This window comes from Schistocerca serialis, chromosome 4 (assembly GCF_023864345.2).
Source record: "Schistocerca serialis cubense isolate TAMUIC-IGC-003099 chromosome 4, iqSchSeri2.2, whole genome shotgun sequence".
In the NCBI taxonomy this organism is placed as follows: domain Eukaryota; kingdom Metazoa; phylum Arthropoda; class Insecta; order Orthoptera; family Acrididae; genus Schistocerca; species Schistocerca serialis.
This window is the reverse complement of record NC_064641.1, coordinates 159,337,264-159,409,352: the sequence shown is the minus strand read 5'-3', so window position 1 is coordinate 159,409,352 and position 72,089 is coordinate 159,337,264.

Below are 72,089 nucleotides of genomic sequence, written 5' to 3'. Positions count from 1 at the left end.
CAGATGTTAAGGCCCATAGTGCTCAGACCCATTTGAACTATTGGAGCCACCCTAAATAACTGTTTGTTCTGATGCAAATTACAAAATGTTTCAAGCAAATGTTCTTTAGCTGTCACGGGGACATCAATCAGCATGATTGCCGTCGTTGTAGCTTTGTTTTTAAAAAGATATGAACAGCGGTATGACTTTTTTAAATGGCACCGTGTATTTTTATTCAGTAGCTCATTTCCCTTCCTCAATCAATCAATGTCGTATGACTAGGGCCTCCCGTCGGGTAGACCGTTCGCCTGGTGCAAGTTCGATTTGACGCCACTTCGGCGACTTGCGCGTCGATGGGGATGAAATGATGATGATTAGGACAACACAACATCCAGTCCCTGAGCGGAGAAAATCTCCGACCCAGCCGGGAATCGAACCCGGGCCCTTCAGATTGACATTCTTTCACGCTGACCACTCAGCCACCGGGGGCCTCATAAAACACAACGTTATTAATTACATAACACAAAATTGACTTTGAACCCGGGGTCACAAATTCGTCGACTTGCTGGAGTTGTCAGAAAACAAATGAAAACCAAGCAAAAAGAAGACACAAACTTGATTTTGACTCTCCTGTACCATTGCCCAGGAGTAGAACATTCAAAGGTGCTCAAAGTGGTGACCCTGGACACTGATACACTGGTGCATTCGGTGAATGAAATAATTATTTATTACTTTCAGTGTTGCCTGCTAAAGAGAATTACAAGCAAGCACGATACATTCCTGCATGTCCTCTGGAGTTGTTGGAATATCGCGATAGACAACGTCTTTAATGCATCCCCAAAGAAGAAAGTTCAGAGGATTTAAATCAGGAGACCTAGCAGGCCAAGTAACTGTTCCTCCTCGACCAATCCATCTGGCAGGATACCTTCGGTTCAGAACACGACGTGCATGCGAGGCATTATGTGCTCGACATCCGTGGTGTTGAGACCACATAAACATTCTGGCTCTTAGCGGTACTTCATCCAGAAGAGGAGGAAGAATTCACCTGAGGAAGTTGGCATACGCTGCGCCATTTAGACTCCCATTGTTGAAATAAGGGCCAATAATTGTAGTACCAAGCATCCCACACCAGACGTTAACTCTCCATTGGCGCTGATGTTTCACCTGTCTAAGCCATCGTGGGTTGTCGCTGGACCAATAATGCATGTTCCTTGTATTTACCTGTCCTTTGTTTGAGAAGGAACATTCATCAGTAAATAGAACATTAGAGAAGAAGTTCGGATTGGCGAGGATTTGCTGCTGTGCCCACTGACAGAACTGTACACGATTCTGGAAATCATTCCCATGCAATTCTTGATGTAGGTGTACATGGTAAGGATGGAAACGGTGACGTTTAAGAATAGGATGTACACTGGTTTTAGGAATGCCAATCTCATGTTCAAGCTGTGTGTGCTCACATGTGAATTCATAGCAAGGGAAGCGAGAACAGTAACTTCGGCAGCTTCATCTGCGCGAGTGCTACGACTATTGCGTGGGTTGAAACCTCCCGTTTCCTGAAGCGTCGCAACAAGACGAGAAAACATCCGTCGCGGAAGTGGGTTCTTGCTATGCTATCGCTCTCTGTACAGTTCCGCTGCCTGCGTGGCATTTCGCCTACCTTCAACAACAACAATAAAAGAAACGTTATGTCGATGCAGTTTTTAGGGAGGACAGCCTTTACTGTAAGCCTGCTCTACACAACAGTATTTAAAAGGACTAAACTACTGTACTAAATGTACCCGTAAATAAGACATTATTGCAATTACTGTTCTGCTAACTTACATTCCCCATAGATGAGTAGCATTTCTACCTTCTCTTCGTTGGTGAACATTTTACTCACACAATTCTTCACCTGACAATGGCTGACGGAATGACGGGTGGGCATTCTACTTATGTTTACATTTGTCCTCTGTCAACGTCAGCACGTGGTTGTGTTCCATTATCCCCAGTACCAGCACTAAGAGCTGGGAGCGTGAATGTCAATGTTGTATTATGCAATTAATAACGTTTTGTTTCAGTGAATGGTACACTGTGATACATTTTTGAATAGGTCTTTAGGAGAGGAAACGAATTACCGAATAAAAAATACAGGGTGCCATTTAAAAAAGTCATACTGCTGTTCATATATTTGTAAAAAACAAAGCTACAACGAAGGCAATCAAGCTGATTGATGTCCCACTGACGGCTAAAGGACATTTGCTTGATACATTTTATAATTTGCATCTGGACAAACAGTTATTTAGGGTGGTCAAGATAAATGGGACACCCTGCATACAGAGTGGTCCATTGATCATGACCGGGCGAAATATTTCACGAAATAAGCGTCAAACGAAAAAACTACAAAGAACGAAACTTGTCTAGCTTGAAGCGAGAATCAGATGGCGCTATGGTTGGCCCGCTAGATGGCGCTGCCATAGATCAAACGGATATCAGCTGCGTTTTTTAAAATAGGAACCCTGATTTTTTATTACATATTCGTGTAGTTCGTAAAGAAATATGAATGTTTTACTTGGACCACTTTTTTCGCATTGTGATAGATGGCGCTGAAATAGTCACAAACGTATAAGTACGTGGTATCACGTAACATTCTGTCAGTGCGGACGGTATTTGCTTCGTGATACATTACCCGGATTACAATGGACCATTTACCAATTGCGGAAAAGGTAGATATCGTGCTGATGTATGGCTATTGTGAAGTGGGGTTCGAGCTGTACTTGGAGTTTAAACTGAGCATTGACATGAAAGTGTTATGCTTGCTGGCTCCGCTATTTCTCCGTCGAGATCACGAATTGTATATGCGATACTGAATGTGCTGTCTGTTTTATCTAATGGTCATCGGGCGCAACAAGTACGGAGCGTGTCATTTGGTAATTTGGCTGGATTTCGCCGTACTGCTTGCGGATTTTTAGCGTAGCCATAGGAGGGGTCAGATCCCTTAATCGGGCAGGTAGGTTAGAAAATTTAAAAAGGGAAATGGATAGGTTGAAGTTAGATATAGTGGGAATTAGTGAAGTTCGGTGGCAGGAGGAACAAGACTTCTGGTCAGGTGACTACAGGGTTATAAACACAAAATCAAATAGGGGGAATGCAGGAGTAGGTTTAATAATGAATAGGAAAATAGGAATGCGGGTAAGCTACTACAAACAGCATAGTGAACGCATTATTGTGGCCAAGATAGATACGAAGCCCACACCTACTACAGTAGTACAAGTTTATATGCCAACTAGCTCTGCAGATGACGAAGAAATTGAAGAAATGTATGATGAAATAAAAGAAATTATTCAGATTGTGAAGGGAGACGAAAATTTAATAGTCATGGGTGACTGGAATTCGAGTGTAGGAAAAGGGAGAGAAGGAAACATAGTAGGTGAATATGGATTGGGGGACAGAAATGAAAGAGGAAGCCGCCTGGTAGAATTTTGCACAGAGCACAACATAATCATAACTAACACTTGGTTTAAGAATCATGAAAGAAGGTTGTATACATGGAAGAACCCTGGAGATACTAAAAGGTATCAGATAGATTATATAATGGTAAGACAGAGATTTAGGAACCAGGTTTTAAATTGTAAGACATTTCCAGGGGCAGATGTGGACTCTGACCACAATCTATTGGTTATGACCTGTAGATTAAAACTGAAGAAACTGCAAAAAGGTGGGAATTTTAGGAGATGGGACCTGGATAAACTGAAAGAACCAGAGGTTGTACAGAGATTCAGGGAGAGCATAAGGGAGCAATTGACAGGAATGGGGGAAATAAATACAGTAGAAGAAGAATGGGTAGCTTTGAGGGATGAAGTAGTGAAGGCAGCAGAGGATCAAGTAGGTAAAAAGACGAGGGCTAATAGAAATCCTTGGGTAACAGAAGAAATATTGAATTTAATTGATGAAAGGAGAAAATATAAAAATGCAGTAAGTGAAACAGGCAAAAAGGAATACAAACGTCTCAAAAATGAGATCGACAGGAAGTGCAAAATGGCTAAGCAGGGATGGCTAGAGGACAAATGTAAGGATGTAGAGGCCTATCTCACTAGGGGTAAGATAGATACCGCCTACAGGAAAATTAAAGAGACCTTTGGAGATAAGAGAACGACTGGTATGAATATCAAGAGCTCAGATGGAAACCCAGTTCTAAGCAAAGAAGGGAAAGCAGAAAGGTGGAAGGAGTATATAGAGGGTCTATACAAGGGCGATGTACTTGAGGACAATATTATGGAAATGGAAGAGGATGTAGATGAAGATGAAATGGGAGATACGATACTGCGTGAAGAGTTTGACAGAGCACTGAAAGACCTGAGTCGAAACAAGGCCCCCGGAGTAGACAATATTCCATTGGAACTACTGACGGCTTTGGGAGAGCCAGTCCTGACAAAACTCTACCATCTGGTGAGCAAGATGTATGAAACAGGCGAAATACCTTCAGACTTCAAGAAGAATATAATAATTCGAATCCCAAAGAAAGCAGGTGTTGACAGATGTGAAAATTACCGAACTATCAGCTTAATAAGTCACAGCTGCAAAATACTGACACGAATTCTTTACAGACGAATGGAAAAACTAGTAGAAGCCAACCTCGGCGAAGATCAGTTTGGATTCCGTAGAAACACTGGAACACGTGAGGCAATACTGACCTTACGACTTATCTTAGAAGAAAGATTAAGGAAAGGCAAACCTACGTTTCTAGCATTTGTAGACTTAGAGAAAGCTTTTGACAATGTTGACTGGAATACTCTCTTTCAAATTCTGAAGGTGGCAGGGGTAAAATACAGGGAGCGAAAGGCTATTTACAATTTGTACAGAAACCAGATGGCAGTTATAAGAGTCGAGGGACATGAAAGGGAAGCAGTGGTTGGGAAGGGAGTAAGACAGGGTTGTAGCCTCTCCCCGATGTTGTTCAATCTGTATACTGAGCAAGCAGTAAAGGAAACAAAAGAAAAATTCGGAGTAGGTGTTAAAATTCATGGAGAAGAAATAAAAACTTTGAGGTTCGCCGATGACATTGTAATTTTGTCAGAGACAGCAAAGGACTTGGAAGAGCAGTTGAATGGAATGGACAGTGTCTTGAAAGGAGGATATAAGATGAACATCAACAAAAGTAAAACAAGGATAATGGAATGTAGTCTAATTAAGTCGGGTGATGCTGAGGGAATTAGATTAGGAAATGAGGCACTTAAAGTAGTAAAGGAGTTTTGCTATTTGGGGAGCAAAATAACTGATGATGGTCGAAGTAGAGAGGATATAAAATGTAGACTGGCAATGGCAAGGAAAGCGTTTCTGAAGAAGAGAAATTTGTTAACATCGAGTATTGATTTAAGTGTCAGGAAGTCATTTCTGAAAGTATTCGTATGGAGTGTAGCCATGTATGGAAGTGAAACATGGACGATAAATAGTTTGGACAAGAAGAGAATAGAAGCTTTCGAAATGTGGTGCTACAGAAGAATGCTGAAGATTAGATGGGTAGATCACATAACTAATGAGGAAGTATTGAATAGGATTGGGGAGAAGAGAAGTTTGTGGCACAACTTGACCAGAAGAAGGGATCGGTTGGTAGGACATGTTCTGAGGCATCAAGGGATCACCAATTTAGTATTGGAGGGCAGCGTGGAGGGTAAAAATCGTAGAGGGAGACCAAGAGATGAATACACTAAGCAGATTCAGAAGGATGTAGGTTGCAGTAGGTACTGGGAGATGAAGAAGCTTGCACAGGATAGAGTAGCATGGAGAGCTGCATCAAACCAGTCTCAGGACTGAAGACCACAACAACAACAGGAGGGGTCGCGCGGACGAATAACCGGTGAGCTTCAGTTTGATGCACAAGCATTTGTCAGGCTTGTATTAACACACGCCACCGATTAATCTTGTTTAATAATCACATGATGTCTGGGAGATTTGCGTTCTAGTCTACATTGTGAGTGGTACATTATGTTTTGTTTTGAGTGAGTTCCGTTATGTTTTGTGTGTTCACATCGATGGCTTTTGCAGCTGTGTTTTTTAAAAATTATTAATGAGCAGGCACCCTTACCCTTCATAAAGTTTTTTTAATTTTTTTATAAGTAAATATATTTTCTAGCTTTGTTCTTGGTTAAGATTAGTGAGTTGTTTTCCTTAGAGAGGTATTGGCTAATCTTTGACTCATGCCATGCAAGATGTTTTTGAAGTCATGTTGTGGGAGAGTCGTTTCAATCTTTTAGTACCTGATACGTATTTTGTCTTAAGTATTGATAAAACGTTATTATTTAAGTCATAATTAATAGTAGAAATTTATTCAGTGGAGCTCCTGATTTAAGATCTGTTTCAGATCACATTGCCCAAGAAAGTGTTCCGGCTTCTTTTAGAGCGTCAAGGATAAAATATCTTATTTAATTTTGAGACGTGTTATAACAGCTTCTTTTGTCAGTTGTAGATCACTGAAGAGTGTGATCCCCTCCTTATCATAATTAATCTATTTGAGACAGTTCACTGCATTTTGGGAGACCGGATCAGACGGTTATGTTGGAAGCTGTTGTGTGATGTTGTATGACACAAAGGTTTTGTATGTAATTTAATGTTAAAACTGCACATGTCTTAAAGAAAAATAGTTGTTTCCGTTGGCGGCCCGTATTGTGGTTTTCAGTTTTTTAAGATGGCCGCTTTTATTGTATTTATTTGATAACATAAAATTATGTAAAAAATTATAGGTCTTCATTTATCGATACCTTACACTACTGAATGTGTATACAACCTCACGGTGATTTTGAGGTAGCTGTATAACATCTAAATCTGCATGGATACTCTGCAAATCACACTTAAGTGGCTGGCAGAGGCTTCATCGAACCACCCTCACAATAATTCCCTATTATTCCAATCTCGAACAACACGCAGAAAAAACGAACACACATTTTTCTGTGAGAGCTCTGATTTCCCTTATTGTATTATGACGATCGTTTCTCCCTTCGCATTCGGAGGAGAAAGTTGGTGACTGAAATTTCGTGAGAAGATTCCGCTGCAACGAAAAACGCCTTTCTTTTAATAATACCAACCGCAAATGCTGTATCATGTTAGTGACACTCTCTCCCCTATTTCGCGGTAATACAAAACGTACTACTCTTCCTTGAACTTTCTACATGTACTCCGTTAATCCTTACTGTAAAGATTCCAGACGGCGCAGCAGTACTCCAAAAGTGGATAGACATGCGTAGTGTAGACAGCATCTTTAACAGATCTGTTACATTTTGCAAGAGTTCTGCCAATGAAACACAGTCTTTGGTTTCCCTTCCTCACAACATTTTCTGAGTGCCCTTAATTGTGACTCCTAAGTATGTAGTTGAATTAACGAGCTTCAGATTTGACCGACTTATCGTGTAACCGAAGTTTAACGGTTTCCTTTTAGCACTCATATGGATGACCTCACAATTTTAATTATTTATGCTCAATTCCCAATTTTCACCCCATACATATATCTTTTCTAAACCGTTTTGTAGTTTGTTTTGACCTCCTGATGACTTTATTCGACGATAAACTATAGCATCATCTGCAAACAACATAAGACGGTTGCTCAGATTGTCTCCAAAATCGTTCGTATAGATAAGGAACAGCAGAGAGCTTATAACACTATCTTAGGGAACGCCAGAAATCACTTTTGTTTTACTCCATGACTTTCCGTCAATTACTACGAACTGTCACCTCTCTGACAGGAAACCACGAATCCAGTCACGTAACACAGACGATAATTCATAAGCATACAATTTGACTACAAGCCGCTTGTGGGGTACAATATCAAAAGCCTTCTGGAAATCTAGAAATACGAAATCAATTTAAAATCCCTTGTCAATAGCACTCAACACTTCGTATGAGTAAAGAACTAGTTGTGTTTCACAAGAACGATATTTTCTAAATCCTTGTTGACTATGAGTCAATAGACCGTTCTCTTCGAAGCAATTCATAATGTTCGAAGACAATATATGCTCCAAAATCCTGCTGCTCGTAGACGTTAACGATGTGGGCTTGTAACGTAGAGGATTACTCCTACTACCTTTCTTGAATATTGGTGTGACCTGTGCAACTTTCCAGTGTTTAGGTACGGATCTTTCGTCGAGCGAGCGGCTTTATATGATTGTTAAATATGGAGCTGTTGCATCAGCATACTCTGAAAGGAACCTAACTGGTATACAGTGTGGACCAGAAGACTTGCTTTTATTGTATTGAGCTGCTTCATTACTCCGAGGATATCTACTTGTAAGTTAGTCATGTTGGGATATTTGTGTATAGGGTGAATCACCTAAAACTTGCTCCGCAGATATTGCGGGAATGGTAAGTGCTATTGATGTGCGGTATTCACATAATGGATTGGTAGTAAGGGGTCGTATTGTTAACCAATAAACAAGCTGCAATAATACTTAGAAAGTTTTTTATGTGCAAATATGCACTTTTCTAAATGGAACAATGCCTGTCGACATTAACAGACTAAACGTAGGGTAAATTAGAATGACATTGGTCTTTGCTGCATGATTCTAGTGCGTCTCGGTTACAAGATATCATATTTTGAAACTTTTCCACTCTGACATTTGTACAATACCTGTGGTAACACACACTAAAGAACAACACAAGTGGATACGCTAGTTATGTGGATTCAGACCAGTAACGAGACAATTGACTATCACAGGTTATGTTCAAAATGACCGCCGGCAGCGGCAGCACACGTTTCCAGTCTGGTATGGAACGACTGCTGTGAACGTGCTAAAATTTCAGTGGAGGTGTCCAAGCACGCTGCAGTAATACGTCGTTGCATATCATCGGGTGTAGTTGGCATGTCCTTGTAGATAGCACCTTTCACCTTTCCCCTCAGAAAAAAGTCTACAGGCGTAAAATCGGGTACAGGTCCTGTGCGTCCAGTCCAACGATTTGTAAACAGTCCGTGAAGACGTTCTGTAGTACTTCGTGCTATGGGCTGGACAGCCATCACGCTGGAACCAAACGTTTCTCTTAATTTGCTGAGAATTCGGTTACGATTGTGGACGTGGCCGTAATCAATTACTATTGGTTGCCTCTTACAGTTACACACAATTTATTTTAAACCAGTAATTCCATACTCAACAATAAATTAAAATACCACACGTTATTAATGAAGGAATAAACAACTGTGTAAATAATAGTGCTTTCAGTGAGTTACGATTTAGCAAATCATCATTAAATGCAGATACAGCAGATAATGTTTTTAAAAGCAAGCCACTGTGATCTGGGCAGTTTGCCTTACACGCCAGGAACGGCAATAATATAAAAAATTTAGAAAGCTGCTGTGAAAGAGCAAATACAATAGCAAATGTTAATTTAAAAAAAAAAGCAACTGATCACCAAACGGGTGACATAAGATGATGGTAAACTTTGTAACAAAACCCTTAACACCCACTGAACACCACACTGCTAGATTTATTCCAGAAGGCGACCAGAACTATTAACTAGAGATATATAATCTTTAATGTAGGCATTACAAGGTATTGTAATAAGTAACATAATAATAAAACACAAGGAGCAGTACATACGTTCCTTAAAGGGTACTGAGCCAGATCACTCCCGCAGAAGGCGTGGGCTGAAAGAGCGTTACACTGAACTACTGGCCATCAGACCTCCTTTTAGAGCACACATGCCTTACAAGAACCAAGGGGCCACAGACGATGCTCCAGGAATCGACCTCTGAGAAGGTCTGGCAACAAACACTTTCGCGAGCGATGAGATAGGCAGCCAAGAGTTGCATTCACTTCACAAGATGGTAACTCAGACTAGTGGCAGTCTAACGAATGACTAATGATAATCTTGCTGAAGCTACCTGACGTCCAATAAACCAAATGCAACGATGGAACAATACGCCAAAGCCGGAACCGGCGGCCTGCACTACGTCCCCAGAATACTGTGTTTAGAGCGGCCGGAACGAGAAAGGAACCACTACCACCAGAGCAGAAGACTCACCAACCGGCCTACAATCAAGAAAGCTGTCAAAACTACACGCCTTACCGGACAGTAGCGGCAAGGCGAGGAAACGTACACTGCCGTTACATACACTAACCCCCCAGGGCAGGTAACTGGGGCGTTAGCGGCCACCAGGCAAGAAAAATTACCACTGGTTGAACTTAAGAAATTGTAACAAGTTGTACGCAGTAAATAGTAATAAGAATTCGAGGAAAGCTAATCAGATTCGTCTTCCCAAAGCACTCCACTCGCTGCTCTTCACGTCTGCGACACTACCAGCAGTACCACGGACCGAAGTCACTGGAGAATCGCGAGATATGACAATGGTGGAGGTTTCTCTACTTGGAATGAAATGCACTCATCTTAAAGCTTGCAGGATCCGGTTTACGAGCACCCTCGCGACCACAGTCCTTCCATCCGGCAGTCCACACGGCGTGTTCTGGCACTGCGCGGACCTGGCTCCTCCGAGTCCCCAACCGAACTGGCCCACTCACACGACCCGGAAAAATAGCGACGTCGCCCCAAAAATAGGGCAACAGTTACTACATATCGATAACTGCCGCTGCTGCCACTAGCGGACAGGCAACGCTTGAGAAACCGAGTGGCGCCAGTCAACACGAGAAGAAGATAAACAAATGCAACCATACCAACTAAACTCTACCGTCGGGCCTCCAACGGAGGGCGGAAACCTACAAACAGCACCGACACGAGCCGCGAAACTGGCCCATGAGCTGATGGTTCACAATCCCACACCACACGTGTACAGTCCACATACGCTGACGTTCCATTTGACGAAGCCAACAGTTCACTAGTACAGGTTTCGGCTGGTTACCTGGTCATGAATGGTAAATGTGACTTCATTAAAATCGAGATACTGGAGTATCTTATAGCCCATGTACAGAAATTAACACGATTCTCATAATCGTTTCCATGCAGCTCTTGATGGAGATAGATGTGATAGGGATGGAACCTATGTCGATGGAGAATGCGCAAGACACTCGCCTGATTCATGCCGTTTCCCCCTGCGACTTCGCCGGAGCCTATGTGCGGATCAACTGCAACAGCAGCAAGAACATTAATGTCTCCCTCTTCTGTCACCTCTTGTTTCCTTCTTTTATGTTGTCTCGGTGTTAAACTACCACTTTCACGTAACTCATTGAAAAGATTGATAAATAATTTCCCTGATGGTTGACGTATATTGCGATATTTTGCCGCATGAATAGTACAAGAACGAACTGCAATCTTCCTACACTCACCATACACCATGAGCAAGTCGGCTTCTTTGCTTTTGGATTTCCCATCCTTCACTCAGGACCTACTACTTGGACTGCCCCACACTAACTGTGTGTGCACAGTCGCAGTGCACTTAAGAAACACACAAGCACACTGTAAATATCCAAATTGAATGGCGCAAACTATTTCGTTGTGGGAATTTTTCAAAATACATTATCTTGTAAACGCCTCGTTCTAGAATCCTGTAACAAACAGCACTGTCACTCTTATTTACGCTACTTTTTGTTTGTTAATGTTAATATGCATTGTTGCTTATAAAAAGTCTATGTTTGCACAAAAGTTTACACTTTATAAGTATTATTACAATCTGTTGATTCTTTAAAATACGAGCCCCGGACTACCAATCCATTCCGCGAAAACCGCACATCAATAGCTCTTTCCATCTGCGCAATATTTGCGGTTCAAGTTTTAGGTGGCTCACCCTGTATATATGAGACAAGATTTGGTACTGTCCTTTAAAGACTCTTAAAGCTTCTTCATTTATCCCTGAGTACCGCAACATACATTTAGTTGAGACTCCTTTGAATAATCAATCCTTGGTCTCCGTCGAAATTTTTATCCTCCCTTCACTCCCTCCCCCCCCCCCTTACCCCACTTTCTTTTATTAGAAAATTAACTATTAAGTAGCTCCTCAGGATGCGTCCTGTCAATCGATCGCTTGTTTTAGACATGTAGTTCCATTTTCTTTTACTCCCAAAATCTGTTTTGTGGCCTTTCACTAGTTTCCGCTTTTCCCATCTGCTCTTCAGCATTCTTCCGTTGCACTACACTTTAGAGCCGTCTGTTCTTTTCTTGACTGAACTGTATCTCATCGATGTTCCACTTCTGCACAAGGACACACTTCGGACCAGCACGTTCAGACGTTCAGAAAAGACTTCCTAACATTTAATTTCATATTCGGGGTTAACAAATGGCTTCAAATGGCCCTGAGCACTATGGGATTCAACATCTGAGGTCTTCAGTCCCCTAGAACGTAGAACTACTTAAACCTAACTAACCTAAGGACATCACACACATCCATGCCCGAGGCAGGATTCGAACCTTCGACCGTTGCGGTCGTGCGTTTCCAGACTGAAGCGCCTAGAACCGCTCGGCCACTCCGGCCGGCCGGGGTTAACAAATTTCTCTTTTCCAGACACGTTTCTTGCTATTGCCTGTCTGCTTTTTACACCCCCTCTAATTCATCAATGGTCAGCTGTTTTGCGGAGTTAACAGTAAACCTCATCTACTACGTTTAATGTCTCATTTCCTAATCTAATTCCCTAGGCATCACCTCATTTAATTCTGTTTCAATCCGTTACTACCGTTTTAGTTTTGTTAATATTGATGTTATAGCTTCTTTTCAAGATACTGTCCGTTTCCATTTCGTTCAACCGTTCTTCCAAATTCTTTGTTGCCTCTGTTAGAATTAGTCAAAAAAAATAAATAGAAAACAGCTTTCGCAAGCGGTCTGCGACATGTGACCTTGCCATATTCTCAAATAACGAAAGAACAATTACCAAATAAAAAGAAATACAAAAATAACACGCAGAAAAAACTGGTCTGCAAATCTCTGCCGACCGATGTGGCCGAGCGGTTCTAGGCGCTTCAGTCTGGAACCGCGCTGCTGCTACGGTCGCAGGTTCGAATCCTGCCTCGGGCATGGATGTGTGTGATGTCCTTAGGTTAGTTAGGTTTAAGTAGTTGTAAGTCTAGGAGACTGATGACCTCAGATGTTAAGTCCCATAGTTCTTAAAGCCATTTGAACCATTTTTCAAATCTCTCTCCAGATGTCTGAAATCTCCTGCTGAAAATTAAACATACAAAAATTAGACATAAAATACGTCAATACATACAGAGTTCCTCATTTCAAATATCTAGGTGAAATCCTCGAACCTACAGGAGAAGAGAGAATCTCACAGATGATTCGACTACGGCCAGATACAGGACTTACATAATATGAAATGCATATCCGTTCACACAAACATCAGACACTGCAACGCCTACATAAGACAGCAAGTGTCTGGCGCAATTGTTTAATCGGTTACTCTGGCCACAATGGCAGATTATCAAGATTTAAGTGAGTTTCAAGGCGGTGTTATAGTCGGCGCACGAGCGATGGGACACATCATCTCCGAGGTAGCGACGAAGTGGGGATTTTCCCTACGACCATTTCACTAGGTACAACGAATATCAGGAATCCGACACAAGGCTTTACGCCTCACCGGGGCCCGTCAACACCGACGTTGTACTGTTGATGACTGGAAACATGTTGTCTGATCGGACGAGTCTCGTTTCAGATTGTATCGAGCGGACGGACGTGTACGGGTATGGAGACAATCTCATGAGTCCATGGATCCTGCATGTCAACAGGGGACTGTTCTAGCTGGTGGAGGCTCTGTAACGATGTGGGGCGTGTGCAGTTGGAGTGATATGGGACCCGTGATACGTCTAGACACGGCTCTAACAGGTGACACATAGTTAAGCATCCTATTTCCCCATGACCTGCATCCATTCGTTCCGCTGGCTACCAAATTCTCCAGACACGAACATTATTGAACATATCTGGGATGCTTTGCATCGCGCTGTTGAGAAGAGATCTCTCTCTCCACCCCCCCCCCCCCCTCCACCCTCCCCGCGTACTCATAGGGATTTATGGACAGCCCTGCAGGAATCATGGTGTGAATTACTCCAGCACTACTTTAGACATTAGTCGAGTCCATGCCACTTCTGCGTGCTCGCGAGAGCCCTACACGATATTAGGCAGGTGTACCAGTTTCTTTGGCTCTTCAGTGTATCTCTGGAAGTTTTCCACCGCATTTCCAGAGTGTGCAGCAGGCCTGAGAACAGCACATACCGCAAGTCATATGTTCACACTGGAAATAAAGCAAGTAGCACCGCTTCCGCCCCCGCGCCGCTCCTGCGGAAGTGACAGGCGGCTGCCAGCGGCGGCAGGTGCGATGGCACGTGGGCGCCGCCTCTTCCTGTCTGCCGCGGGCAGAGCTATAGCTGTGAGCTGTCAGTCCCGTCCAAGCAAGCGCCACATTGCCGCCCAGAGGCAGACACTCCACACACTGGATCACGTACTGCTTTCGCTTTGGTCTCCACCAAAACTCATGCAAGCTTCCAGTCTGCACCAACGGCTTTGTTGCAGCGACTCCATTTGTGTGTCTAAGATTAGGTATACGTTTTGTTCCCTAGAAGCAGTATGAAGAGATTCTCAAGGATGCAGAACATCTCACTAAACAAGAATACACAGTACATATTTGAAAAAAAAAGGAAAGAACTTTTCGCAAATCGTGACAAGGTTCCTATGGATATCAAATTAAAAAAAAAAGATGTTGTTGTTTTCTTTGGTCCGAAGACTGGTTTGATGTAGCTCTCCAAGCTACTCTATCCTGTACAAGTCTCTTCATTTCCGAGTAGCTGTTACAACCTGTGTCCTTCTCAATCTGCTTACTGTATTCGTCTCTTGGTCTCTCTTTACAATTTTCACCCCCCACTCTTACCACCAATACTAAATTAAATTGATCAAGTTGTGTTACAAATTTCTTGACTCCCCAATCCTATTCAGTATATCCTCATTATTTACGTGATCCACTGTTATCTAACCAACAACATTCTTCTGTAACACCACATTTCTAAAGCTTCTATACTCTTTTTCTCTAACATGTTTATCGTCCATGTTTCACTTCCATGTATGGTTATGCTTTAGACAAATAATTTCCGAAAAGATATCGAGACTTAAATCTATATTAGATGTTAACAAATTTCTCTTATTCAGAAGTTTTTTTCTTGCCATTGCCAGTCTACGTTCTACATCTTCTCTGCTTTGGCCATCGTCAGTTATTTTACTGCTCAAGTAGCAAAACTCATCCACTACTTTAAGTTTCTGGTTTCCAAATCTAATTCCCTCACCTTCATCTGATTTAATTCGATTACATTCCGTTATTCTTGTTTTGTTCTTGTTGACGTTCAGCTTATATCCTCCTCCCAAGACACTATCCCTTCCTTTCAACTGCTCTACCAAGACCTTTCTGCCTTTGACAGAATTGCAATGTCATCGGCAAACTTCAAGGGCTCTGAGCACTATGCGACTTAACTTCTGGGGTCATCAGCCGCCTAGAACTTAGAACTAATTAAACCTAACTAACCTAAGGACATCACACACATCCATTCCCGTGGCGGCAAACTTCAAGGTTTTTATTTCTTTTCCCTGTACTTTAATTCCTACTCTATATTTTTCTTTGGTAACCTTTGCTGGTTGCTCAGTGTACAGACTGAATAATATCAACAATAGGCTAAAACCCTGTCTCACTCCCTTCTCACCCACCGCTTCTCTTTCATGCCCGTCGCTCTTATTACTGCCGTTTGGTTTCTGTACAAGTTGTAAGTAGCATTTCGCTCCCTGTATTTTACCCCTGCTACCTCCAAATTTCAAAGAGAGTATTCCACTTAACATATCTAAGTCTACAAATGCCATTTAAATAGTTAAAACATTAAAAAGTGTAAATTATGATGAACCAGAACTACTCCTACAAACTTTCAGAGGTTATTCAGGGATCCCTTCCGAATATTTTCCTATAAGGGAAACGTGATCTTCGGCTGCTCTTAACCAAACTGTTGCATTTTATTTTGGTTTCTTACCCCAGTTAGCTCTGCATTGCACTGAAAATAGTGCGTAACAGTGCAAATGTCGACGCTGTACGCTGTGTGTCTCGTTTGCATTCGCTCACCGTACCTGCGGTTGAAATAGTAATGCCCTCTTTAACTCGTTGCCCTCCAGTCTGCGTTCTGTACTGCTCGGTTCTGCCTTGGGTTTGCTTTTCCAGCATTGTCAGTTGTGCGTTAACAGTGCTACACAGCAGTACTGTGGTTAGGTTCACTGATGAAGAGTTGCCGGATATGCACTTCGAGTATGGGTTTTCACTGAATACAGTGCAGCAGCGACAACAGCCACGGCACAGCAGGCCCTCAGTGTTTCGTATAATGGTTGTGGCATTAACCTGCGTTGTGTGTCCCGTGACGCACGTTTTAGTTATTGCGTATTACAGGCTCATTCTATGTCGTGAAGATATTTTCACAGAAACAAGATACCAAATGAATAAATTATAATTACGTTATTACTATGTAACGGGCCGCCGGAGGCAGTATAATTTGCATCGAGACCATTTAGATCAGGCAATGCATTTTGCCTCATTTGAGCTTTCTTTCTGATCCACCACGATTCTCTCGTTTTTTCCCGGTGGAGTCTCTTCCTATCTTCCTTCCAGCTTGCCCCTGTTTTCTTCAGTACTTTGTTTTCTGACTTCAAAAATGGCTCTGAGGACTATGGGACTTAACTTCTGCGGTCATCAGTCCCCTAGAACTTAGAACTACTTAAACCTAACTCACATAAGGACATCACACACATCCATGCCCAAGGCAGGATTCGAACCCGCGACCGTAGCGGTCGTGCGGTTCTAGACTGTAGCGCCTAGAACCTCTCGGCCACTCCGGCCGGCGTTCAGTATTTCACTTAACACAAGTTATCCTATGAATGGGTACAGAATATCACTGCAGTATCGTTGTGCGTTTATTGTTTCGTTGAAAAAATATGGGACCCACAATCCGACGTCTAGAAATTGCAATCCAAAGTCCTATATTCACAGAATTAAATGGTTCCTCATGAAAACACAATGGATTTGCAGTACTCCACATAAGAGAATTTTGCGAGTTCATGTACCCGGATAAATGAAACCACGCCTCATCAGTCAAAAACGTTTCGTTAAGAATATCCCTTCCATTTTTTTGAACGAAATATTTGAACCATTGACAATAATGTAGTCTCTCACCATGATCAGTATTTATCACTTCTTGCACGACTGTCACTTTGTATGGGAAAAGTTCTAATTTTTTCTTACAGCTGTGTGGGATGTTCCGACACTTAACATCGATTTCCTGGGCGAATTTTCTTACTGACTTGTTCGGACTCATGGACATATTATCGGAAATATCGAGTAGTTTATCCTCAGATAAAACGCTAGGACGACCACTTCTCGGTGCATCTTTCACTGAACCCATACTTCGAAATTTGTTAATCAAGTCTCGCACAGTATCGCGATGTGGGAGTGTTGTCTCCGCGAAAACTGAATTAAATGTTTGACGGACTGAAACTGTATATTTACTGTCAGCTTTGAACACTTGTTCGACTAGAAACACACGTTCTTCAATGGTTAGCATTTTAACAGTGACAAAAACGAACAAACGAAAAATGAATTAAACGTTCACGTCAACACGTAACGACCCACACCAACGATACCACTGACGCTGGCTGAGATAAACAAAATAGTGGAACGTTGGGAGAGTCCACTTGAAGGGAAGTAACCCAGGCAGCAGAACAATCATACAGCACGCGCGACTAACAATCATACGGCACTGCGGAGAGACTTTTTGAACACCCCGTGTATTCTTTTGCTCTGCTGAAGCATCTCATTTCTCGCCTTTGGATAGAAATCTCGTTTCTGTTCGTCTCATTGCGTATTTCTTTCACTTACCCTCTGTACTACGGTGTAGCAGTTCTTTCTACGTACGGTCCAATTTCATCGAGCTGGTGTCACTTGGCAATAACACATCACGCGGAAGTTAATTCCGACATTAAGTTTTGCACACCATCTTCGTCTCATGTGAAGGTGATGAAGATTAAATCCGCAAGTTTCGATTCACCTTCTATGTTTTGCATCCATATATAGAGTTCAACACTAGGATAAGGAAAATTGACTAATGAATTATATAGAGCTTTCAGTTAAAAAGATACACAACAAACGAGCAGTTGGAGAAGTTTACCGAAAATCAACATGAACCGATACATTGTGACAATTATTGAACTATATGAAACAAAAGGCAAATTAGTCACAAACTATGTCGTGCACACACTTTATTCAACACGTGAACGTCACTACAGATATTCGGATTTAGGTTATGACATGTTCGATATGTCTGCTATCATAGACGATGATGTGGCGCAGAAAAATAGCGAAATTCTGCATGCCCCGTTGAAGTGTCGGAACATCAAAGGTTCAATTGGCTCTAAGCACTATGGGACTTAATATCTGTCATCAGTCCCCTAGACTTAGAACTACTTAAACCTAACTAACCTCAGGACATCACACACATCCATGCCCGAGGCAGGATTCGAACCTGCGACCGTAGCAGCAGCGCGGTTCCGGACTGAAGCGCCTAGAACCGCTTGGCCACAGCGCCCGGCTGTCGGAATATCGATGCTCCCGATGACATCCTGAATACCTTTTATCAGCTCAGCGATGGTTTTGGGATTACTGCAGTACACCGTGCCTTTAATACAGCCCCACAAAAACGAGCCGAATGTGTTTATATCCGGAGAATATGGTGCCCATACTAGTGGCCTCTCTATACCCCAGAGCCAGAATGTCGTCCTCAAAGTGTTCCTCCAGGAGATCGAACACCCTCCTGCTTCGATGGGGTCGAGCTCCGCCTTGCATGAAACACATCTTGTCGAAATCAGGGTCACGTTGGATAATGGGGATTAAATCACCTTCCAAAACCTTCACATAGCGTTAGGTAGTCACTGTGCCATCAAGGAATGTTGCACCGATTATTCCGTGACTGGACGTCACACACCACACATTCACCCGTTGAGGGTGAAGAGACTTCTCGATCGCGGAATGCAGATACTCAGTTCCCCAAATGCGCCGGTTTGGTTCATTGAAGAACTAATCCAAATAAAAGAAGGCTTCGTCGCTAAACCACGCATGCGCATACTAATTCCTATGATGCCCCGCGGCCAAATCGCTCAAAAGTTATGACGATTTTTTTCATATAGTTCAATAATTGTCGCCCTGTATTATCATGACTAAATATTCCGGGATACCGTCAGTTCAGAAGAAAACAAATTTTATTCCTTAATGCGGATTTACTGTACTTTGATGTGGTACACATATTAAATATTTGTTCTTAAACCACTTCATTCAACAATAAAGATTAATTTTATACCATTACAACACTATTTTTAATAATCTGTGAATATTCCGTCTACCTGCACCTGCGGAAAGTTTTGGTCCCAGAGGAAAAAAGGACCAAGACCATTTTTGAAGGAAATTTAATGTAGTTTAATTCTCTACTATGAGACATTTTCGCTAGAAGCCGCAGTTCTAGAGTTACTCAAGAAAAACATAAAAAGTGACCTTTAAACCCAACCCCAACCCCCCCGCTCACACCCCACCGAACAGGAGTTTTAGTATGCTGTAGCCTTGCTCGCCAGACTGCAGGATTCTCCAGAGAGAAAAGAAAATCATGGAGAACAAGACCCTGGATCGACTGACCTACACTGAGGCCAAGAGAAAATTTGAACCCCTGCATCCTGTGCGTATGACATCGTCTTACGCTGCCGCTACAACATTTATGGCACCATTAGCTTCGCCAAACCAAGTCACCCCTCAGAGCAAGAAGACTACACCTCTACACCTGCCCCCTTGATGGTGGGGGGCGTTTCCTTCCCTGTTGCAAGGAGCAGCGACATAAATCCAAAAAGAAACCCCTAAGACCAAGGAAATTGCGGTGGCACCCACACCACCGCTACCTAGAAGCTCTGCATCTGAGGAAGGGGTGGAATTTTGGCGTCTGCTTAGGACCTAAATCTCGCCAGACCGTCAGACACAATGGATATAGACTGCTCAGGCAATAAGTCAGTGGCAGCAGGTGACTCTGAGGCGTAAAATGCCTCATTGAATGTTCCATGCCTTACCAGTCTCACGACGTCATCCTCCAGTGGTATTGCGGCGGTTTCTTCCATTGCCTGGATGAGCTACGGCAACTGTTAAGCTTTACGCCTGCTATCTGCATTGCCCTCCAGGAAAGCCCGTTCCTGGCAATGTGGACCCCTGCCCTCTGCAGCTATAAGGGATATTACAGGATGCGTAGTAACTATAATCGAGTGTCAGGTGGACTTTGCGTTTATGCCCTAAACTCAGTTTGTAGTGACACTGTGCCCCTTCAAACCCCTCTTGAAGCTGTGGCTGTCAGAATAAGGACGACGCAGGAAGTAACTGTCTGCAATGTATATCTTCCTTCAGATGGTGCAGTACCCCTGAATGTATTAGCTGCACTGATTGGTCAACTCCCTAAACCTTTCCTACTTTTGGGAGATTTTAATGCCCATAACCCCTTGTGGTGTGGTACCATGCTTACTGGTCGAGGCAGAGATGTCGAAACTTTACTATCACAGTTCGACCTCTGCCTCTTAAACACTGGGACCGCCACACATTTCAGTGTGGCTCATGGTAGTTACTCGGCCACTGAATTATCAGTTTACAGCACACTACTTCTCCCATCTATCCACTGGAGAGCACATGACGACCTGTGTGGTAGTGACCAATTCCCCATCTTCCTGTCACTGGCCCAGCTTCAGGCCCACGGACTGGGCTCTAAACAAGGAGAACTGGGGAACTTTCACTTCTACTGTCACCGTTGAATTTCCCCCACACGGCAACATCGATGTGATGATTGAGCAGGTGACTAGAACAATTGTTTCTGCGGCAGAAAAGCGATCCTTCGCTCTTTAGGGTGTCTCAGGTGTAAGGCAGTCCCTTGGTAGTGGCCGGAAGTCGCTGAAGCAATTAAGGAGCGTCGGCGAGCTCTACAGCTGCATAAGCGACACCCTTCCCTGGAGCACCTCATAGCCTTTAAATGGCTCCGTGCCCGTGTTCGCTACCTTATCAAACGACAGAAGCAGGAGTGTTGGGAGAGATACATCTCGACCATTGGGTACCATACATCACCTTCCCAAGTCTGGGCAAAGATCAAACGGCTTTTCGGGTACCAGGCCCCAACAGGCGTTCCCACTGTTAACATAAATGGCGTGTATCTACCGACGCAAACGCGATTGCCGAGTACTTTGCCATGCACTTTGCTCGAGCCTCTGCGTCGGAGAATTACCCCCCCCCCCCCCCCCAGCCTTCCGCCCACTCAAACGGCGGCTGGAAAGGAACGTCCTTTCATTCAGTACACGCTACAGTGAATCCTACAACGCCCCATTTACAGAGTGGGAGCTCCTCAGTGCCCTTGCGCATTGCCCCGACACTGCTCCTGGGCCTGATCGGATCCACAGGTTGATGATAAAACATCTCTCATCTGACTACAAGCGACATCTCCTCGTCATCTTGAATCGGATCTGGTGCGATGGCGTCTTTCCATCACAAGGGTGGGAGAGCACCATCATTCCGGTGCTCAAACCCGGGAAAAACCGCTCGATGTGGCCCATCAGCCTCACCAACGTTCCTTGTAAGCTGCTGGAACGTATGGTATGTCGGCGGTTGGGTTGTGTCCTGGAGGTAAGTGGCCAGCTGGCCCCATGTCAGGGCGGCTTCCGCCAGGGTCGCTCTACCACTGATAATCTTGTGTCCATCGAGTCTGCCATCCGAATAGCCTTTTCCAGACGGCAACACCTGGTTGTCTCCAGGGTCCGCTCCCGATTTTTATTTAAAACTTCCTGTCGCTCCGTACTTCCCGTGTCCAAGTTGGTGACTCCCATAGTTCCATCCATATCCAGGAGAATGAAATCCCACAGGGCTCTGTATTGAGTGCCTCTCAATTTTTAGTGGCCATTAACGGTCTAGCAGCAGCCGTCGGGCCCTCCGACTCATCATCTCTGTATGCAGACGATTTCTGCATTTCGTACTGCTGCTTCAGTACTGATGCTGCTGAGTGGCGCGTACAGGGAGTCATCCAGAAGGCGCAGTCATGGGCTCTATACCACGGCTTCCAGTTTTCGGTCGCAAAGTCACGTGTCATGCACTTCTGTCTGCGTCGTACCGTTCATCCGGAACCTGCACTTTATCTTAATGACGATCCACTCACTGTAGTGGAGACATATCTATTCTTAGGACTGGTTCAAAAAATGGCTCTGAGCACTATGGGACCTAACATTTGAGGTCATCAGCCCCCTAGAACTTAGAACTACTTAAACCTAACTAACCTATGGACATCACACACATCCATGCCCGAGGCAGGATTCGAACCTGCGTCCATAGCAGTCGCGGGGTTCCGGACTGAAGCGCCTAGAACCGCACGGCCACCGCGGCTGGCTCTTAGGACTGGTTTTCGACTCTCGATTACTTGGCTCCATCATCTTCGTCAGCTTAAGAAGAAGTGCTGGCAGCATCTCAATGCCCTCTGTTGCCTGAGCAACACCAATTGGGGTGCAGATCGCTCTACGCTGCTGCAGCTCTACAGAGTCCTTGTCCAATTCCGAATTGACTATGGAAGTGTGGTTCATGGTTCGACAGCGCCTTGAGCGTTGCATTTACTCGACCCTGTGCACCACTGCGGGGTTCGACTAGCGACAGGAGCTTTTACGACGAGTACCGTGACCAGCGTACTGGTGGAGGCTGGAGTCCCTCCATTGCAGATCAGACATGCGCAACTGCTGGCCAGTTACGCAGCACATATTCGTATTTCCCTGAGCATCCGAATTACCGTCTCCTTTTCCGACCCGCGGCAGTCCACCTCCCGCATCGGCGGCCCAGGTGGGGCAACGATTGCGGTTCGTGTGTGGTCCCTTCTCTCCGAACTGGAGTCCTTCTCTCTACCACCTCTACTTGCGGTCCGTTCACGTACGCCTCCAGGGTGTACGCCTCGGCCGCAGCTTCGTCTGGACCTTTCACGAAGCCCTAAGGGCTCCATTGACCCTGCAGTTCTCCGCTGTCACTTCCTCTCGATTCTTGACGTGTTCCGGGGCTCTGAAGTGATTTACACCGACAGCTCGATGGCTGATGGTCGCGTTGGCTTTGCCTACGTGCACGGCGGCAGTATTGAACAGCATTCCTTACCCGATGGCTGCAGTGTATTTACTGCAGAGCTGGTGGCCATTTCACGTGCATTTCAGTATCTCCGTTCATGTCCTGGGTGTCTCTTCTTTTACGTATTGTGTCCTTGAGCAGCCTGAAAACTATCGACCTGTGCTACCCTAGTCATCCATTGGTAACGTCCATCCAGGAGTCCATCTATGCCCTGGAATGGTCCAGTCGTAGGTGGTGTTCGTCTGGACCCCTGGTCATGTCGGAATCCCAGGAAATGAACTTGCTGACAGGCTGGCCAAACAGGCTACACGGAAACCACTTCTGGAGATAGGCATCCCCGCAAGTGACCTACGTTCGTTATTACGCCGTAAGGTTTTTCAGCTTTGGGAGACAGAATGGCAAAATCTCAGTATGCACAACAAACTGCGAGCCATTAAGGGCACCACGAATGTGTGGAAGTCCTCGATGAGGGTGTCTCGCAGGGACTCTGTGGTTCGCTGCAGGCTCCCCATTGGCCATGCATGTACGACCCACGGCTACCTCCTGCGCGATAAAGTCCCACATCAGTGTTGGTGCGGCGCCCGGTTGACATATTCTTCTGCTCTGTCCGTCTTTGACTGCCCTGCGAATTCATCTTCGGTTGCCGGACTCGTTATCACTGATTTTAGCAGACAACGCCTGATCGGCTGATTTGGTTTTACATTTCATCCGTGAGGGTGGGTTATACCATTCGATCTGAGTTTTAGCGCATGTCCTTTGTCCCTCTGTGTCCTCCACCCTAGTACTTTTGGGGTGAAGGTTTAATGTGTGCCGGCCTGTGTGGCCGAGCGGTTCTAGGCGCTTCAGACTGGAACCGCGCGACCGCTACGGTCGCAGGTTCGAATCCTGCCTCGGGCATGGATATGTGTGATGTCCTTAGCTTAGTTAGGTTTAAGTAGTTCTGAGTTCTAGGGGACCGATGACCTCAGATGTTTAGTGCCATAGTGCTCAGAGCCATTTTTTTTAATGTGTTGCAGGGTGGATGGCTTTTCCTTTTTATTTTCGTGATCGGCCAACCACTGTAATCTGTTTCCTTGTTTTACTCTCTTCTAACAGTTTCTTGAATCTCTTTGTTGTTCTCTTGTCGTCTGTCGTTCCTTTTAGTGTTCGTTGCCTCTCCTCCGTTCTTGTGGTCTTTCCTTTCTTTCAGATTTGTGTTATATTTCTTGTCTATTTTATTCTCACACTTGTGGCATTGTTTTATTAGGAACAAGGGACCGAGACCTCGTAGTTCGGTCCCTTTCCCCCTCTTTTAAGCCAACCAACCCAGAGCCTTGCTTCGACATAGGTCTTTCAGTGCTCTGTCAAATTCTTCTCGCAATATCATGTCTCTCATCTTCATCTACGTAGTCTCAGCTTTCCCTTCTTTGCTTAGGACTGGTTTACCATCTGAGCTCTTGGTATTCACACATCTGCTTCTCTTTCCACCAAAGGCCTCTTCAGTTTTCCCGTATGCGGTTCTTTCTCCTAGTAAAATATGCTTCTAAATCCTTACATTTGTTCTCTATGCATCCCTGCTTAGCCATTTTGCACTTGAAGTCAGTCTCATTTATAGACGTTTGTGTTTCCTTTCGTCTACTTCATTTGCTGCATTTTTGTATTTTCTCCTTTCATCAGTTAAATTTAATATCTCCTTCTTATCCAAGTATTTCTATTAGGCCTTGTCTTTTTACCTATTTGATCCTTCGCTGCCACCACTATTTCATAGCTGCCCATTCGTCTTCATCTGTATTCTTTTCCCCTGTTCTAATTAATCGTTGCCTAATGCTCCCATCTGAAACTCCCTTCAACTTATCCAGGTTCTAACTCCTTAATTTCCTACTTTTTGCAATTTCTTTGGTTTTAATCTACAGTTCATAGTCAATAAATTGTGGCCAGAGTCCACATATACCACTGGAAATTTCGCAAATTTAAAATCTCGTTTCGAAATCTCTGTCTCACCAAATCTTCCAGTGTTTGCAGGTCTCTTCCACGTGTATAACCTTCTATCATGATTCTTAAACAAAGTGTAAGCTATGATTCGAATATGCTCTGTGAAAAATTCTACCAGGTGACTTCCTCTTTCATTCTTTTCCCTCAGTCAGTATTCACCTACAATTTTTCCTTCTCTTCCTTTTCCTAGTATCGAATTCCATTTCCCCATCACAATTAACTATATGAATAATTTTTTTTTTTTTTACTTCATGACACTTTTCTTCAATCTCTTCACCGTCTGCGGAGCTAGTTGTCATTTAAACTTGTCTTACTTGTTTTCTTTGTGTCTATTTTGACTATGGTAATTCGTTCACTATGCTGGTCATTGTAGCTCACTCACGTTTTTATTTTCTTATTCATTATTAAACCTACTTCAGCATTATCCCTATTTGATTTTGTGGTTGTAGACCTGTCCTCACCTGGCCAGAAGTCCTGTTACTCGTACCACAGAACTTCACTAATTCCCACTACATCTAACTTCAACCTACCCACTTCCGTTTTTAAATTTTCAAACTTACCATTAAGGTATCTAACATTCCACGCTCCGATCCGTAGATGGCCAGTTTTGTTTCTCATGATGACGACATTCCCCAGAGTACTCCCCACTCGGAGATCCGAATGGGGGACTATCTCGCCTCCGGAATATTTTACCCAAGATGATGCCATTATGATTTAACCATACAGTAGACCTGCGTGTCATCAGGAAAAATTTCGGCTGTAATTTCCCCTAGTTTCCAGCCCTTCACAGTACCAGCACAGCAAGGCCGTCTTGGTTGATCTTAGAAGTTGAGATCAGTCCATCATCCAGACTGTCGCTTTGCAACTACTGAAAAGGCTGCTGCCCATGCTGGAACCATACGTTTGTCTGGCCTCTCAACAGATACCCCTCTGCTGTAGTTGCACCTACAGAACGGCTATCTGTATCACCGAGGCACCCAAGCTACCCCACCGACGGTAAGGTCCATGTCCACGGAGGGTGGATCTTGTTACTTACATAAGCTAAATACACGACTCATATGCACCTTGATAGCCGGCCAGTGTGGCCGAGCGGTTCTATGCGCTTCAGTCTGGAACCGCACGACCGCTACGGTCGCAGGTTCGAATCCTGCCTCGGGCATGGATGTGTGTGATGTCCTTAGGTTAGTTAGGTTTAAGTAGTTCTAAGTTCTAGGGGACTGATGACCTCAGATGTTCAGTCCCATAGTACTCAGAGCCATTTTTTTTGCACCTTGATCGATAGATAATCGCCTGTCGAGTTGCCACTGCATGCTGTTAGGTTTCAGGTGCTACAAAAGACAGGTCGACATGTGCTGCTCTCCTGAGTCCCTTTTGCATTACATTGCATACGTAATATCGTTCACTGTTATGGTGTTACGTAAGAAGGGTACTGAGGATTTAGATAATTATTCTGATTATATAATTGTGTTTGCATACCAAATCTATGTACACACGAATGAGGAGAAAGCATCACAGCGCATCCGGATGCTATAAGGAGAATGCTAACCCATACCCATTGTAGTCCATTTCCTTTACAAACAAATCACTAATTGTTGAATGTACAAATTTTAGATCCGCAGGCTCATTTCGTTTTGTTGTGCTAATTTTATGAGAGTGAGTGTTTTTGCGGCTATTTTCTGTTAAGTTTACTGGTCAGATCGTATTTCCTATTTGTTTTCCTGACCTTTAGGACTATACATATAGCGTATCCTGAAATCATCATGGCTTGATTATCGCTACTTACAGCAGCAGTCTATGCTTCTAAACAGACACACGTGTTTCAGTATATTAATTTATTGTTCCAATTCGAAAATTTCATGTTCTCAAGAATTCTTGGCAAACTTTGTGAATCCCTGCACAAATTAAAACTGCCCTCCTGTGAATTAATACCCATTATTTTGTCGTTTTCTAAGTATACGGTTTTTGGTTGAAGCAATTTACTTCACCAACTGCCGTGTGTTTGTATCATTAATGTTTTCTGTCCTTTATATCAACAAATAATATTTAATAGCCCTGTATTTTAATATTTTTAAGAGCTATACTACCCGCTACTAATGACAGGCATCACGCCTGAAGCTGCAGACAGACAGAGCCTAGCGCTCAATGCGTAAACATCTGCGTTACTGAGCAGTCGGCAAGCTTTCAAGCAGTTCAAGCACTTTGTCACTTGTTTCATCCAGTTTGAGTATAGTATCTACGTTGTTCGGTTCTAAGTGTTTATTTACAATGAGCCCGGCAACTGAAACTAAACTTCTATGTCAGTTAGTTAGTTTTTGCACTTGCTGACTTTCGAAACTCCCAGTTGGTGGAACTTACTGATCTATGTTAAACACTGATGTTCACATATCTTACAAGGCTTCTGCTTGGCCGCTCGAAAAGTATATGCTGCAGATCTGTCCACATTATTTAAAAGCTATTCATCATACCCAAAAATCAGAGGAGAACTGTAATACAAGAAAACCCGTGAGACTTAAGACATGAAAAAAGGTCGGTAGCGCTACACTGTGATTTAAATGCACTCCAAACATCTCGTCTGCTGATATCTGCTGATAGTAGGAACAGTTGCAAAGGGGATAAGGGATGAAGGTGTCACAGCTGCCCTTGGGTCCACAAGGTCATGAGATTCAACATGTACTGCGGAATAAACATTGGCGAACAATGATTTTATGACCACGTTGCTTGTTTTGTTCGGTAGAGGAGGAGGGTAGTTGGAGGCTATGCTGCTCTCTGCTGAAAGGAGATCTGAGGAAACAAGGTATGAATCACAGCAGGAGTTGTTGGTTCCTCTGGTACTAGCAACCTATTGCTATAAAGCATGGGTGTTCTCCACTAAAGTGATACGTAGTAGCAAGGAGCAGTGTAACACAAACAGCGTCATTCTGCAGCATCTGTCCATAGCGTGCGCTGCTAAGTGCATGGACATCATTTGGCGTTGATTTACATATTGCTGAAGGTATGATGATGCTGTTTAGCTATTGTAGTGTTCATTACAGGTGACGCAAGGTAAACACGACTAGCATTATTCGTGTGTAAGTTAGTAGCGTTTTCCTCAAGTTTATCAATAATAGACTGAAGCGCAAAAGAAACTGGTTTAGGCATGCGTATTCAAATACAGAGATGTGTAAACAGGCAGAATACGGAGCTGCGGTAGGCAACGCCTATATAATACAGCGAGTGTCTGACGCAGTTGTTAGATCGGCTACTGCTGCTACAGTGGCAGGTTATCAAGATTTAAGTGAGTTTGAACGTGGTGTCATAGTCGGCGCACGAGTGATGGGACACAACATCTCCTAGGTAGCGATGAAGTGGGGATTTTCTCATACGGCCACTGCACGAGTGTACCGTGAACATCAACAGTCCGGTGAAACATCAAATCTCCGATATCGCTGCGGCCGGAAAAGAATGGGACCAACGACTACTGAAGAGAATCGTTCAACGTGACAGAAGTGCAAACCTTCCGCAAATTGCTGCAGATTTCGGTGCTGGGTCATCAACACGTGTCAGCATGCGAACCATTCAACGAAACATCATCAATATGGGCTTTTGGAGCCGAAGGCCCACTCGTGTACCTTTCATGACTGCACGACATAGAACTTTATGCCTCGCCTGGGCCCATCAACACCGACATTGGGCTTTTGATGACTGGAAACATGTTGCCTGGTCGGACGAGTCTGGTTTCAAATTGTATCGAGGTATGGAGACAACCTCATGAATCCATGAACCCTGCATGTCGGCAGGGGACTGTTCAAGCTGGTGGAGGCTCTGTAATGGTGTGGGGCGTGTGCAGTTGGAGTGATATGGGTCTCCTGGTACGTCTAGAAACGACACTGACAGATGACACGTAGATAAGCATCCTGTATGATCACCTACGTCCATTCATGTCCATTCTGCACTTGGAACATTCCAGCAGGACTATGCAATACTTAGACGTGCATAATTTCTACAGGGCGGCTCTAGGAACACTCTTCTGAGTTCGATCACTTCCGCTGGCCACCAAACTCTCCAGTCATGAACATTATTGAGCGTATATGGGATGCATTGCGACGTGCTGTTCAGAGGAGGTCTCCACTGCCTCGTACTCTTAGGATTTATGGACAGCCCTGCAGAATTCATGGTGTCAGTTCCCTCCAACACTACTTTAGACATTAGTCGTGCCCATGCGACGTCGTGTCGCGGCACGTCTGTGTGCTCGCAAGAGCAAGATTGGTCCACATTTGCTTATAACAATTAGTGATTGTTCATTTCTCACTTCGGGGGATAGAATTCAGAATTTACATTCTCTTGAGCTTAACAACTAATACATGAGTACAGTGAGTGTTTAATTTCACTAAACTAGAGTGGACAATGTTCGAGCCTCTGTTGACTCATTGTGGTTCAGTTACAGTTTAATAACGTAGCACTACACTTGGTGATGCTTTCAGGTTCTGTGTTAGTTGTCTACGGCGTTCATCACGCAGTACATATATCCTTTCCATTGTGGTGCCAGGAATTCGAGTGGCTTCCCGAGTTTTTACTTACAATATGAAACAGAATTGGATACATTGGTTAAGGATCGGGACTGGTCTGGAGTTCAGAGTCTTCCTATAGTGCGCATTCATTTTCTTTGTCCATCAAGAGACAGGATTATAATTCATTTTAGCAGTGTTCAGGAGTGCCGGTATTAATGGCGTTAAGGTCTGAGTAATCTGACAATCTACTTCCCATTCATCTTAACTTCAACTCAAGAAAATTGTTTAATTTTCATATGAAAATGTAGTCACACAAGTGTGCAAATGTCTTTCCTCCAGTATGTATGGCGGTTAGCAGTTTGAAGTTTGGATTGTTTCGTCACCCACACGTCAGCCACTCACAGCGGCTGCACAGTGTTGCGTGAGCTCAAATACTCAGTATCCGTTCGCGCTCAGGCTTTAACAGAGCTGCCGGTCGTCGATCGCCTGCCCCCCCCCCCCCTCCTTCCCCCACTTTTTTTGTGGACTTCGTATCACGCGAGTGCATCGATACACACACCTCGCGCGCATTTTCCGACGGAGGAGCCGGACATTGAAGCAGCCTCCATACTTCCCTGTCAACTGCCTCCCATGAGGCTCACAGGTAAGTGACGACGAATATTTTAGCTGTCGCTGCACATAAAACGACACTGAACCTTGCGTTGCACCTATCGTCGTAGCCTTGACTTCTTTCTTCTTTTTACACTTGCGCAGTATAACACTGCCACTATTACACACTGAACAGTTGTTCTTATTATGCACGTCGCTCTGTAGTGTGCATCTTCACACAGCATTCGTACTCACTTCGTCGTTGATAGCGTTCATTTACAAAACAGTGAAATTTGCAGGTTTCCTCCACTGGTTCGGAAAGACTTATATTCTACTGTTTACAAATGATCACTTACAAGCTGAGGTTTACAAAAAAAATGGTTCAAATGGCTCTGAGCACTATGAGACTTAATATCTGAGGTCTTCAGTCGTCTAGAACTTAGAATTACTTAAACCTAACTAACTTAAGGACATCACACACACCCATGCCAGAGGCAGGATTCGAACCTGGGACCGTAGCGGTCGCGCGGTTCCAGACTGAAACGCCTAGAACCGCTCGGCCACACCGGCCGGCTAATATTTACAATTAATAGTCACTCCTTTGGTTAAGTCCAATGAACAACTGCTTTATGAATAGACTCTTTATGTGTCAAAGTTTACTTTCACTAATGAACCTAAAAATATTCCTTCAAACCTTTTTTTTAAGAAAAAAGGGCTCATCTCCTCATTATGAAAACTACAGATTTCGCAACACTCGTTGCATTTATTCTTTAGTGCACCAAAGATCATTTTCTACTGCCACATAGCATATCTACTACTTAACGAGTACGCATTTAAAGCTCAATCTTTTCTTTTGTGCTTTCCTTTGTGCTTGCCAAAGCTTTTGTATTTGAGGGCAGACTGTATAACAATAGGTCCTCCTCTTCGCTTCATGTACTCAGCAATCGTTCTCTAAAAAAAAAAAAAAAAAAAAAAAAAAAACGCGTATCTACTATTTTTTGCATGGGCATGAATGGAATTGCCCACATTCCACTGGGTTTACGCAACCTGTCCATAACGAACATTATCAAAGCTAGGGAAGTTCGTCGGGCTACGTGTCTCATTTCTCATAAGCAGTGCTTTGCCTCCAAGCACACGTGCCTTTTACAAGTCGATCCTTGGTCTGGGTCAATGAACCAAGATCAAAAGGAATGGGCACAAGGAAAATGGCTTTCGTAAGAGGAGTGTCTTAGGAGACATTTTTACAATAAAATCTGCATGTAAATAAAATTATCATTATAAACATAGACACATATATAAATTTTTAACCTCTTTCGTTGCAGCATGCTTTGCTTCTTCTACGTCTTACTCTCGTTACAGTCAGTATTAAGTTTAAACATCGCTGCATTGCTTATTCTTTAGATTAGCCTTCAATTAGGGTATTGAATGGTCGCTAGATTACACTACAAAGCATCTGAAGATCTTTACTTGGTCTTATTTATGATGTAGGGGGCTTGCTGTATGGTTAATTAGTACCCTGATTCTCCTGAAATCAATTCGTCATCTAACATTCCTCATATAGTCTTTAGATTGGGCTCAGATCACAGGGAAACAGTTTACTTTCACGGCAATTAATGGCCTCGTGGTGTACTTACGCTATATTATTCATGCTTCATGGTTTGTCTCTCTTTGTACTGTATTTCAACTAACTTAGTTTACTGCAACTTATTGTCTCCTTACGTGAACAAATGTGGGTTACCACATGTTTTCTCATTTAACAGCACGCTTTAACTGAACTTTAAGCTATTTCCTCCTCTCCTGTTCACTGTCTGGACGTTTTGAACATGTATTTTTCAAGCAGGTAATTTGGGCGTTTACAACAGAACGTCAAACACTTACATTAGTAAATATAAATCTATAAATCTTCTTGTACCTTGAGAGAAGTGCTTATTTGCGCACCCTCCTCCATTTCTCACCTTTACATATTCACATAGCTCCGGGCAATCACCTCACAAGCATTTTTTTTTTTTTTTTTTTTTGTATACTAACTCAAAGTTAAATTCAAATTCTTTCTGCAACTTTAAATTTCCTGCTTCAGCTTGTTGAAGACAAATCAGTTCATCTCCATCACTATAAACAATTTTTCCATACTTAACATTTAATACTTGAAGTTTCCATGTAGCAGCCGTTACCATGTAGCCCGGGCGCTGTTCAACACAATACTTATCATCAACAGTTCTCACAATTTCCAGTACGCAAAAGGCGAGAACACAAAACAGATGCTACCTGCAGTTGAGGCTGTGTCTGTAAACTAACTCTCTGTTTCAATAGACCAATCGCTCCCGATATGGAGCAACCCTGAATCGGAAATGATACAGCTTCTGAAACAGAAGTCACCTGTTTGAAGAAACATGATTACATGACATTGATGTTTGCTCCTGTATCAACAATGGCTGTGACAGAAATGTTGGCAATAGAAATCTTAATCGAAGCCTGAATCTGTTCATCATAAATGTCATTAATGTCTTGAGCTTCTTTGTCAGGTGCAAGGTTATCTCGTAAGTCTGTCTCATGGTCGTACAGAATGGCACTAATGTATTCAGAACCAGAGGATTCGTTAGTGTCCCACTCAAATCCGCAGCGACCACTAGGACGCTGAAACGCGCTGCCTCTAATTTTCCGCAGGATGTTTAGTCTGTTTGTCATTCATGGCCTTAAGTGTTAGTTCCGTTTCATATTGGTGCTGGTTATGTGGTACAAATGCCGGTGTAAAGGGGTCAAATTCACTGGGTGCATTCACTTGTGAATAGAATACCTGAGACGGCTGCTGTTGCCCCATCTTTTGGTTGGCGGCAAAACCATTTCCTTGTGAAGGAAAGTTCGCATTTGGAGCCGTTTGAAAATTGTTCCGCGGTCCTCTATCCTGTGAAAAGTTGTTTTGATGCTGTGCTGGGTGGCCACCGCCTTGCTATTTTTCCACCTATAACACTGATTGTACACTGGCCCATTTGAAAAATTACCACTCGTTTGTGGAGAATTTCCATACTGCTCAAGCGCAGAATTAAATGGCCGGTTTCCATACTGATATTGTACCTGGTGGTTATAGATTGGGTGGTATCTGCTGATTACTGTAATTGGTTTTCTGCTTCCTTTTAAAGCTATTGCCGTTTGTGTTTTCATAACGGTTGGCAGGTTGGTACCAGCGATCGCGGTAGCGCGCTCTCTCTTTCGGCGCATTGTTGTTCGCGGGCGATACATTCTGGTGGCTGCCTGGCAAGAATTTTCCGCTGCCAACCTTGGAGTGCACATACTCGCTAATTAAATCTAAGGAATCCAGCACAGAAAGAAATGCATCCGTGTCTTCCTCGGACACATTTACCAGTTTCTCTCTGACAGACACTGGGAGTTTGCTTTTGAGAATCATAATTACGTCTTTGGAAGAATTTAATTTTTGCTAGATACTTCTCAAAGTATCTCCGGAGACTTCCATGCTTCTCATTGAAAATATTCGTACAATACACCTCTTTCCTTAATCTCTGCTGTACCCCATTACTCCAAAATTTTGCCAAGAGCATTTTCTCAAACTCTTTATTATTCCTACACGTGTCTACCATTTCCGTTCCCCATAATGCTGCACCACCGGACATAAATCCAGTGACGAACTGAATACGCTGTCTGTCTGTCCAGCTCCTGGGAAATATGCCGGAAAAAATCTTTAGGAACACGATCAGGTGTATTTCTCGCTTCTGCGGATGAAAAACAGGGAAAGTGCGATGCTTAATCACACTTTCCTCTTGCATTAAACTCACAATTGTGGGCGGATCATTTGTTTTCCCCACTCGGGGCTCAACAGGACTGTTGTTTTGCACGTACTCAGGCGGTGAACCATAAAGAGTTGACTGACATTCGTCACCGTCTAAAGAGTTGTTCCCTATAGTTTGCGTATGCGGGTGCGGAAAGTTTCTCAGCATTCTGACTTCGTCCACTACTTGCTGCTTCCACTCAGGAAGATCCCGCGTAAGTGTCCTCCGAATCTGCCCAATTCAGACACCACCGTCTCTCCCGACTTACCTGGAGCAGCTTTCGTATGTTACAACCTTGACAGTCTCCCTAAGCTCCTCCCTGACCTTCTTTTCGATAAAAATATCATTACCATTTATCCATTCACCGTAGTGTTCCGACAATGTCTCCGCGTGTGCTTTCACGGTGTTCTTAACCTGTTCTTTGATATTGATTGATTCTATCTGCCTCGACAGATCCTCTACTACACTTTCAATGTCAGTTACCGCATTTCTAACTGAGTTTATTTCTTTGGTAGCTGCCTGAATTATTATGTTTAATGTTCCAGATACTTCAGCTATTTCACCTTTCACCTGTTTCTGCATTTTCTGAATTTGATCAGTGATCTTAGTTTGCACCTCACCCAACTGGGTATTTAATTCAGCCGTAATTTCTTTATGCAGATCTGTTTTGATTGTGCGTAGCTGTGTTTTTACTGGTTACAGCATCTAATCGGGCATTAACAGTCTCATTTTGTGTTTTTACAGTCTTATTTACTGCGTCCAACTGTTGTTTCAGTATTTCCATTAACACACCCAAGTCATTTGTAGCTGCAGCGGGAAGTGTTTGGATTTTGGAGTCACTTTCCCGTGTTACAGACATAGTTCCTTCAGTTTCCACACGGGAACCTACCGTTCGCGATCGTAAAGGGTATGGAATACTATTAACGTCTTTACTCTACTATCTGCCATTTTCGTCAGTAAGTCACGTGCTACTGGTCCACTACGCAAGGCTTTCGTCGTTTGTCAGTGACGTGGTGCACTGCTAGCTGGGAGTCCGCTAAGAGAACCGCTCTCGCGTGAGCAACAAATGAAATTCTATCTGGCGAGAAGAGAAGATGGAATCTAAACATTTCAGACAAATGAATGAAGGTGCTCCTCACTGCAAATTGCACACAATGTCCTCCGTGTTGAAAATGTAATACAGCTATTCTAACAATGGAGAAAAAAAAATTCTATTACCAGACTACGAAGAATTTTACTTTGAAAGATAAAATAAAGCAAATTTTCTATAGCGGGAACGAGATAGAAAGGATGTGGATCGACTTGGAAAAGCAACGTTGCTACTAAAGTACTACACTGCGTATGCAAAATTCTGACTTACTTTTTGATGGCTTGATTACCGCTATGTTTTCTCAGCAAATTCGCGTCTCTCTTCTTTTCCTTCCTCTCGGTAATTAAACTGCGTTATCGACCAGAACATTTTCCGTCTTTCTCTCAGAGGGATCTACATCTACATTGATACTCCGCAAGCTACCCAACGGTGTGTGGCGGAGGGCACTTTACGTGCCACTGTCATTACCTCCCTTTCCTGTTCCAGTCGCGTATGGTTCGCGGGAAGAACGACTGTCTGAAAGCCTCCGTGCGCGCTCTAATCTCTCTAATTTTACATTCGTGATCTCCTCGGGAGGTATAAGTAGGGGGTAGCAATATATTCGATACCTCATCCAGCAACGCACCCTCTCGAAACCTGGCGAGCAAGCTACACTGCGATGCAGAGCGCCTCTCTTGCAGAGTCTGCCACTTGAGTTTATTAAACATCTCCGTAACGCTATCACGGTTACCAAATAACCCTGTGACGAAACGCGCCGCTCTTCTTTGGATCTTCTCTATCTCCTCCGTCAGACCGAACTGGTACGGATCCCACACTGATGAGCAATACTCAAGTATAGGTCGAACGAGTGTTTTGTAAGCCACCTCCTTTGCTGATGGACTACATTTTCTAAGCACTCTCCCAATGAATCTCAACCTGGTACCCGCCTTACCAACAATTAATTTTATATGATCATTCCACTTCAAATCGTTCCGCACGCATACTCCCAGATATTTTACAGAAGTAACTGCTACCAGTGTTTGTTCCGCTATCATATAATCATACAATAAAGGATCCTTCTTTCTATGTATTCGCAATACATTACATTTGTCTATGTTAAGGGTCAGTTGCCACTCCCTGCACCAAGTGCCTATCCGCTGCAGATCTTCCTGCATTTCGCTACAATTTTCTAATGCTGCAACTTCTCTGTATACTACAGCATCATCCGCGAAAAGCCGCATGGAACTTCCGACACTATCTACTAGGTCATTTATATATATTGTGAAAAGCAATAGTCCCATAACACTCCCCTGTGGCACGCCAGAGGTTACTTTAACGTCTGTAGACGTCTCTCCATTGATAACAACATGCAGTGTTCTGTTTGCTAAAAACTCTTCAATCCAGCCACACAGCTGGTATGATATTCCGTAGGCTCTTACTTTGTTTATCAGGCGACAGTGCGGAACTGTATCGAACGCCTTCCGGAAGTCAAGAAAAATAGCATCTACCTGGGAGCCTGTATCTAATATTGTCTGGGTCTCATGAACAAATAAAGCGAGTTGGGTCTCACACGATCGCTGTTTCCGGAATCCATGTTGATTCCTACATAGTAGATTCTGGTTTTCCAGAAATGACATGATACTCGAGCAAAAAAACATGTTCTAAAATTCTACAAGAGATCGACGTCAGAGATATAGGTCTATAGTTTTGCGCCTCTGCTCGACGACCCTTCTTGAAGACTGGGACTATCTGTGCTCTTTTCCATTCATTTGGAACCCTCCGTTCCTCTAGAGACTTGCGGTACACGGCTGTTAGAATGGGGGCAAGTTCTTTCGCGTACTCTGTGTAGAATCGAATTGGTATCCCGTCAGGTCCAGTGGACTTTCCTCTATTGAGTGATTCCAGTTGCTTTTCTATTCCTTGGACACTTATTTCGATGTCAGCCATTTTTTTGTTTGTGCGAGGATTTAGAGAAGGAACTGCAGTGCGGTCTTCCTCTGTGAAACAGCTTTGGAAAAAGGTGTTTAGTATTTCAGCTTTACGCGTGTCATCCTCTGTTTCAATGCCATCATCATCCCGTAGTGTCTGGATATGCTGTTTCGAGCCACTTACTGATTTAACGTAAGACCAGAACTTCCTAGGATTTTCTGTCAAGTCGGTACATAGAATTTTACTTTCGAATTCAATGAACGCTTCACGCATAGCCCTCCTTACGCTAACGTTGACATCGTTTAGCTTCTGTTTGTCTGAGAGGTTTTGGCTGCGTTTAAACTTGGAGTGGAGCTCTCTTTGCTTTCGCAGTAGTTTCCTAACTTTGTTGTTGTACCACGGTGGGTTTTTCCCGTCCCTCACAGTTTTACTCGGCACGTACCTGTCTAAAACGCATTTTACGATTGCCTTGAACTTTTCCCATAAACACTCAACATTGTCAGTGTCGGAACAGAAATTTTCGTTTTGATCTGTTAGGTAGTCTGAAATCTGCCTTCTATTACTCTTGCTAAACAGATAAACCTTCCTCCCTTTTTTTATATTCCTATTAACTTCCATATTCAGGGATGCTGCAACGGCCTTATGATCACTGATTCCCTGTTCTGTACATACAGAGTCGAAAAGTTCGGGTCTGTTTGTTATCAGTAGGTCCAAGATGTTATCTCCACGAGTCTGTTCTCTGTTTAATTGCTCGAGGTAATTTTCGGATAGTGCACTCAGTATAATGTCACTCGATGCTCTGTCCCTACCACCCGTCCTAAACATCTGAGTGTCCCAGTCTATATCTGGTAAATTGAAATCTCCACCTAAGACTATAACATGCTGAGAAAATTTATGTGAAATGTATTCCAAATTTTCTCTCAGTTGTTCTGCCACTAATGCTGCTGAGTCGGGAGGTCGGTAAAAGGAGCCAATTATTAACCTAGTTCGGTTGTTTAGTGTAACCTCCACCCATAATAATTCACAGGAACTATCCACTTCTACTTCACTACAGGATAAACTACTACTAACAGCGACGAACACTCCACCACCGGTTGCATGCAATCTATCCTTTCTAAACACCGTCTGTACCTTCGGCAGAATTTATCTCTGTACCTATAACGATTTCAGCTTCAGTGCTTTCTATCAGCGCTTGAAGTTCCGGTACTTTACCAACGCAGCTTCGACAGTTGACAATTACAATACCGATTGCCGCTTGGCCCCGCATGTCCTGACTTTGCCCCGCACCCGTTGAGGCTGTTGCCCTTTCTGTACTTGCCCAAGGCCATCTAACCTAAAAAACCGCCCAGCCCACGCCACACAACCCCTGCTACCCGTGTAGCCGCTTGTTGCGTGTAGTGGACTCCTGACCTATCCAGCGGAACCCGAAACCCCACCACCCTATGGCGCAAGTCGAGGAATCTGCAGCCCACACGGTCGCAGAAAACCGTCTCAGCCTCTGATTCAGACCCTCCACTCGGCTCTGTACCAAAGGTCCGCAGTCAGTCCTGTCGACGATGCTGCAGATGGTGAGCTCTGCTTTCATCCCGCTAGCGAGACTGGCAGTCTTCACCAAATCAGATAGCCGCCGGAAGCCAGAGAGGATTTCCTCCGATCCATAGCGACACACATCATTGGTGCCGACATGAGCGACCACCTGCAGATGGGTGCACCCTGTACCCTTCATGGCATCCGGAAGGACCCTTTCTACATCTGGAATGACTCCCCCCGGTATGCACACGGAGTGCACATTGGTTTTCTTCCCCTCTCTTGCTGCCATTTCCCTAAGGGGCCCCATTACGCGCCTGACGTTGGAGCTCCCAACTACCAGTAAGCCCACCATCTGCAACTGCCCGGATCTTGCAGACTGAGGGGCAACCTCTGGAACAGGACAAGCAGCCATGTCAGACCGAAGATCAGTATCAGCCTGAGACAGAGCCTGAAACCGGTTCGTCAGACAAACTGGAGAGGCTTTCCGTTCAGCCCTCCGGAATGTCTTTTGCCCTCTGCCACACCTTGAAACGACCTCCCACTCTACCACAGGTGAGGGATCAGCCTCAATGCGGGCAGTATCCCGGGCAACCACAGTCGTAGTCCGATCAGGGGATGCGTGTGACGAGCTGGCCGTCCCCGACAAACCCCCATCCGGACCCCCACAGTGATGCCCATTGGCAACAGCCTCAAGCTGTGTGACCGAAGCCAACACTGCCTGAAGCTGGGAGCGAAGGGATGCCAACTCAGCCTGCATCCGAACACAGCAGTTGCAGTCCCTATCCATGCTAAAAACTGTTTTGCAAAGAACGTCTGAACTAATCTACAGAGAGCGCAAACAAATCGACAATATTTAAACGGTTATTAAAATACAAGATTGCCTAGTAAATGCAGTAATGCTGCTACTTGCGCACTGCTGACACTTTTCGGCGGCGGAAGGAGACTAAGCGAACTTACACTATTCAGGTACTAAAACGCGATGCTACACTCTCAAATACTATAATACGCCCGAAATTTATGAATTAAACAATGCAAGTACCAAAAACACGCAAAGAAATTAAGAATTAAACTATGTAACAAACGAGTGAGCTAGGAGTATACGACTTGCTGCTCAGCTGCTTATCCAACGGCGGCAGGGAGCACGCTGACTGTGACCAACCGACACTGGCCGTTCAAAACAAAAACAGTAGACAAACGACTAAGCGAATTTACACTATTCAGGTACTAAAACGCGATGCTACAACTCTCAAATACTATAATACGCCCGAAATTTATGAATTAAACAATGCAAGTACCAAAAACACGCAAAGAAATTAAGAATTAAACTATGTAACAAACGAGTGAGCTAGGAGTATACGACTTGCTGCTCAGCTGCTTATCCAACGGCGGCAGGGAGCACACTGACTGTGACCAACCGACACTGGCCGTTCAAAACAAAAACAGTAGACAAACGACTAAGCGAATTTACACTATTCAGGTACTAAAACGCGATGCTACAACTCTCAAATACTATAATACGCCCGAAATTTATGAATTAAACAATGCAAGTACCAAAAACACGCAAAGAAATTAAGAATTAAACTATGTAACAAACGAGTGAGCTAGGAGTATACGACTTGCTGCTGCAGCTGCTTATCCAACGGCGGCAGGGAGCACACTGACTGTGACCAACCGACACTGGCCGTTCAAAACAAAAACAGTAGACAAACGACTAAGCGAATTTACACTATTCAGGTACTAAAACGCGATGCTACAACTCTCAAATACTATAATACGCCCGAAATTTATGAATTAAACAATGCAAGTACCAAAAACACGCAAAGAAATTAAGAATTAAACTATGTAACAAATGAGTGAGCTAGGAGTATACGACTTGCTGCTCAGCTGCTTATCCAACGGCGGCAGGGAGCACATGTGTACATGAAACGACAGAACATTTATTAACAAAAGCACGCAGAAAATTTTCCAAGTATTTGAACCAATTTTTGGTCAGGTCCCTGTTCGGGCGCCAAGTGTGATGTAATAAAATAAAAGTGATGTTGTTACTCAGTGGAAAAGTTGAAATTTGAGATTTCGTTTAGTGTTTTATCAAATTGGCGGAAGAATCATGGACTGACCATTGTCATAAGATATTGCATTATGAAATGTGAATATCCTTTACTTGCAGTTTCGGGGGGGCTTTAGGCAACCACAGCTAGCAAGCTATTGATTAAGAAATTGCATTATCGTCTTTATAATTACTTCATGATCGTAGATACGATCATACCCGGTTGTGAAGTTATTGTTATGACAAAATAATTTCCGAAGGACCAGAAAGTTCTAAGGGCGCAAAAACAACTGTAACACCACACAAAAGGGTTCAAATGGCTCTGAGAACTATGGGACTTAACTTCTGTTGTCATCAGTCCCCTAGAACTTAGAACTACATAAACCTAAGTAACCTAAGGACATCACACACATCCATGCCCGAGGCAGAATTCGAACCTGCGACCGTAGCGGTAGCGCGGTTGCAGACTGTAGCGCCTAGAACCGTTCGGCCACTCCGGCCGGCCCACAAAAGGGGAATTCAGTATTAAAGCTGATGCAAGAAGATGATAAAACAATTTTTTTTTCAATGTAACACGCGCATTGGACTGCTGATCCTGATGTCTGTAATCTTAGCAAAATGCATAATTAAAATGAAAATAATACTGACGAGATGATAGGAAAGAGCACTGCTAAATGATTCAATATTTCCAGAACAAATATTTATTATAACTAAAACATATGTATCGTACCATATGCTTAGTACAACAATGACGGTAGATTTTTATGTCTGTTTCATGTCCATTGAGCGCTCTTTTATGTAGCCATTGTCCTCTTGAATCGCCCATGCGTCGTCACGATAAGTTATAACAGTTCTTCTTTTTAGACTTCACTCAAACGTAGACGGAACACGTTTTTATATATTTAGTAAAAATTAGATGAGACCGCCACAAATCTGCGTCCGTCTTACTTAAGAAAAACAGTAAAAGTGCTTAGCGCTCAAGGCTTCATTTGTTCTCCAGCGAACAAAATAATGAAGGTCTTCTGTTGATATTGCCGCCCAAAGACGACGAATTACATTATTTAGGAACTTCCTCCGTCGCTAATCGGCGCCTTATTGTACAATAATCGTTCTTTATAAAGAAGTAGTCGCCTTCTGGATGAAAGTGTTAACTATTTGCTGTTTTAATTAAGCCAAAAACAGCGAATATCACAGTACAAGTGTTTAGCGCTCAAGGCTTCATTTGTTCTCCAGCGAACAAAATGGTGAAGGATCGCATATCGATCCGTATTCTTTTGTTTATATGGCCGCCCAAAGACAACGAATTACATTACTTAAGAAATTCCACCGTCGCTATGCGACGCCTTATCATACATTAATCATTCTTTATAAAGAAGTATTCGCCTTCTGGCTGAAAGTGTTAACTATTTGCTGTTTTAATGAAGCCAAAAATAACAAATATCACAAGATGTCCGAGCAGGCTGCAGTAATACGTTGTTGCATATCATCGGGTGTAGGTGGTATGTCCCTATAGACAGTCTTTCAACTTTCCTCACAGAAAAAGTCTGCAGGCGTAAAATCTGGGGGACGGCCCGGCCAAGGTACACGTCCTCTGCATCCAATCCTACGATTTCGTGCACTATGGGCTGGACACGTGTTCCTCCTAATTCCGCAGAGGAACGTCTTCTAACATCCCTGGAAGATAGTCTATTAGGAAGTTACGATACTTGTGCGTGTGTTCAGTGTCCTGTCTATGAAAAAACGGGCTGATGGTTCACTTCCCCACACCACACGTTTACAACCCTTGGACGCTGACTTTACACTGTCGAAGCCAACGGGGAATGTCAACTGTCCAACAGTGCACGTATTGGAGTTTACATGGCCGTTATTGGTAACGGTGGCTTCATCACTAAACAAGATACATGATACGTCTGCAGTACGCTGTCTTAATGTACGGAAGCTAACACAGTTCTCATTATCGTTTCCATGCAACTTTTGGAGAGAGCTGCGATGGGAATGGAATCTACGTCGATGGAGTATCCGTAGGACGTTCTCCTGACATGCCACTTCCTCGTGCGACTGCACGGAAACTAACGTGTGGATCAACTGCAACAGCAGCAAGAACAGTAATTTCCTCCTTTGCTGTCGTCACTCTTTTCCTTCTATTACGTTGTCTAGGTGTTACACTACCACTTTCACGTAACTGGTACAAAAGATTGGTAAATGATTTCCCAGATGGTTGACGTCTATTGGGATATCTTGCCGCATAAACCGTACAAGAATGAACAAATTCTTCCTACACTCGCCTTACACCATGAGCACGTCGGCTTTTCTTACATTTGTGAATCCCATCGTCCAGTCACGACCTACTGCTTAGCTCCACACTGACTAGCAAGTTGCAGCGCACGCAAGGGACGTACTAGCACACAGTAAGCCAACATAAAAACATCGTACGTAGCAACTACGCAAGCTGAATGGCACAAATAAGTATCGATGTGGAAACTTGGCACAATACGACTCTCACTAGACTCCTGCAACAAACAGCACTGACATTCTAATTTACCCTACTTTTAGCTTGTGAATGTCGGAAGAGTGCAGAAAGTTGAAATAAGTAGTTCTCGTAACATGCAAAGATCAGCACATTCCTCAAACTGGGGAACAATCAAGAATGGGGTTCCACAAGGGTCAGTCTTGGGTCCTTTGTTGTTCTTATTATATATTAATGACTTGCCATTCTATATTCATGAAGAGGCAAAGTTAGTTCTCTTTGCTGATGATACAAGTATAGTAATCACACCTGAGAAACAAGAATTAACTGATGAAATTGTCAATACTGTCTTTCAGAAAATTACTAAGTGGTTCCTTGTAAACGGACTCTCACTGAATTTTGATAAGACACAGTACATACAGTTCCGTACAGTGAATGGTATGACGCCATTAATAAATGTAGACCTTAATCAGAAGCATATAGCTAAGGTAGAATATTCCAAATTTTTAGGTATGTCCATTGATGAGAGACTAAATTGGAAGAAACACATTGATGATCTGCTGAAACGTTTGAGTTCAGCTACTTATGCAATAAGGGTCATTGCAAATTTTGGTGATAAACATCTAAGTAAATTAGCTTACTACGCATATTTTCACTCATTGCTTTCATATGGCATCATATTTTGGGGTAATTCATCACTGAGGAATAAAGTATTTATTGCACAGAAGCGTGTAATCAGAACAATAGCTGGAGTCCACCCAAGATCATCCTGCAGACATTTATTTAAGGATCTAGGGATATTCACAGTAGCTTCTCAGTATATATACTCTCTTATGAAATTTGTTATTAACAACCAAACCCAATTCAAAAGTAATAGCAGTGTGCATAACTACAATACTAGGAGAAAGGACGATCTTCACTATTCAAGATTAAATCTAACTTTGGCACAGAAAGGGGTGAATTATACTGGCACTAAAGTCTTTGGTCACTTACCAAATAGTATCAAAAGTCTGACAGATAACCAACAAGTATTTAAGAAGAAATTAAAAGAATTTCTGAATGACAACTCCTTCTACTCCATAGAGGAATTTTTAGATATAAATTAAGAAAAAAAATATTAAAAAAATAAAAACAATAAAAAAATAAAAATAAAAAAACACAAAAAAGTAGTTATATTAACTTAAGTATGTTGTTAAATTAACCTAATTATGTCATGTATTGGAAAATTCGACTCGTTCCACATCATTACGAAATATCGTATTCATGATCCATGGAACTAGTATTAATCTAATCTAATCTAATCTAATCTAATCTAATCGGTAAGCATTGTTCCATTAAAAAATATACACTTTCTAAATATTACTACAATCTGTGTATTGATTAACAACACGAGCCTCTCATTATCAATCCATTCTGTGAAAAACGCACCTCATAGCACTTGTCGTTTCCGCAAGGTGCAAGTTTTAGGAGATCCCCTTGTACATTACGATATTGTGTACTTGAAACCTTCCCGTCTCCTCTATATCTCTTTTGTTACGCAACCTTCCCTTCTACAATAACCTATGAAACCTTCCCTTAGGATTTCTATCTCTTGCTTAATAATAACAAATGAAATCTTGACTTTGAAATTAATTCTCTTTCTCAATCTTCGCATACAAATTTAAATGCTGCTTATTAAAAGTGATTTTCTGATTATTTCGACGAAACATAGAATGTGTCGCCGACGTGGCCCTCAGTCGTTTCCTGCAATAACCCAAAACTGTTCCTTACCTTTTTTACTGTTACTGGATCGCCATCCGACTGCTACATCGAACTGCGACATGAATATACTTACTCTGTTTTACTATACTCTATTAGCTGCTGTCATAATAAGTGGCTGATTTACTACCGAAGGTGACGTTATTCTTTAATAGCAAATCTGACGTTATTCTTTAATTAATTTGACTGAAGTTTTGTAATTCATAGTTGAATGGAATGGACAGTGTCTTGAAAGGAGGATATAAGATGAACATCAACAAAAGCAAAACAAGGATAATGGAATGTAGTCTAATTAAGTCAGGTGATGCTGAGGGAATTAGATTAGGAAATGAGGCACTTAAAGTAGTAAAGGAGTTTTGCTATTTGGGGAGCAAAATAACTGATGATGGTCGAAGTAGAGAGGATATAAAATGTAGGCTGGCAATGGCGAGGAAAGCGTTTCTGAAGAAGAGAAATTTGTTAACATCCAGTATTGATTTAAGTGTCAGGAAGTCATTTCTGAAAGTATTCGTATGGAGTGTAGCCATGTATGGAAGTGAAACATGGACGATAAATAGTTTGGACAAGAAGAGAATAGAAGCTTTCGAAATGTGGTGCTACAGAAGAATGCTGAAGATTAGATGGGTAGATCACATAACTAATGAGGAAGTATTGAATAGGATTGGGGAGAAGAGAAGTTTGTGGCACAACTTGACCAGAAGAAGGGATCGGTTGGTAGGACATGTTCTGAGGCATCAAGGGATCACCAATTTAGTATTGGAGGGCAGCGTGGAGGGTAAAAATCGTAGGGGGAGACCAAGAGATGAATACACTAAGCAGATTCAGAAGGATGTAGGTTGCAGTAAGTACTGGGAGATGAAAAAGCTTGCACAGGATAGAGTAGCATGGAGAGCTGCATCAAACCAGTCTCAGGACTGAAGACCACAACAACAACAACAACAGTTAAACTTTTTCCTGACAACAATAAAATTTTGCAAAGTTTTACGTTGATGGTTTTCGGGATGGATTATAATCAGTAATGCAATATTACTGGCAAAAATTAATTATATTCTGAATGAAATGATTTTACAAACCTTCAAATGGGACTTACTTTTTACAATAATCTTACAACTAGCATTGCGCAAACATACCTTCAGTAGTCTTGAGTTTCTCAAAAAAATAATTCAATAATATTAGTTCCTCTTATGATAATAGCTAGCTGATGTCTCTGTACATCCGTTTAAAATCTCTCGTAAATCATAACTGGTGGCTGGCAGGCACACCGCTCCTCTCAACCTCTCGCTTCAGACCTGCTACCGACTCGCTTCACATCGCGCTTACTACTGACTTCCTACGATCGCTGAAGTGCGGTCTCTCCCGCCAACAATGCTTTCTGGTGCAGACAATCCCTGCTACCATTACAAAATGTGTCAATGCGCGGTCTTTCCCGCTCTTTTCTTAAAATTTATCCACACGCCGTCCCTCCCGCCCTTTTTAAAATTATATCAATGTGCGGTCTCTCCTGCCAACAATACTTTGGTGCAGACATTCCCTGCTACCACAATTATTTCCAACATATTAATTATTCCTACTTAATCCTATTAATAAAATATAAGCATCTTTCATGAATTGTGGTTGACAATAGACAATAGAAATAGACACGTCTTACATAGTAAACGGAAGAAAATTACGTTTTATACAAAATTCTTTGGTCTGCTTTTGTATTAATGTCTTATACTTAATGTATCATTATAAACTAACAAATTAGAAAATAAAATTTTGAGTTTTCTCTTTATTTTTAGTGCTTACATTATTTACAGTAATGAGTATAGCACTGAAACCAGCGGCATTTCGAAAGAGCGTTTATAAGGAGTACGTGAGATGGCAATGTTGTGGAGGTTTGAGAACATGCCAAATGCACGTTGCGTACGAATTGCACTCGCAATCAGCCAGCGGTCGTCCTTCATGAATGGCACATGCGACGCAGCGCTCAAGTGTCCCGCGTGACGTAGGAGGCACGTCACGGACAGCTGACGCCGCTACCTGCGTGACTGTGGATGCGCTCCGAGCCGCAATTAGCGCGGTGCCCTGGAGTGCGCTGGACGGCTCTCGTGCGATCTGCGCGCTGCCCTCGCTTCCCAGCTGTCCAGCCCTGGCGAAACAGCTGCAGTGTAACGTGGCAAAGGTCTTCCGCCGTTGGAGAACGCCACGCAACCTGGTTCCTCGCAATACCTACTGCTCTAAATATCATGTCCAGGAAAAAAAATTCAACACTTTAACTCTTTCAGACCCTCTGGCTACAATTGTGTTCATCAACTTTCACTATTTCTTGCTTGCAACAGAAGTATTTTTTCCCAGTGGAAACTTGAGATATACATTTCTGAATTTTCAACCTTATTATGCGCACGTGCTGCCAACTGTTGAGCACCACTATGAAAATATCAGCAAGTCAATATAGCAGTGCACAGCAGCTCTTGTCCACTAGAATATACGGATGTGGTTGGTTCGCTATATTCCACTGTATAATTGAATACTGCTAATGTTATTTTGCGTGGTAAGTGTTGAACGATCATTTAGCTTTTATTGCAATAAAGAACATTTCGTAATTGTTTTAGTCCATTGTAGCCAGAGGGTCTGAAAGAGTTAAAGAGTTGAATTTTTTTCCTGGACATGATATTTAGAGCAGTAGGTATTGCGAGGAACCAGGTTGCGTGGCGTTCTCGAACGGTGGAAGCCAAGTGTTGGTGTTGTGGTCTTCAGTCCGAAGACTTGTTCAATACAGCTATCCCTGGCAGTCTTTCCTGTGGTATCCTCTTCATCTCAGAATAGTTACTAAAACCTACTTCCTTCTGATTCTGATTACTGTATTCATCCCTTGGTCTCCCTCTACGATACTGACCTCCCACACTTCCCTCCAGTACTAAGCTGGTGACCCCTTGATGTCTGAGGATATGTCCGATCAACCAATCCCTTCTTTTGGACAAGTTGTGCCACAGTCTTTATTTCTATTCAGTACCTGTTCATTAGTTACGTGATTCACCCACCCAATCTTCAGCATGCTTCTGTAGCACCACGTTTAGAAAGCTATTCTTTTTTTTGTCTAAACTGTTTATCGTCCATGTTTCACTTCCATGCATACAAATACTTTCAGAAAAGACTTCGTAACACTTAAATTATATTCGATGTTAAGAAATTTTTCTTCAGAAACACTTTCCCTCTCGTTGCCAGTCTATATTTTATGTCCTCTCTACTTCGGCCATCATCAGTTATTTTACTGCCCAAGTAGCAAAACTCATCTACCATTTTAAGTGTCTCTTTTCCTAATCTAATTCCCTTAGCATCACTTGATTTAATTCAACTACATTCCATACTCCTTGTTTTGCTTTTGTTGATGTCTTTGTCTTAAACCAACATTCAAGAGACTTTTCATTCCGTTGAACTGCTCTTCCAAGTCCTTTGCTGTCTCTGACAGAACTACAATGTTATGGTTCTTTCGACTTATCCAGATCCCATCTCCTTAACCTCCTACCTTTTCCCCAGCTTCTTCCGTTTTAAACTACAGTTAATGACCAATAAATTATGGCCAGAGACGACATCTGGCCGTGGAAATGTCTTACAATTTAAGACCTGTTCCCTAAATTGCTGTCTTACAATTATATAATGAACTAGAAACCTCCCGGTGTCCACAGGTCTCTTCCACGTACAGAATCTTCTTTATTGTTAAACCAAGTGTAGAAAGTATGTTTTGAAAACGGGTACATATTTTTGTGGAAATCTTTCATCTAAAATCATTAAAAAAATCATCTTATTAGAATTAGCACGTAAAGAAAAATTTTCCTGCCTCAAAAAAAAAGAACAAAAAATCAGAACTGAAAGGGCTACCTAAAGTGCCGGAAGCATTCTCACACTTTCCTATGGCATCGATGTTCTCTAAGCCTACGTATACAAGATGTGAGATAAAAGCGAGCTGATTGATTTTTATACATCATAGTTGTTTTTTTTTCAAATAACGATGTTGTCCCCTTCAAAATGGTTCCCTCTGGCAGTTATCCACTGGCGGAGTCGTTGCCTATCTTGGTAGCCGCACTGAAACGCTCCAAGTGGTAGGGCCTTTAACATTTCAGTCACATTATTTTGAATGTTCTCTAGTGTCCCAAAATGACGTCCTTGTAAGACATTTTTGAATTTCGGGAAAAGAAAAAAATGATAAGGACCCCGATCAGGTGATGAGAGGGCTGCCTTCTGAAGTAAAAAAATTTCTTGATGGGAATCGCCACGTCCGGTCTCACTCACCCTTTTCCTGGGCCTTTCAAGGAGATCTTTGTAAAATACTCGGTTGACAGTTTACCCTGGAGGAACAAATTCTTTATGCACGATATCCCTACTGTCAAAAAAGGAAATCGAATTGCACTGAAGCGCCAAAGAAACTGGTATGGGCATGCGTATTCAAATACAGATATGTGTAAACAGGCACAATACGGCGCTGCGGTCGGCAACGCGTACATAAGACAACAAGTGTCTGGCGCAGTTGTTAGATCGGTTACTGCTGCTACAGTTCAGGTTATCAAGATTTAAGTGAGTTTGAACGCGGTGTTATAGCCGGAGCACGAGCGATGGGACACAGCATCTCCGAGATAGCGATGAAGTAGGGACTTTCCCGTACGACCATTTCAAGAGTGTACCGTGAACATCAGGAATCCGGTAAAACATCAAATCCCCGACATCGCTGCGGCCAGAAAAAGATCCTGCTAGAACGAGACCAACGACGACGGAAGAGAATCGTTCAACGTGACAGAAGTGCAACCCTTCCGCAAATTGCTACAGATTTCAATGCTGGGCCATCAACAAGTGTTAGCGTGCGAACCGTTCAACGAAACATCATCGATATCGGCTTTCTGAACCGAAGGGCCACTCGTGTATCCATGATGACTGCACGACACAAAGCCTTACCCTTCGCCTGGGCCCACCAACATCGACATTGGACTGTTGATGACGGGGAATATGTTGCCTGATCGGACGAGTCTTGTTTCAGATTGTATCGGGCGGATCGAAGTGTACGGGTATGGAAATAACCTCATGAGTCCATGGACGCTATATGTCGGCAGGGAACTGTTCAAGCTGGTGGAGGCTCTGTAATGATGTGGGGCGTGTGCAGTTGGAGTTACGTAGGACCCCTGATACCTCTAGATACGACTCTGACAAGTGACACGTACGTAAGCATCCTGCCTGATAACCTGCATCCATTAACGTACATTGTGCAATTCGACGGACTTGGGCGATTCCATCAGGACAATGCGACACCCCACAGATCCAGAATTACTACAGAGTGGCTCCAGGAACACACTTCTGAGTCTCAACACTTTCGTTGGCCACCAAACTCCCGAGACATTATTATGCATATCTGGGATGCCTTGCAACATATTGTCAGAAGAGATCCCCACCCCTCGTACTCTTTCGGATTTATGGGCAGCCCTGCAGGATTCATGTTGCAGATTCCCTCCAGCACTGCTTCAGACGTTAGTTGAGCCCATGCCACGTCATATTGCGGCACTTCTACTTGCTCGCGGGGCCCCTACTCGTTATTAGGCAGGGGTGCCAGTTTCTTTGACTCTTCAGCGTATTTTGATCTTGATTTGCTCATTCGAGCTTGATTTGGTCGAGAAGATGTCTCAGTCTGCCACTTCTCACTTTGCAGTCTTATACAGGGTGAGTCACCTAACATTACCGCTGGATATATTTCATAAACCACATCACATACTGACGAATCGATTCCACAGACCGAACGTGAGGAGAGGGGCTAGTGTAATTGGTTAATACAAACCATAAAAAAAATGCACGGAAGTATGTTTATAACACAATCCTAGGTTTTTTTTAATGGAACCCCGTTAGTGTTATTAGCACATCTGAACATATAAACAAATACGTAATCAATGTCGTTTGTTGCATTGTAAAATGTTAATTACATCCGGAGATATTGTAACCTAAAGTTGACGCTTGAGTACCACTCCTCCGCTATTCGATCGTGTGTAGCGGAGAGCACCGAATTACGTAGGGACCCAAAGGGAACGGTGATGGACCTTAGGTACAGAAGAGACTGGAACAGCACATTACGTCCACATGCTAACATCTTTTTATTGGCCTTTTTCACTAACGCACATGTACATTACCATGAGGGGTGAGGTACACGTACACACGTGGTTTGCGTTTTCAATTACGGAGTGGAATAGAGTGTGTCCCGACATGTCAGGCCAATAGATGTTCAATGTGGTGGCTATCATTTGCTGCACACAATTGCAATCTCTGACGTAATGAATGTCGTACACACCGCAGTACATCTGGTGTAATGTCACCGCAGGCTGCCACAATACGTTATTTCATATCCTCTTGGGTTGTAGGCACATCACGGTACACATTCTCCTTTAACGTACCCCACAGAAGGAAGTCCAGAGGTGTAAGATCAGGAGAACGGGCTGGCCAATTTATGCGTCCTCCACGTCCTATGAAACGCCCGTCGAACATCCTGTCAAGGGTCAGCCTAGTGTTAATTGCGGAATGTGCAGGTGCACCATCATGCTGATACGACATACGTCGACGCGTTTCCACTGGGACATTTTCGAGCAACGTTGGCAGATCATTCTGTAGAAACGGAAACGCGATGTATGTTGCAGCTGTTTGGGCCCCTGCAATGAAGTGAGGACCAATGAGGTGGTCGCCAATGATTCCGCACCATACATTTATAGTCCACGGTCGCTGTCGCTCTACCTGTCTGAGTCAGCGAGGATTGTTCACGGACCAGTAATGCATGTTCCGTAGATTCACTGCCCCGTGGTTTGTGAAAACCGCTTCATCGGTTTACAGATAGAACTGCAACGCATTCTCTGTTAATGCACATTGACAGAATTGCACTCGATGATTAAAGTGATCACCACGTAATTGCTGATGTAGTGACACATGAAACGGGTGAAAGCGGTGACGATGCAGTATGCGCATGACACTACTTTGACTCAGTCCACCGGCTCCCGCAATGTCCCGTGTACTCATGTGTGGGTTCATGGCAACAGTAGCTAACACACCAACTGCACTCGCTTCTCCTGTGACGGGTCTGTTACGGACCCGTTTGCGTGCTACGACCATACCTGTTGCATACAGTTGGCGGCAGATGTTTTGCAATGTGCGGCACGTTGGATGCTCTCCGTCCGGGTACCGCTCTGCATACACCCTGCAGGCTTCAGCTGCATTTCGTCGACACTCGCCATCGAAGAGTATCATCTCCGCCTTTTTAGAGTTCGAATACACCATGGTCACAGTTCCTACATCACTACACTATCACAGACGTCTGGTAACACGGTGTACTACAGTTGGTCTGCGTACGGAGACGAATGCAGAATAACAATAGCAGCAAGCGCTACATGCGGACACTGCGACAGCTAGACCAAACCACAACAGTGCACTACAGCCACACTCGTAAACACGGTCGTCATCGTAAACATGTCCCTGCAGATGCTGCTCGCCGACCGTGGCCCATGTTTGTTACAACACGCAACTGAACGTCGGAGGTTTCAAGCGTCAACTTTAGGTTACAATATCTCCGGATGTAATTAACATTTTACAATGCAACAAACGGCACTGATTACGTATTTGTTTATATGTTCAGATGTGCTGACAATACTAACGTGGTTCTATTTAAAAAAAAAACGTAGGATTGTGTTAAAAAACATACTTCCGTGCATTTTTGTATGGTTTGTATTAAACAATTACACTAGCCCCTCTCCTCACGTTCGGTCTGTGGAATCGGTTCGTCAGTATTTGATGTGGTTTACGAAATATATCCAGCGGTAGCGTTAGGTGACTCACCCTTGCGGCCACATACAGTAAGCGTTGCGCCACGCAGTGGAGAATGGCAAAACAGAGGCACGCCGGCGACTGAGGAGGAGTTGCGAAGCAGGCAGGCACAGATAGCCTTGCTGACAGCAGCAGTCTACCAACAGACTGACGCAAGGACGCACACAGACCGAGCGCCGAGCGAAGCTTGGAGAGTGCTGAGTAAGGGGAAGTGAGACCAGCACGTTAAGTTACGCTGCAATGTACTGCGTGAGTAATAACACCGAGGGTAAAAAACGTCCTCCTGCCGGATATAAATAGTGGAGCGCAGGCAGCAACAGGGAGAAGCCATTAGGAAGCAGTTCGGATCTGAGGACGGACGTGGTCCGTGTCCGAATGTTGAATCTTGGTATGTGGCGATTCCAGAAGTCTGTTCCAGGTTGCAGGAGTCATCCGTTCGTCACCAGATGTCAACTTCAGCTCTGGGGGTCGGCCCGAGTTCGGTCTGCACCATGGCTGACAGACTACGGCGAGAACTTTCAGCAGGAGCGGCCGAAACGCGGTCTTGGTCATAGGCGCCGCCGGAGACTGACGCCCCGACTTCACGGCAACCCGGCCCCACGGCGCGTGATCCGTCCATGACGGGACCTCGCGGACATCGCGACTGATAGCTTCCCACCCGCCGGTGCAGCAGCCGTCGGTAGCTGACCTCACGACGACGCGCCATGTGGGCGTGCCCGTACTGGGGGCGCCGAGCGGCGACGAGTTCATCTCAACCACAGGGCATTCTGGCTTCAGCGGAGCACTGGTGGCCTGAGGCTCCAGAGTGCGATCAGCGGCGCGCGTTGCGCGTATTGTCGGAGAATCTGCACAGCAGCAGCCAGGCGGAGGGATCCACAGGGCTGGGCAGCGACGACGAGGAAGAAATTGTAAAGAAAGTTTCAATAAGTAATTGTAAAGCTCCACGCCGTCTCAGTCTTTGGCGCAGCCACTGTGTTTGCTGCTAACAAGTGGTGCGGAACCCGTAACAATGTATAGACTGAAGCGGAGAGCGAAAATTTATATCAAGACCAGGAATCGAATCCGGATCTCCTGCTGACTAGGCAGGTGCGTTAGTTCAAATGGTTCAAATGGTTCTGAGCACTATGGGACTTAACATCGATGGTCATCAGTCCCCTAGAACGTAGAACTACTTAAACCTAACTAACCTAAGGACATCACACACATCCATGCCCGAGGCAGGATTCGAACCTGCGACCGTAGCAGTCACGCAGTTCCAGACTAAAGCGCCTAGAACCGCTCGGCCACAACGGCCGGCCAACTGCGTTAGTCACAGGCACATTGGCACAGCAGTTCACACAACTGCACGGATTATCCTGACACGCCTCGCACCTCGATCCAAATTCTCCCTGGCGTTCTAGGGTAATGCAGTGTTGTGTAGCTCTGTGCGCAGGTGGCTTAGAAACCAACGCCTACTATGCAGGAGCCCGGGTTTGATTCCTTGGTACAAATTTTCAGTCTCCACTTAAGTCTGTATACGTAAAATCATATCTGAATGAAGTCTCTGAAGTTGTGACAGTCTCTTTTATTGCCGTCCATTTTCTTCCTTAATGGTTAAATTATGTTAGCCAAATTGTATAACGAACTGGTCATGGACGACTTGTAATCACACATGTAGGGAGTCACGGAATGGGCCTTTGACCAGAGCCAAGGTAATACACAGTGAAGAAGGCAAGCGGAAACTAAGTTCAGTGATCGTCGGTGCAGAATAATAATGCGTGTTTGAAGTTATGAAAAACAGTTAATGCTGTAGTGGGAAGTTATTCACAGCTTAAAAGTTAATTTATAGCGTAAAGGGAATATAAATTAGCTTGTGATTGTGTATGCTGCGGGCTTTCAAATAGAAAATGAAATGAAATGAGGTGATGGGCCGGCCTCAACTACATACCCTCAGAGTTGAAGTATTAAAAGTTTTGGCAGGTTTCGTTGTTTAGGAGCTGGGATACGTAGTTTCCGCATTACAAGCCAAATACTGCTGAATCTACAGTATACGATAAGAATACACACATGAATCGAATGGTCGAAGGTTCCTATCACTCGGCAATTGCGAATTTTGGATGTAATATAGAAATTTATAAATGAAAGATTTTAATTAAATAAAATCTATCAGTACTATCTTAACGACTTTAAATGATGAGTACGATAATAGAAGTACTTTTGAGAATGTGGTATGTTTCTGCAAAACATGGTCCAGCAATTAAATAAAATATAAGTTGAATAACAGGGAAACAATAGATTCTTACTGCACATAATTAGTTATGAACGACAACATAGCTCGCGAGATATTCACTTCTAAACGCATACTACGTCTTCACTGTAGAAACCTCGGAAATCTCACAAGTTCACAAGTCGGCACTCAGAAGTATTTCTATCTCTCGCGACCATGCGCAAACCGCTCCACACTCCAAGTCTCTCTCGCGACCGTGCGTCCCTCGCGCCATACTGTCCCCGACCTCCCGTGTCCTATCCAGCACCGTTCCAAAATACCCGTGTCCCCTCCAGAAACGACGCTCCTTCCCAACCTCCATACCTCTCTCTTAGTAACGAGCGCTGTGATTGGCTAGAGCCATCCCTCCACGTCTCCAGCCAACGTGAACTCACCAACATATTGAAACACATACGAAATACTGGATTTACATTTAAATAACTTGAAATTAAATAAATATTCCTAAGGCTGGACCATAAACACGCTCTAACACACATTATTAAATACATAAACAAATTAAATAAACATATATCAAAAGAAAAGGAGGAAAAGGTAGGCCAGGAGCCTAATGTCTCTATGATTTCTAAAACAAAGTAAATATTTAACCAATTTCTTCATGAATAGTATATACAAACAAAGATGTAAACGAATAAATATATTTATAAGCATGCTGCTACCGTTTTTTAGTCTAACTGTGGAGTACTTATGGCCTGACGCGATCGATAGTAATCGGCCACTTTGACCTCCAATAACTCATGTACTATTTAACTTACATGCCTGTAATTTATACCAATTTAGGTTTACACTAATAGCTTTCTAAAGACTTGTAGATCGACGAAATGAGATGAACCGTTTAGATTTTGGAAATTGGTTGCTGGGTGTTAATAGTATAATTTACGTCAGATACTAAACTTTAAACTAATAAATATATTAAAAATCTGTTTACACAATCAGAATCGTCATGCAATTAATGGTGATGTACAAGCTTGTTTTTGAGGTATCATGATTCGACTGGCTACTCTTAATTTCTATACGAACTGTGAAATATCTGCTATTATTGCTTCACAAAGCCCGCCATCTTTGGCACTCCTGGCATAGACATCTCCTTAATCGACACAAAGCACCGTCCTCGTCACAGCGTCAACATGGAATTCCCAGCCACGCGATCGGGCTGGATCCTTCTTGCTTTGCCCAACGTCCGGCACCATGTGGTCGGCCTGCCGAGCGGCCCGTGCGGCCACGCCAACTCCGAACTTAGAATATTTTGAGGGCGCCACAATTCGCGTTACCTCACAATCCTAATGACTATCGGTGCAGAGTGATTGTCCGATTGAAATGAAACAGTGGCGCTGCACACGAAAAAACGAAAACGGCTGGGTCTCTAGCGAACTCTATAGAGCAGGGCTTCCCAACCTTTTCAGCTGGCAGACCCCTTCTTCAGTCGAAAATCCATGGCGGACCCCCAGTCAGTCAAGAGCACAGTAACTGCCATGTTCCCCCCCCCTCCCCCCCCCCAAAGTATCAATAGTCTCAGGTTTAGAGATGAATGAAAACAACTTGAAATTAACGATCCAATTTGAATTTCTACTGTATCCAGACACTTACTAATGGATTTACTCCCTTTGTTCAACACACTAGTCTGATTAAAATTACTTGCTAATTGAAATTTCACACGATGGAGCTGTCTTCCTCCAAGAGCAATCAACGTCACGTCCAAACTGTTCGCTGTTGACAAGCTACCGCTTATGGTCTGTTCACTTCCACTGTTTGGCTACTGTTGTGTAAGGAGCATGCGTATTTCGTAACAGTGTGTGTGTGTGTGTGTGTGTGTGTGTGTGTGTGTGTGTGTGTGTGTGTGTGTGCGTGTGATTTTTCGTGAAATCCGGAGAAAAATGTTCAAATGTATGTAAAGTCTTCCTTTGGTCGTCCTCCCTCCTCATTCATTTCAACTGGAAACTTCTCTTGTTGTGAAGGCGATGGAGAAACTGCACCCTCCTTCAATGATCCTGACTTCAGCCACCGATCCATGTTAGAAGTAATAAACTGGTCAAAAATCGACTTATGAAATAGGCAGTGTACTGACAAAGCAAGTTTTAACATTTAATGATGCCTAGGGCCGCATACGTGCCAGCGAGCGCTCTGATTGGTCGATAAAGCTCGCTCCGCGCATACGTAAAAGATTTCAGCGCTGGTGTGAGCCGGCGCACAAACGACCCCTGTATTGTTGCGAAGCAGTCGATCAGAGAAGCCGCATTCTCCCGCACTAAACTGTGTATACGTTCTCACTTAGGAACCGCAAAGGCTGCTTGGGGATACGACCTGAAGTAAAAGTACACATGTTTTTCACAAGGAAAAAAAAATAGTGATGAATTTCATTTTCACATTTTTATTCAATAATTTTACTCATTATTTTACACAATTTGGTGAAAGGTGGCCGCGGACCCCCTAAGGGGTCCGCGGACCACACGTTGGGAAGCCCTGCTATAGAGTGTTCACAGAAAAGTACGATTTTACTGTGAATGTTGAAATGGGTTACATAACTTTTAACTGCCAATAAATGAAAGCATTAAATTTAAACAGCTTAAGGTTTCTGGGCATGGTAACGCATGATATTGTAAAATAACTGTCACTGAATAAAACAGATGTTTCGGCCACAGTTGCAGAGTGTCAGTATAGTGCCAGTAGACAATTCATCCAGAATGATCTTTGCAGCCATATTCTGGGCAGGAATTTGACTTTTTCACGGTGACTCAAAATGAAGCCGACTTTATAAAAAGTCTAAGGGCTTTTTGCAGCAATTGTTTATTTCCTTTTTTTTAAGGAACTTTAACACTTTTTAAAGCTATTATTTGTATCTTACATACATGCTTGTATGATTTACTATGCCATTCACTAAATAAAACAAAATACAGTCTCGTTTATGACATTCATGATTTTCCATCTGATTCCTTAGTGGTATAGAAGCTCCCACATTAAGCAAAGTTCATAAAAGTTGCTCTTTTTTATCAGTCACTAGTATCGGTCATAGCTTGATAGTTCTACATTCTTCCATCCGTTACGCCTCTTTCCACTCTGTCCGCAGCTCCTGGTCTAGTTGTTAGCGTTGCTGCCCCTGGATCACCGAGTCTTGGGTTAGGTTCCCGGCTGGGTCGAGAATTTTCTCCGCCTGAGAACTGGATGTTTGTGTTTTCCTCATCATTTCACCATCATTCAGGAAATGGCGAGACTGGAAAGTCAAAACATCATCATAATCTTTCCGCAACACCAAAAGATTTCAGTCATGCATGATATATACTTCAGTAATGTTTCTCATCTGCTGCTACTGGGTGCCTGTGTTGTCCTCGTCATTTAAGAAATGGGGCGACTGGAAAGTGAAAACATCATATTTCTGCTACACCAAAAGATTTCAGTCACGCATGATACATACTTCAATATTCTATGTCGCCTCCAGTGCTCCGCTGGACTTGCTTTCTCCATTGCCGCACTACTGCCACCATTACCAGTTAACATGTTCCACTAACCCGAAATTTTGTGTATTAAGGGTCACCAATGACTTTTGTCTATTCTAACACTCCACCATTTTGTATTTGCTCCGCCCTACATTATAACAGTTTTGGTAGAAAAATGTTTCAAATCTCTTCCTACACGGTTATCAGTTACCCACTATCACATCCTTGTTGCAATCTGTTCTGCCAGGATGCTTCTTCAGACCACAAAAGATTAACGTTTTACAGTAGTGGCATCGATGTGAATACACTTGACAGTGAAACCTCATGGAGACGTTACAGTACTCTAATTTTAGAAATCTAAAGTACCGGTTTATTAATTCAGTCTTTTCCTGACGGCTTGTTTGCAAATAAACCGGATATTCGCCTCAGTATCGTGTTGTTGTGGTGGTCTTCAGTCGAAAGAATGGTTTGATGCAGCACTCCATGCTATTCTATCTCGTGCAAGCCTTATCATCTCCTAATAACTACTGCAACCTACATCCTTATGAATACGCTTAATGTTTTCATCTCTTGGTCTCCCTCAACGATTTTTATCCTCCACGCTTCCCTCCAATAATGCACTGGTGATCCCTTGATGCCTCAGAACGAGTCCTACCAACCATTGCCTTCTTCTTGTCAAGTTGTGCCACAAATCCCTCCTCATTAGTTATGTGATCTACCCCTCTAATCTTTAGTATTCTTCTGTAGCACCACATTTCGAAAGCTTCTATTCTCTTCTAATCTGCACTGTTTATCGTCCATGTTTCACTTCCATACAGGGCTACACTCCATACAAATACTTCCGGAAAAGACTTCCTGACACATTTATACTCGATGTTAACAAATTTCTCTTCTTCAGAAATGCTTTCCTTGCCATTGCCACTCTACATTTTATATATACTCTACTCCGACCATCATCAGTTATTTTGCTCCCAAAGTAGACAAAACATTTGCTACTTTAAGTGTCTCATTTCCTAATCTTATACTCTCAGCATCACCGTCGATGCTCATCTTATATCGTCCTTTAAAGACACTGTCCATTCCATTCAGCTGCTCTTCCAGGTCTTTTGGTGTGTCTTACATAATTACAATGTTGTCGGCAAATCTCAAAGTTTTTATTTCTTCTCCTTGATTTTAAATCCTACTTCGATTTTTTCTTTTGTTTCCTTTACTGCTTGCTCAATATACAGATTGAAGAACATCGGGCATAGGCTACAACCCTGCCTCACTCCTTTCTCAACCACCGCTTCCCTTTCATGCCCCCGGACTCTTATAATTGCCATCTGGTTTCTGTAGAAATTGTAAATAGCCTTTCGCTCCCTGTATTTTACCTCTGCCATCTTCAGAATCTGAAAGAGTATTCCACTCAACATTGCCAAAAGCTTTGTCTAAGTCTACAAATGCTAGAAACGTAGGTTTGCCTTTCCTTAATCTATCTTCTCAGATAAGCCGTAGGGTCAGTATCGCCTCGTGTGCTCCAACATTTCTACGGAACCCACACTGATCTTCCCCGAGGTCAGCTTTACCAGTTTTTCTATTCGTTTGTAAAGAATTCGTGCTAGTATTTTGCAGCCGTGACTTATTAAACTCATAGTTCGGTAATATTCACATTTGTCAACACCTGCTTTCTTTGGGATCGGAATTATTATATTCTTCTTGAAGTCTGGGGGTATTTCGCCTGCCGGCCGAAGTGGCCGTGCGGTTAAAGGCGCTGCAGTCTGAAACCGCAAGACCGCTACGGTCGCAGGTTCGAATCCTGCCTCGGGCATGGATGTTTGTGATGTCCTTAGGTTAGTTAGGTTTAATTAGTTCTAAGCTCTAGGGGACTAATGACCTCTGCAGTTGAGTCCCATAGTGCTCAGAGCCATTTGAACCATTTATTTCGCCTGTCTCATACATCTTCCTCACCAGATGGTAGAGTTTTGTCAGAACTGGCTCCCCCAAGGCTGTTAGTAGTTCTAATGGAATGTTGTCTATTCCCAGGGCCTTGTTTCGACTCAGGTCTTTCAGTGCTCTGTCAAACTCTTCACGCAGTATTGTATCTCCCATTTCATCTTCATCTACATCCTCTTCCATTTCCATAATATTGTCCTCAAGTACATCGCCCTTGTATAGACCCTCTATATATCCCTTCCACCTTTCTGCTTTCCCTTCTTTGCTTAGAACTGGGTTTCCATCTGAGCTCTTGATATTCATACAAGTGGTTCTCTTTTCTCCGAAGGTCTCTTTAATTTCCCTGCAGGCAGTATCTACCTTACCCCTAGTGAGATAAGCCTCTACATCCTTACATTTGTCCTCTAGCCATCCATGCTTAGCCATTCTGCACATCCTGTCGATCTCATTTTTTGGATTTTTGTATTCCTTTTCGCCTGCATTTTTATATTTTCTCCTTTCATCAATTAAATTCAATAGTTCTTCTGTTACCCAAGGATGTCTACCAACCCTCGTCTTTTTACCTACTTGATCGTCTGCTGCCTTCACTACTTCATCCCTCAAAGCTACCCATTCTTCTTCTACTGTATTTCTTTCCCCCATTCCTGTCAATTGTTCCCTTATGCTCTCCCTGAAACTCTCTACAACCTCTGGTTTAGTCAGTTTATCCCATCATCTTAAATTCCTACGTTCATAAAGAGAGTTGGTCATAGTAATAAAATAAGACAAATCAGAGCTCGCACGGAATGGTGTAAGTGTTCGTTTCCCCTGCGCAAGAGTGGGATGGAAGAGAAGTAGCTGAAATGTAGTTCGGTGGACTTTCTGCCATGCACTTAAGTGTGAACTACAGAGTAGTTAAGTAGATGTAGAGTTAATAACATGTAAATTAAGCAAGTAAAATAAAAGTAATAAAGTATGGTCTAATTAAATCAATGAAAGCTGAGGGAACTAGATAAGAAAATTAGTTAAAATTCCCCACTAAATCCATATTATGTCTATGAAGGAACTACCAATGACTTTTTCCTTTGTCTGCTCTGTCTAACACTTCTTCATTTTGTATTTGGTCTGCTACAACATTTTAACCGTTTAAGTAGAAAAATGTTTCAAATCAGTTCCTACACGGTTACCATTTACCCACTATTGCATTCATGATGCAATTTGTTCTGCAAGGTGCTTCTTCAGACCTCAAAAGATTAACGTTTATCAATAATGGACCCGAAATGTAGACTATTGACAGTGAAACCTCATGGAGACGTTTCAGAAAGATAAAGTAGTTCTTCATTAATTCTGTCAGTCCTTGACGACCTGTTTACAAATAAATCTGATATCCGCTTCAATACCGTGTAAATTATGGTTCATTCGGATCGCTGCCATCAGTGACATAAACATATTTTGCGATAATACTCCGCTTGACAGGACTTAATACATCAGGGAATAACTTTCTTGGTACTATAAGGAGCTGTAGAGGGTAGAAACTGCAGGGGAAAACAGAGATCGGAATACATCCAACGAATAATTGACAACGTTGTTTCTGAGTTCTATCTGAGATGAAGAGATCGACACAAGAGAGGAATTCGCGGTGGGCCGCGATAAACAATTCAGATGACTGCTAACCACCTCCCCCGAAATATTCTGAAAATTCGAATTAAGAAAAGGCATTGGTATTCAGTACGCGGCAGCAAAGTGCAGCTACCAGGATTCAAGCTAGCAGTACAACAGAAAATCAGTTCGGGAAACAGAGTATTCTACTATAGGAGATACAGCTCTCAACAGTTCTCTCAGAGTAGTATATGTCGCAGGTCTCTTCAACCTCTGGCCTTCTTTAGAGGTGTTGTGTGTTGGTTAATTACCCGCGTAATGCCCCTTCCATCTGAACTTCCGAGTAACTGCGCCGCTCTTACACGCTTCCAACTTCTTTACTTATTCTGTAATTCCAATTCTCTTTCTAGTTTCATACCGTTAAATTTTCAAAGATAATGTCCATTAACAGTGTCAGTGTGTACATAGTTTCCGCCACATCTCGTTTTTTTATGCCCTACGAACGTGGCGTCATAAAGTATCAGCGCAGTCCTCAATATTGGCAGTGGAGTCGATCGTGGCGGAAATGAAACAACCATCCTGACACTCAAATGGAGTGGCTTATGGAAACTGAAGATACAGTATACTGGGATGGTACAGTTTTGTTCATAATGAGTGACTTTACCTTTAATATAATTATCACACAATAAGCAAACCCTGGAGGCGAAACCACAATGTTTGTTATGACATAGCGTCAATGGTACCGGACCTACGGTCCATTGCAGAGAGACTATTTCGTAGCTACATCTGCACCCTACCTTTCATCTGTACCCCGAAAACCTCAGTGAAGCGGATGCAGAGGATACTTTGCATTGTATCACTTAGTGTGGCTCCTTCCCTTTCCATCGCGTATGGAGTGCAGGAACAATTATTGCTTAAAATACCTCTAACACGAATTCTTTACAGAAGAATAGAAAAACTGCTAGAAGCCGATCTCGGAGAAGATTAGTTCGGATTCCGGAGAAATGTGGGTAGATGCAAGGCAGAATTGACCCTACGACTTATCTTAGAAGATAGGTAGACGTAGAGAAAGCTTTTGACAATGTTGAGCATACTGCCCTATTTGAAATTCTGAAGGTAGGTGGGGTAAAATACAGGGACCGAAAGGCTATTTACAACTTGTACAGAAACCAGACGGCAGTTATAAGAAGCGAAGAGCAGGAAAAGGAATCAGTGATTCAGAAGGGAGTGAGACAAGGCTGTAGCCCATCCCCGACATTACTCAATCTGTACACTGAGCAAGCAGTAAAGAAGACAAAAAAAAGTTTGGGGAAGGTATTATAGTTCAGGTTCAAGAAATAAAAACTTTGCCGGCCGCGGTGGTCTCGCGGTTCTAGGCGCTCAGTCAGGAACCGAGCGTCTGCTGCGGTCGCAGGTTCGAATCCTGCCTCGGGCATGGATATGTGTGACGCCATTAGGTTAGTTAGGTTTAATTAGTTCTAAGTTCTAGGGGACTGATGACCACAGGTGTTAAGTCCCGTAGTGCTCAGAGCCATTTGAACCAAGAAAAACTTTGAGCTTTGTCAGTGGCATTGTTGTGGTGTCACCGCCAGACACTACACTTGCTAGGTGGTAGTTTTAAATCGGCCGCGGTCCATTAGTACATGTCGGATCCGCGTGTCGCCACTGTGTGATCGCAGACCGAGCGCCACCACAAGGCAGGTCACGAGATACGGGATAGCACTCGCCCCAGTTGTACGGACGACTTTCCTAGCGACTACATGGACGAAGCATTGCTCATTAGCTGAGCAGATAGTTAGAATAGCCTTCAGCTAAGTCAATGGCTACGACCTAGCAAGGCGCCATTAGTAACATTGCATGTATCTATGGAGTCTCACTTATATCGTCAATAGCGATGTACCAAGGATGGATTAAAGTTAAGTATTCCAGAAGCTACGTACTTTTCTTTATAGCATTCATTACGTATCCTGTTACAGACCTATCTCTTGCCTGCGTGAACTAAACGCGTGCCTTTCGGCTACTTCCGTGGCGTGGCTGTCTTGCTACGCCACTACAGTTGGCGACGACGATTAAAACGATTTTCTTCTTTATCCTTACTTGATTTACTTGTGTCATGACTTCGCCACACTCTCCAGATGTATTGTCCGAATTTTATCGCTTGCAGAATCAGCAGACACAGGCGTTATTGGATGCCCTTGGACAGCTCGTCCAGGGTCAACGTGCACTGCAAAACGATGTGGCAGCCGCCGCTTCACCGCTCCCGCAGCCACAACATGCTGTTGCACCCACGTTCCGGCAATTTGACCCAGCTAAGGAAACATGGACGGAGTGGTCACGCCAGTTTGGATTTCATCTCGCCGCTTACAGAATTCAAGGTAATGAGCGGCAGCCTCATTTATTGGCGTGTGTAGGGGTGCAAACGTACCGTGTGATAGTGAAATTATTTCCCCGACGCGACGTAGCAACTCTGTCCTACGAAGAAATTTTGTCTGCTTTAGATGACTATTTCAAGGAAACAGTTAATGTAGTTGCAAAAAGGTATACTTTCTTTCGTACAAAACATATGGCCGGTCAAACTAATAGGGAGTGGGTTGCAACATTGCAAGGCCTTACAAGGGATTGTGCTTTTGAGTGTGAATGTGGACTCCCTTATTCAGATACTATGGTACTTGATGCAATAGCACAGAACGTTTCTGATGTTCGCATATGGGAACAGATTTTGAAACTAGTTAATCCCTCCCTTCAACAAGTGATAGACATATTGGATAGACAAGACACACTTGACTTTGCACAGGAATCATTTGAAACTTCGCCGGCCGTGTGTCACATTAACCGGCCTGTCGGGCGTGCTGCACGGACCGATAAACTGCCCTCGCGCACGTCCATGCAGCTGCCGCCATGCTCTAAACCAGGCGTGCCGCGCCAGCATACAAATGCAGTGAAATCATGCCCACGGTGTGCTACTAGACATTCGCGTGAAAATTGCCCGTCACGCCAAGCTATTTGCTTTTTCTTTAATAAGAAAGGACATGTTGAAAGTGTTTGCCAGAAAAAGCTCAGATCAGACACTCTTAATCATTCCAGGCCCTTTGCTTCGCGCCGGAATCGAACCAAGAATACTCAGGCTCGTGGACCTTCACCCATGGACATTCATGTAGTTAATTCCACTTCGTCCAGTGCCACTGTCTCTAACAGTGACTGTGTTCGTCCCACACAAAGTGTGCGTCGACGTCGCCGGAAATCACGTCAATTAGCAAGTGATGCTGTACCTGTATCAGTTCCAATTGCACGAGACAGTCGTCTGGTCCTCAGCAGGACAATAAACTTTTTGTAGATTTGGACATTCATGGCCACGTGATAGCATTCCAGCTCGATACCGGAGCTGCTGTTTCATTGCTCAATCACGACACGTACAAACAACTGGGCAAACCTCCATTGCGTGCCGCAAATCTTCAGTTAAATAGTTATTCAGGTCAGAATATCCCTGTGTTAGGACAGTGCACTCTTCTTGCAACATACAAGGGACAAACAAAACTTGTGTCATTTTACGTTCTTCGTTCTTCTTCTGCAGTGAACTTGTTTGGTTTAGATTTATTTCAGTTGTTTAACTTGTCTATTGTAAATCAGGTCCTATCAGTGAATCAGACTGTGCCTTCCGCCAGTGTTTCTCGGCTATGTGAAGAATTTGCAGACATTTTTGCACCGGGCTTAGGTTGCGCTAAAAACTATGAAGCACATTTGGAACTGATAGTCAACGCGCAACCGAAATTTTTCAGAGCGCGCAATGCTCCTCACGCATTGCGTGATGAGGTCGCAAGAACATTACACGATTTAGAATCACAAGGTGTGAGTGAATGTGCGCAATGCCTCTTCCATTTCAGCTCCGCTTCATCGCTTATGCCGTACAGGTGTTCCGTTCGTCTGGACGAAGGACTGCGACCGCGCTTTTCGCCAGTTGAAATCGGCGTTGCTTTCAAATACTTGCCTTACGCCATTCGATCCCCAGAAACCCCTTTTGTTGATGGTAGATGCATCGGATTTCGGGATCGGTGCTGTGCTTGCGCACAGAGATGGGTCGCATGATCGCCCTATTGCCTTTGGGTCCAAATTGCTCTTGTCTGCGCAAAGAAATTACTCGCAGATAGAGAAAGAAGCTTTGGCTCTCGTGTTTGGTGTTACAAAGTTTCATGATTTCTTGTATGGTCGTCACTTTACCATCATCACAGACCACAAACCTTTGACATCGCTTTTTGATCCGAACAAGGCTGCACCTCCGCGTACAACGCAGAAATTTATTCGCTGGTCTATTTTCCTCTCGCAGTACCGCTACGATATCTTGTATCGGTCCACTGCTAAGCACGGAAATGCTGATGCGTTGTCCCGTTTGCCTGTTGCTGAGGATAGAGCATTCGATTCTTCCGAACTTGCTTGCATGTTCATTGATGCGGAAACTGATGACGTGGTCGAATCGTTTCCGACTGATTTTCGTCGTGTAGCTACAGCCACAGCTGCTGACCCAGTCCTTGCTACCGTTTTGCGTTTTGTTGCTACGCAATGGCCTTTGTCAAAGTCTCGGATCGAGGATCCGTTGGTTCGCCGATGTTTTGCTCACAAGGAGAGACTTTTTGTTCGACGTGGTGTTTTGTTGTTGCGTTCTGATAATGATCGGTCCAGAGTCGTGGTCCCACGTTCGTTACAGTCCTCTGTTTTACGGCTTCTTCACCAAGGACATTGGGGTATAGTGTGAACGAAACAACTTGCTCGCCAGCACTGTACTTGGTTCGGAATCGATGCTGCGATTACGAATATGTGCTTTTCTTGCCTGGCGTGTGCCGAACAACAATCCGCACCGCCGCGGAAATTCTTTGCATGGCCGAAAGCCACTTCCCCTTGGCAACGCTTGCACATCGATTTTGCTGGTCCATTCTGGAATGCTAGATGGTTGGTTGTGGTAGATATCTTCAGTAATTTTCCTTTTGTTGTCCGGATGTCTTCCACGACGTCAACTGCCACCATCCAAGCGTTGTCTGCTATCTTTTGCATTGAAGGGCTTCCGCAGACTATTGTTTCCGACAATGGCCCACAATTCATGTCCGCAGAATTTCAGTCATTCTGCAAGGCCAATGGTATTCAACATCTGACATCCGCGCCGTTTTCGCCTCAATCAAACGGTGCCGCTGAACGATTGGTCCGCACTTTCAAGTCACAGATGTTGAAGTTGAAAGAGTCGCATTCTCGGGAGGACGCGTTGTTGCTCTTTTTGTCATCGTATCGCTCTCAGCCCCGAGATGGTCGCTCGCCGGCTGAGTTGCTCCACGGTCGTCCTCGTCGAACCTTGATGTCTTTGCTGCATCCGCCGCATCAGGTTCCTGTGCAGCGGCAGACTCCTGCTTTTGCTCCAGGCGACGTTGTATTCTATGGCAACTTTCGCGGTTCACGGCGTTGGCTCGCAGGGCGCATTCTTCGCTGCCTCGACCGCGCGATGTATTTGGTTTTGGGGGCCTCTGGTGAGGTGCGGCGGCATCTCAATCAGCTGCGCCTCTGTCGTCGCACGGGTTCTGCCGCTCCCCGTCTGCTTTCAGCGACGGTGCCGTCCGGTCAGCGCCCTGGGGACCCATCTACTGGCTCGCCTCATCCCCAGGTGTTACCGACGATGCCTTCCATTTTGCCCCATGGCGACGCGCCGCCGCCGCCTCCGCCGCCGCCGCCTGTCCTCCAGCCGGAGCCGCCCGCAGTGGACGCTTCGCTGCAGCCGCCAAGCGCCTCCCTGGGTCACGCGCCGCCGATCGCTTCCCGTGACCAGCCGTCCTCCGCCATGGAACTCTTGCCCGCTCCGGACCACATGGCGTCTTCGCGCATCGGGTTCCCCGACGCAATGGAGGTCGACCCTTCGGCCCCTCCTGTCTCTTTCCGGGCGCATACACCGCATGTTGACGTGCACCCTGGACTAGGTTTTCAGGAGTTTCCTAGCTCCCCTCGGACCGAATGGCCGGGTGCGGGTGGCACAGCCTCGCCTGTTGTTAGGCTCCCCACCTCATCGCGTACGTCAACATGGGTTCCTCCCCACGGCGGGCGGAAGCCTTATCACACGACCGTTCGCCGATTTGCGGGGGAGGATTGTGGTGTCACCGCCAGACACCACACTTGCTAGGTGGTAGTTTTAAATCGGCCGCGGTCCATTAGTACATGTCGGACCCGCGTGTCGCCACTGTGTGATCGCAGACCGAGCGCCACCACAAGGCAGGTCTCGAGATACGGGATAGCACTCGCCCCAGTTGTACGGACGACTTTGCTAGCGACTACATGGACGAAGCATTGCTCATTAGCCGAGCAGATAGTTAGAATAGCCTTCAGCTAAGTCAATGGCTACGACCTAGCAAAGCGCCATTAGTAACATTGCAAGTATCTATGGAGTCTCACTTATATCGTCAATAGCGATGTACCAAGGATGGATTAAAGTTAAGTATTCCAGAAGCTACGTACTTTTCTTTATAGCATTCATTACGTATCCTGTTACAGACCTATCTCTTGCCTGCGTGAACTAAACGCGTGCCTTTCGGCTACTTCCGTGGCGTGGCTGTCTTGCTACGCCACAACAATTGTAATTCTTTCAGAGACTGAAAAAGACTTGGAAGAGCAGTTCAACGGAATGGACAGAGTCTTGAAAGCAGGATATCAGATGAACATCAACAACAGCAAAACAAGAATAATGGAATGTTGTCGAATTAAATCAGGTGATGCTGAGTGAATCAGGTTAGGAAACGAAACACCTAAAGGAGTAGATGAGTTTTGCTATTTGGGCAGCAAAATATCTGATGACGGCTGAAGTAGACAGGATATGAAATGTAGACTGGCAGTGGCAAAGAGAGCATTTCTGATGCAGAGAAATTTGTTAACATCGAATATAGATTTAAGTTTTGGGAAGTCTTTTCTGAAAATATTTCTATAGAATGTAGCCATACATAGAAGTGAAACATGGCGTCGATGAAGAAACAATACCGCGTAACTGACAAATTGCCGATTTTTCGTTTTTCAGTCTGATGATGTCGTTGACCGTATGCGCATATGCTCTTAACGCCATAACGGCGAATTTTTAATTATTTACCATGAAAAAATTATCTCAAACAATAGATGGCAATACCGCGGAACTGTAGGGAATTAATTACCACGTATCTACAATCTGTGGATACTGTAAACAATACCGCGTAAATAGAAAAGTGCGAGCGGCCACAGCACATTGTTACTGCCTTATTACGTATTTAACAATGCTCGAAAGTGGTTCCGTGCTTGTAGCTTTATTCGTGATAATGGACAGCGATATTGATGACGATCTTTTTACTGAAGAAGAAATTGTTTCTCAGCTGAAGTCAGCTTATGAAAGCGGAGAATCGTTTCTGAGAGTGACTGACAGCGGTAAAAAAATTGTTTTATTATTCACTTTTGAACATTAGTAGCACTGCAAGTGTCTTATTGTGATATAAATCAGAACGCCCCCTCTTCACTTGTTCTGTGCTTTATTCATTTCTGCCAGATTTCTAGACATTCCACTTTCTTGTAGGCTCTCCCGTAAATGCAGATCAAACAACAGGCACGAAAGTCGTAACGCTGAAGTTACATTTACCGAAGAAGAATTAATTTTGTATAAGGCGCTCTCGATTGCTATTCCCGCAACATCTAATGCAGATAAATTTTCTTGGGATTATTGTTAATAGTATGACTGATGTCGTCGTTCTCATAAATACACGAATTTGAGCTTCATCTTTGACTCCATAGTTTAATTTACAAATATTTTTCCATCTAGAAACTTCAGTGGCTGTATCCAACAATGCTCAAAATGAAACCACAGTCACAGTTTCCCCTAGAGACGATAGTAGTTCACACTCATTGCTATGCGATGGTGCTCATTGTTTGCCAAACACACTGGATAAATTATCGGAAAATCACGCGAGCAATAATGATGCTGACAGTGAAGGCCAAGAATTTTATGGTGACGTAAGCAGTGACACGAAAAGGAAGTCTAAACCACATCTTGAAGATTGGAAGAAAAATGCCAAAAAAATTCTGCGAATGGGTAGTCAGGCGTATATTGGATACAAAATAAGTCGAATTGGTAAAATCACTCATGATACTCCAAGAGAGGCTCGAAAATTTGGATAATCCAGGAGAAAAGGGACGCTCATTTATCATTTGAAAAATGAGCTGGGGAAACATAAAGTATGCAAAGAGACGTTTCTCAATACTCTTGGGATTAAAGAATGGACTGTCCGATATTCGCTGCGTAATTCCACACATGGGATGAGCCCTGATACAGAATCGTCACGACCTCGAATCAAACAGCTGAAGAAGAAAGGTGAGAGAACCTTCATGAAAGAATTCCTGGACTTTCTTCCGAAACTTCCGTCGCATTACTTCCGGAAATCTTTCTCGAAGTTGTACCTTGAGCCTATTCTACAATCCAAACAACAGCTATATGAACTCTATGTGGAAAAATGTCATGCGGAGAAGGTTTCACCTTTAAGTCGGGCTACCTTTAACTTGATTTTTGGAGATCATAATATTAGCTTATTTTCCCCCAAGAAAGACCAGTGCGACTTGTGTTGTAGTTACAGGCTTGGTAACTTGAGTGAAGACGTGTGGAAGCAACACACAGAACGGAAAGAGCAGAAAGAGCGGGCAAGGGTGCAAAAAGATGCTGACGAGAAAGAAGCCCAGCAGAAGCTCTGCTCAGTGTACACCATGGACTTACAGACCATGAAAGTAGCTCAGTTTTTAAGTGCAAGTGCTCTTTATTATAAAACAAAGTTGGCTGTTCATAACTTTACAATGTATAATTTATAAAGTCGTGATACAGTATGTTACTGGTTCGATGAAACGTAAGGTGGTTTGGTTGAATCATGTTTTGCCTCATGCATCGTGGAAACCCTATCCAGAACGATTAAAGAAAATCCCGTTCAAGTCATTCTATATTCTGACGGCTGCACATATCAGAACAGAAATGTGATGTTATCAAATGCTCTTTTAAGATTAGCAATTGATACTGGAGTATTGATTACACAAAGGTTTTGGAGAAAGGCCATACTCAGATGGAATGTGACTCAGTTCACAGTTCCATTGAGTGCAAGCTTAAAGGATGTGAATTTACACTTCCTAGCCAATGCGCTATGATACCTAAAGAAGCGAGAAAAAAGCCACAGCCATACGAAGTCCATTACCTAGATTATTCCTTTTTCATCAACTACGCAGAGAAAAGCTTGTGGCTGTGAGACTCAGTTAGGCCTGGAAGAGCTGTAAAAATGAGCCTACAGTTACCGATCTGAGGGCGCTACAGTACCGTCCAAATGGTATTATATACTACAAGTGCTCTTTCAACGAGGTGTGGCAAGAATTACCGAGGCGTCCGAGGAAAATTCTTGGAGTGTTTGCTTCACGAAAATATACAAGGAAAGACTGAAAATCAGGAAATCCAAATGGGATCATTTACAACAACTTAAATCTGTTCTTCGTAAAGATTGTCATAGTTATTATGACAACATTCCTTATGAATGAAAATTATCGCGGAGGTAACTGTGTGACGAGTATCAGTGCAGTATAATTCTCTGTTGCTACTTCGACTGACGTTTAGGATTTTTCTTGAAGAAATGTTGTGCGACATTATCGGAACTATGTAAACAGTATATTTATTTAAAATGTTTCTATGAAATCTTTCAATAAAATATGATTAATGCTCCGAAACGTGTTCTTATTAGCTTTCTCAGCACCAAATACCAACGTAAATGTGTCAAGTCATGCCGGGATACAGACAAACAAATACCGCGTAAGTAACAGATCATGGCATAAATACCGAGACAAGTCCGTGTATGTGCCGTAATTAAGCTTTCTAAAGCGTATTTTTTTGTTTCACATTTTTATTTGATCCAATATTTCCTTGTAGTACTACGATGCAAATTTAGCGCCGCTGTGAAATGTATTAGGCATTTTAGACAGTTTTTTGTGTCTCGTGTAAAATTATTATTTTGCTATTACGCGGTATTGTTTCTTCACTGACGATGGACGATAAACCGTTTAGACAAGAAGAGAATAGAAGCTTTCGAAATGTGGGATCGTTTAATAGAACACACTCTGAGACATCAGAGGACCGCTAATTTTTTTATTGGAGGGAAGTGTGAGTGATAAAAATCGTAGAGGGAGACAAAGATGAAAAAAGTTAGCAGATTCAGAAGGATGTAAGTTCCAATAGTTATCCGGAGATGAAGAGGCTTGCACAGGCACAGGATTCAGTAGCGTGGAGAGCTCCATCAATCCAGTCTTCGGACTGAAGATAACAACAACAGCAGCAGCAGCAACAACAACCACCTCTGTGTGCCCTGCGATTGGTCTAAGTCTCTCGTCGT